General features: G+C 37.1%; 1 long non-coding RNA gene and 1 pseudogene across 1 annotated transcript; both read left to right on the forward strand.

Annotated features, from left to right (window-relative positions):
* Vom2r-ps55 (vomeronasal 2 receptor, pseudogene 55) lies at window positions 9,451–34,807 on the forward strand (annotated as a pseudogene).
* LOC134485099 (uncharacterized) lies at window positions 13,203–60,027 on the forward strand. Its single transcript, XR_010062969.1, has 3 exons — window positions 13,203–13,589; window positions 24,489–24,585; window positions 56,088–60,027. It is a non-coding gene; the product is annotated as an uncharacterized LOC134485099 (long non-coding RNA).
* The last annotated feature ends 9,842 nt before the right edge of the window (window positions 60,028–69,869 follow it).

The raw sequence follows: 69,869 nt of genomic DNA on the forward strand, positions 1-69,869 counted from the left end.
GGAGGTTGGCTCTATAATTTCCCTTTCCCTATTGTAAGACATTTCATCTAAGTTTCCCCCATTTGAGTTCTGAGAACTTGTTACCTCCCAGGTCTCTGATACATTCTAGAGTGTCCCTCCCCCTCTTAACTCCCAAGTATGCTTTTTTCCATTCTTTCTGCTTGCCCTCATGTCTTCATTCCTGACCTCCCCCATACCTGATTATTTCCCCATCTTTTCCTCCCTATCTCCTATTGCAACCAATTTCCTCCTTCCCTCCCCCTTCAATGACTGCTTTCATCTCCCTCCCAAGTGGAATTGATGCATGTTCTCTTGGGACTTTTGACTTGTTACCCTTCTTGAGTTCTGTGGATCATATCCTGTTAAATCTGTAAATTTTTGGCTAATATCTACTTATTAATGAGTACATGCCATGCATATCCTTTTGGGTCTGATGATATTTTCACTCAGGATGATATTTTCTCATTCTGTCCATTTGCCTGCAACTCATTCTTAAATGCTGAGTAGTATTCCATTAATCTTCTGTATCCCCCTTTCTGTTGTGGGACATCTGGATTGTTTCCAGCTTCTGTCTATCACAAATAATGTTGCTATGAATATAGTGGAATATATGTTCATGTGGCATGTTATGAGATTTTTTGTGTATATACCTAAGAGTGGTATAGCTGGGTCTCCAGTTAGATCTATTTCCAGTTTTCTGAGGAAACTCCAGATTAATTTTCAGAGTGATTTTACCAGTCTGCAACCCTACCAGCAGTGGAATAGTGTTGCTCTTTCTCCACATCTTCAGCAGCATGGACTCTCACCTGAGTTTTTGATCTTAGCCACTCTGTCTGGTGTAAGGTGGAATCTCAGGAACATTTTAATGTGATTTTTAATTCCCTGAGGACTACGGAATTTGAACATTTCTTAAAGTGTTTCTTAGTCATTCAACATTCCTTTGTTGTGAATTCTGAGTATGTGGGTTTTCTGTTTTGTTGTTATTGAAGACTAGCCTTAGTCTGTTGTGATCTAATAGGATGCATGTGATTATTTCAATCTTCCTGAATTCATTGAGATGCATTGTGACAGAATACATACTCAATTTTGGATAAGGTACCAAGAGTTGCTGAGAAGTTATATTCTTTTGTTTTAGACTGAAATTTTCTATAGATATTTGTTGAGTCAATTTGGTTCATGACTTCTCTTAATTTACCTGGGTTTCTGTTTATTTTATTTCCACGATCTGTCCATTGATGAGAATGGAGTAAAAAGTCTCCCAGTATTATTGTGTGATGTTTGATGTGTGCTTTCAGCTTTAGTAACATTTATTTTACAAATGAGGTTACCCTTGGATTTAGGGCATACATATTCATAATTGATAATACCATGGGCTTGCATTTTTATCATTTAGAGTCTTTGTGACATCTGCCCAAGATATCCTGGCTTTTACAGTGTCTGATGAGAAATCTGGTTTAATTCTGATATGTCTGCCTTTATATGTCACTTGACCATTTTCCCTTAACACTATTTTTTCTTGTCTTTGTTCATTTGGTGTTTTGATTATTATATGCCCAGAAGAATTTCTTTCCTGGCCCATTCTCTTTTGCATTCTGTAGGCTTTTTGTATGTTTATGGGCTTCTTTTGCTTAGGTTAGGGAAATTTTCTTGCATAGTTTTGTTGAAGATGTTTACTGGCCCTTTGAGTTAAGAATCTTCACACTCTTCTATGCCTATTAGGTTTGGTTATTTCATTGTGTAGTGGATATTCTGGATGATTTGAGTTAGAAGAATTTTGCATTTTGCATTTTCTTTGACTGTTGTGTCAATGTTTTCTATGGTATCTTCTACAACTGAGATTCTCTCTTCTATTTCTTGTATTCTGTTGGCCATGCATCCATCTATGACTCCTGATGCTTTCCAAGGTTTTCTATCTCAAGGGATATCTCCCTTTGTGATTCATTATTTTTATTTCCATTTTTAGATTGTGGATGCTATTGTTCAATCCCTTCACCTGTTTGGATGTGTTTTCCTGTATTTCTTTAGGGGATTTATGTGTTTCTTCTTTAATGGCTTCTACCTGTTTACCTCTGTTCTCCTGTATTTCTTTAAGAAGACCTATTTATGTCCTTCCTAAAGTCCACTGTTATCATCATGAGATGTGATTTTAGATGAGAATGTTGCTTTTCAGATATGTTGGATTACCTAGGGCTTGCTGTGATAAAAGAATGTTGTTTTGGCGATGTTGAGCAGCTTTGGTTTCTGTTTCTTATGTTCTTGAGCTTCCCTCTTGCTATCTAGTTACCTCTAGTGTTAGCTGGAAATTGTCCATATTGTTAGTCTGTGAGACTGGGCATCTCAACATTCCTGGGGTTCCAGGTTTTGTGGACAGCATTGGGGTGATGAAGTGTCTATCACAGGTTCATTTTCAGAGTATAGAAGGAATCAGCATCACTTCCCTGACTGTGCTCTACTTCCTGGGTCTACTGAATCCCTGTAGGTCTCACTTTTGCCAGATATTGGGGAGGTAGTGGTGGTCACACCTGTGAGATTAAGTGGGTCAACACTTCTGGTGGACAAGGTTTCTTTGGCGAGATTGGAGTGTTGCGGGCTGTGGCACAGGGTCAGTTCCTAGGTGCAGATGGAAACTGGAAGCATCAGCTCTCTTTCTATGTTTTGTTTTTGTACATATCAAAACATTACTTATTTATTTTTATTTATTTATTTATTTATTTATTTATTTATTTATTTATTTATTTTCAGTCACAACATACATAGACCCAGACACCCAGAAGAAGGTATATGATGCTTTTGAAGTGGAGTTACATATGATCGTGAGCCATCTAATGTGGATAGTGATAACTGAATTTAAGGGCTCTTTAAGATCAGCTGGTATGCTACACTCCTGCACTGCAGTTCACCATCATTGAAATCTCACTAGTGGATAACGCAATATGAAATCAGGTCACTACATTGCTCAGGCTTGCCTAGAATTCACTATGTTAGTAGGCAGAACCTAAAATTGTAATCCTCCTGGCTCTTCTCTAAAGTAGCTGGAATTCTAGGTTAATGCCACTGGACTCAACTAGCTGTTCATATTTAAAGCTGTTTTATGCTGTGTTATATATGTAGTACTGTTATCTCAATAGCATCATAAATACTATCCCATGTTAGCATTGTACCCGGTATCATCAGAGTCGAGGTAGCAGTAATTGTTTTAAGATGTATGGGCATGTCTTTTTATGAGTGTATGTAGGAGCACTACATGTTTGCCCTGCCTGCAAAGTTCATAAGAGGGTTTCAGATCCCCTGGAGCTAAAATTACAGACAGTTGTGAGACCCCTAGTATGGGTCCTGCAAACCAAATATGGATCTACAGCAAGAGCACCAAACACTCTTAAGTACTGGGCTATCAACCCAGCCCCATCAGTAATTCCTTAGTGTAATAAATGTCATTTTGTTGTTTTCTGCTGGGTAGTGGTGGAGTATACTGAGTAGGACTCCGGTGATGACATTTAAGTCTAAGGCTCTCAGGACTTTCTAGCTCTCTAACTGTACTTAAATACTGATGATAATTTCTAAAACTCCTAAAAATATTCTTGCTCTTTCTGAGGGTGAAAGTCTGCTGGTTTAGGAGATTGACACAGGTAGTCTTACAACAGAGGATTAATGTGGCCTTTGTTCTATATCAGCATGATTTCTGGGCTCTAACTTTCAACCTGCTAGTTGGAAGACTCAGAAAGAAAAGGGGACATTTTGAAAAGTAATTACACTACTATCAGAAAAGGACCTAATAACAGTTCCACTATAAAAGAGCTTAATAATTACTGTTATAATGTTATGAATTCTTATAGGATCATCATTAAGACTTATGCCATCTGTCTATATTAAATCACTCCAAGACATGTACATCTTTGTTGTTTGCAGAGATCTGCTCCAAAGAGGTGGGCTATTACTTAATGACATTTATATATGTTTACTGGCATCAGGAAAAGCATATTAATAGCAGGAATCTCTCCTAAAATGAATTCCCTTACAGCCTTACTCCATAAGAGTGAACCTGTCACAGATTATGTATGGGACAAGCCATCTCAGGAAGATCACCTTCTAGTTATTAGTTCATCAAATTTTGGCTCCTGAAAGTTTTGCAAGTTTTGTAGCATTGGTTCTGAACCTGTGGGTTGAGATCCATTTGGGGGTTCAATGACAATATCACAGGGATTATTGAAGACCTTAGGAAAACAGATATGTACATTGGTATTCACAAAGTAACAAAATTAGAGAATTAGCTAAAATAACACTATAGTTAGAGATCACCAAAACATGAGAAACTGTATTAAATGATTTCATCTTTGAGACCATTGATAACAAAAGTGTTGTTTTTAGTGACCCTTTCAATGGGATGAGAGTTAAAATGAGACCATACTGAAAAACTCCCTGCTATTATTTATCATAGTGAACAGTGCAGTATGTGATAGGTTAGTGACCACATGCATGTATGGATATGAGGATTGGCATGTTTGTATGGAAACCAGATACTGATATCAAGTAAGTATCTTTCTTAATTATGGTCTACCTGATTTTGGCAAAAGAATATTTTAGTAAACCTGGAGCTCATTGAATTTGGCTAGACAGTCTGGTCAGAGGCCACAGCAATCCTCATGTGTTTGCCTTACTTAGTGCTAGGATTGCAGGGCTGTGCCATCATACACCATTTGTTTATTTATTTGTTTCTCTACATGTATTATATTCTCACCTCAGTTTCCTCTACCTCCCTTCCTTCCAGTCTCCCTCAAAAACATACTTCCCCTCTCTACTAGATCTATTCCTCCCTTGTTACACCTTAGAAAAATGAAGGGCTCTCAGAGATAACAAGTGAAAGCAACTTATCAAATTACAATAAGACAAGGTACAATGGATGAGGCACTACTCTAGGAGGAAAATTGTCCCAAGTTTAAGCAAAATAGTCAGAGGAAATCCCTGCTCCTCTGTTAGGGATCCAAAAAGAACACAAAGTTACACAACCATAATATGTAAGAAGAGTAATCCTAGTGCAGATTTCATGCAGGGTTCATAGATGTCCTTTCAGTTTCTATGAGTGTCTATGAGCCCTGCTTAGTTGATTCTGTGAGTTGTGTTCTCATGGTGTCCTTGACCCATCTGGCATCTACACCACTTCTTCCCCTCAGCTGTTGGATTACTCTGTCTTGACCAATTGTTTGGCTGTGGTCCAAATCTGTTCCTTTCAATTGCTGGATAATGCCTCTGATGCACTTGCTGGATGATGCCTCTGAAGATTATTGGGACAGACAATCATTAGAAATCATTTTTCTTCTTTTCTCTTTTCTTTCCTCTTTTCCCTTTTCTTCCTTTGTTTCTTCCTCTCTCTCTCTCTCTCTCTCTCTCTCTCTCTCTCTCTCTCTCTCTCTCTCTCTCTCTCCAGTTGTATTTGGTTCTATCCTTAATGTCTACAATGACCAGTTCTTAGTTCCTGGCCATCAACACAGTGGCAGGCATTGGCTCCTTCTTATTTTATGTGTCCCAAGTTAGAACAGATTGGTGGGCAACTTACACAATTCTGCCTCAACATTACACTAGCTTACCTTGCAGACGGAACATATTGTAGGTTGGAAATTGTGTGGCTGTCCTCCTTGCTTCTTACATCAATACTAATGTTTCAACTTATGTCAGCAACTCTTAACTCATGTCAGGAACAACTTATTTCTGCAGCATACACTTTCGCAGTTCAATCAATTCCCCAGCCCTTTGCACCCTTCCTCTTCTTTTGTAATTAAGCTTCTTGCCTCATTTTCCCACAGATCCATTCTCTCTGAAGACAAATTTATCTTCCTTAAGGCAAAATGGCATCTCTCTTTTCTGATTTTGGCTTCATGTGGTACTAGAAAGAGCTAAACATGGTGGAATTCATAAAGTTTAAGGAATTCCTCATACTTGAGATTCTGCAAGTGGGACTAAAACAGATATCTTGGACTGAAGTTAGGATGCATCTCGGGAAGACCTTGCTATCTTACTGTTGAAACATTGTGAGATCAAGTAAGCCTGGGATATGACCTTCAAAGTCCTCCATATCATGAGCAAGAAGTATCTCACTGAGAGAGCAACAGGAGAAGATTGCTGGTGAGTTGGTTAAAGTTGCATTAAGACAGTGAGGTTTGTTTCATAGTTTTGATAACTGTTCTTCATGCCCATCTACCATAGGAACAGAAGGTGTCGTGTCACATTATTCTCCTTAAGAAAGGAGGCAGTTTCATTTAGACATGTTAATTCTAGTCTGTGTATTCAATTGTATGAGGATAATAAACCCTAATTTAGCTGGTTAAACTATCATACAGGACATTATTAATGATCTCCTCAAATCTAAACTGGAGTCTTAACTCTAGAGTGAAATGGTAACACTGAGCATTTAGGGCAGCAGCAAGAGAAGACACCTGTATGAAATCATATTTATGGAATCTAGGAAGATGTCTTTGTCTGCAAGGCACTTGGTATATAAACTTGACAATCTGCCTTTGGATTTCAGCACCAACATAAAAGCAAGACATGGAAGCAATCTGGTTAGGTTGCTTTGCAAGTTCTGAGCTAGTTTGTACATAAAATTGTGTGTGTGTGTGTGTGTGTGTGTGTGTGTGTGTGTGTGTACCTGCATGTGACTGCACATCTTTGCCTAATGAATGCTGTGGAGGTATTATTTGACAACTGAATAGGCATGATGTAGTCGGGAATGAATGTATCATGGGAAGCTAGTAGGAACAAAGTATAGATGAAATATCACTCTTAAATTGAAATTAATCATGCCTACAATATCATGAAGAGAGAAATAGGTTGATTGAACTGAAGAATAATTCAGTAGCAAGATGGGCAACTGATAATGTTGATGGAGGTGCTATCAAAATACATGCTGTATTTGTGTCAGTGTGCCGTAATGAAAACCCAAATTATGTGTGGTATTTAAAAAAGTGATTATTATTAAACCCAAAACATGCATACTAAATGGGGATTACTGCAAATTTCATTTGAAGTCTTCTTTTTTTTTCTTTCTTTTTATTGGTTATTTAATTTACTTACCTTTCAAAGTTATCCCGTTCCCAGATTCCCCTTGGGAAACTTCTATGCCACCTGCCCTGCTCGCTGATTATGTGAGGGTTCTCCCCCACCCACTTCCTCATTCCTGCCTCCCTGCAGTAGCATTCCTTTATGTACCTTCAAAGGACCAAGGGGTTCCCCTCTCACTGTAACAGATTAGGCCATCCTCTGTTATATATGCAGTTGGATTCATTGGTCATTCTATGTGTACTCTTTGGTTTTTGGTTTAGTCCCTGTGTGCTCTCCGGTGTCTGGATGGTTGACACTTTTTCTTCCTATGGAGTTTCAAAAAATATTAGCTCCTTTAGTACTTCCTCTACCTCCTCCATTGGAGTCTGCATAGTCAGTCTGATGATTTCCTGCAAGAAATTTAATCTGTATTGGTCAAGCTCTGGCAGAGCCTTTCAGAAGACTGCTATATCAGTTTTCTGTCAGCAAGGACTTCTTGCAATCAGCAATTTTGTCTGATTTCAGTGGCTGTTTATGAGTAAATTATCCGGTTTGAACAGTCTCTAGATGACACTTTCTTTATTCTCTGCTCGAATCTTTATTTCTGCATTTAATTTACACACGAACAATGCTGAGTTAAGATTTTTGAGAAGGGTCTGTGACCCCATTCCTCACTCTTGAAATTTTCCTCTCTATTTTTATGAAGACTTCTCCAGTTACATTCCTCTAGATACAAGTCTCAGCTTTCTGGGACAGCTTATAACAGAAGAAGAATCCATATATACGAAAAACATTGACTTTTAAGTGTACAGCAATATCCATTTGCAGAACACTAAACTTGTTGTTTCATTAATACACAAAATTCAGATTATTATCACTCAAATCAATGAGTTGCCTACATGTGTTCTGCTTTCTTTCACTCCAAATCCACTGAAAGAGGTTCATGAGGGTATAGTTTTCAGTACATTTTTCATGGTCATTTTTGATACTAGATTTAAAGTAAGAATAGATGGGTAGAATGATTTTATGTGAAAAATTTACACATTAGAACAGAGAGTTGCTTCATAGTCACTAGTTGTTTTTAAGATTCTAAGACCTTGCAAAACAACATTTCCTCACAGCCACTACTGCAATGTAAAATGAGCAAAAATAATGTAGGAAAACAAAGATAATGTGAAACAAATTGGTCAGCACAAGATAGCAAGATATTAAATTGGAAAAAAAAAACCCGAGTGTCATGGTAGAAGATCATGATTTTGAATTCAAATATTAAGATTTCATTACTTTCTCATTTGTATCGAATGTTTAGAAGGTAGAGTTGCAGGGAAAAAAAATATATGAACCAAAGAGTACAAATGCAGGTCCCATGACTCCAGCTGGATTTTTGTGCATTTATACCTTATTTAGCATCACTGGAATGGGTGCCCCTCAGTCACATGGAAGCTCCATGTTGCAGGATATGGGAATTCTAAGGAGCTGAGTCAGGATTGGTTGTGATTAGGTGGGGAGGTATCCTTATAGAGGAAGAGGATGCAGAGGGGATAGGGAATTTGTGGAGGAAAAATGATTAAGGGAGATAAAATTTGAAATGTAAATAATTAAAATGACCAATAAATAGAAATTAAAAAAAGACAGCACAGGGCATGGCATTCTCTCTAGATTTTCTTGAACCTTTCATATTCAATATTTATTGTGTACATTAACTTTGTATCAGTGAAAAACTGTATAATTTTGGAGAGAGCTAGATGAATATATTTCTGACTTGGGCTGTTTATTGAAGCTCAAGAAAATGGAAACACAGGCATTGTTTAGATAATCTGTTCATGCCACCAGTGTGACATAGTCCATACTCTACATGTCTGTGGTTATCAGAGACTGTAAATGTGAGCCTGCCTCTCCCTGACATGGAACTTGTAATACCATGTCCTGTGTGTCTTCAGTAGCTCTTGTAGTACCATTATTGGATTTCTTACTGTGAATGTTCTGATACAATCCAACCACATCATTTCTAATTGTATCTATATAATAACCTTGCTAAAAACTTCCAAGACCAAGTTAGAACAAAAGGGCTTCTTTACATGCATTAATAAATATGAATGATAACCTGGAGCCTGAGAATGAATTATCTTTTAAAGTATTTACCTATCTGTGTTGATTACATGGTCTGTGGAAACAGTTGCAGAGCCACACAGAAGAAAGTACTTAAGATTCCTCCAGGACTCAGAAGCATTCTGAAAAAAAAATCATGAATATAGAGCCTCTTCTTTACCCAGGGAAATAAAAGATGGTACGAATTTGATGGGCCGATATGCATGGCACTTCACTGTCCACACTGTCCACACAACCCAAGTTTAAGGAAGGAAAGATATGTTCATTTTGATGGTAGTATTCTTCCTCATCAACATTCCACTTCTCAAGGCAAATTTCATTGCTTTTGGAGAATAAATTTGAATGATGTCAAGGATAAAGACTTGGATGTAATTTGTTCCTTCATCCATGGAGCAGTTCAGTGGCCTATGGAGAAAGATTATTTCAATGAGACTCTGAATGTCCTGTAAGTGCATTTGTATATCCATGTAAATGACATCTTCCACATTTCTTGCGTGCTCTGAGGATGAAGATTAGGCAAATGCCTGAGTCTTTTGTCCTGTTGCTTATTAGGCACACCACTAAAAATACCTAATTATTTTACAGATTCAATCTGATTTTAATCTTTTAATTTTTTTTTTTGGTTCTTTTTTTCGGAGCTGGGGACCGAACCCAGGGCCTTGCGCTTCCTAGGTAAGCGCTCTACCACTGAGCTAAATCCCCAGCCCCATTAATCTTTTAATTAATCAAGTGAAGGTTTTTCTTCCAGTTGATTTCTGACTTAAAGTATGGAAGCTAAGGAAGAAATGAATTATCTACATGGATCTTTCACGTAAAGTCCTCCTAGTAACAGTTTATGTTGCACACTAGACAGTGACGACTTCCTGAATTTGATTCCGTAATATTTCATTGAGTTTTATCCCAAGTACTTGCAAATAAATGGTCTTTGAGTTTGCTGACAATTCTTCCATCAGTGTGTTGCTGCTAGAGTATATATTGGTTCCAGTAATATTCATGGTGCCTATAGTTATCAAGAACATTATATACACATAAACTTATTCTCTCAAATTTATAGCATGTGGTTAGTTCTTGCCTTCTAATGCTTCATCACGTTTGGAAAGAGAAGATCTTTACACTCAGAAATTCATACTTCATATGGATATCTGGATGCATTTGTTTGTATGTAATCGGGAATGAATACTTAGATCATTAGAAGGGAAGAAATCCACGTGTTTTAATAGATAAAATCCAAAAGACCTGTGGCTTTGTGCTTCACACTGTTCACGTACAATCACTGGCTTTTAATTTTAATAAAATTCAGTTTGGCAGTCTCTCTTTAGTGTAAAATATATTTGAAACATATGGAATTAAATGATATGTTTACTTTCTTGGAATAATGAGGCTATCAATAACAGTGGTAACTGCTATGTCTCTTGTCACTGGCATGGGTTACAGTTATGGTGTGGGAAAGTTGGAACATTTGAGAACAGAGACACAGGAATTATTTATTAGACTTTTTTGTCATTGTTTTAGAAACATATCTATTGTTTTCATGTCTAAGTTGGTTAATCTCTGACCCCTTTATGATATTTATATATTATAATAATTTTTGAAGTAATTTTAGAAAATATAGTTGCACATATTACCGATATGATATCAATGTACATTTTGGTGAGTTGCTGATAGTTGTTTTAAAACACAGCCCTGTGGACTGCAAGGCTACACAGACAGCTTAAGTAACTGATGTTTTCTAATGTTTCACTGAAGGAAGTAGCTTGAGCAATGCACAAAATTTATTCTCACATCACTTTTGTGTATTAGTTAAATTTTTAATTGAAAATTTTGTGTGTCTTCATAAAGAATAGCCTAAATTGGCCAATTTTATAGAGTATAGAATGAAAACGCCACAGGGATAGAATTTTTGGAGAAAACCAGATTGTATCTACCTCAAATTTACTCGTTAAATATATAGCTGTATGGTTAGTGTTTATTGATCCGATTATATTAAGTGACAAGCATGAGACTGTAGGTATTATTCTTTACATAAACATAAACACAATATGGCATTATTCCATTTCCACTCTCTTGTGGCCCACTTTTATTGAAAATAATGAGAATGCTACATCAAAACTTCATCTATATTATAAATATATAATACTGGCAAATACAAATGTCACTGCAATTTCCTTATTTCCCTAGTTCTCAGTAGGATGCTAGCATTGTTTTATCATATGTGGAAAGGTTATCAAAGATTTTACTAGATATTTTGCTATAATGATGAGAAGTACCCAGAGTGATTATATCACATTCCTTTGTAAATAGAAAGTAGGTGAGTGATACTTGGGTGGTAGGGAAAGCCCTTAATCTTTGCATTAAGTACCTCGCAAAAGTGTATACCTGCACATTTGAAGCAAGGATAGTCTACAAGAAGGATGGACAAAATGTGGATGCTTCACTCTTTCTTAAAAGGGGGAACAAAAATATCCATTGGAGAGTATAGGGAGGCAAAGGATAGAGTGGAGACTGAAGGAGTGGCCATTCAGAACCTGCCCCGCATGTGGCCCATACATATACGCCACCAAACCTAGAAAAGAAGGATGAAGTTAAGAAGTGCATGCTGCCAGGAACCAGATATAGATCTCTCCTGAGAGACACAGTCAGAACATGTCAAATACAGAGGTGAACACTAAGATCAAGCCATTGAACTGATAAATGGACCCTTGTTAGAGGAATTAGAGAAAGGAGTAAAAGAGCTGAAGCTGCTTGTAATCCCATAAGAACAACAATGCCAAACAACCAGAGCTTCTATGGACTAAACCACTACCCAAAGACTATACATAGACTGACCCATGTCTCCAACTGCATATGTTGCAAAGCATGGCCTTGCAAGGCACCAATGGAAGGAGAAGCCCATGGTACTGTCAAGGTTGAACTCCCAGTATAGGGGATTTTTGGAGGGTGGTAAAGGGGGTTGAATGGGGAGGGGAGCCGGAAAAAAGAATACTATTTGAAATATAAATATGAAATACCCAATTCAATAAAAGAGAGAAGGAGACAAAACAAACAAAAACAAACAAGCAAACAAACAAAAAAACCACTTGGATATATTGCTCTCATATGACCTAAATAATCCTTGTGCAAATAAATGCGCATGAAGGATTTACCAAATGCATATTTGAAATTTGGATTTAAATATGTAGATTGGATATTCTTTCAGCAAATGATTGAAAGAAAAATTAGTAAGATGAGGGCAGATATGATTGGCCATGTTAAGTATATTAGACACTAATTATAAGTGATTGTAAGTAAAGAAACCAAATGTTGCTGCAAAAAGACTATTATGCAGTGATAAATAAATTTATGCTTTCACTTCCAGAACCAATTCAATTATTTCACAAAAATATATCATGAAGTCAATGGCACTCATAACACATACTTTTTATATTGCTAAATATTTTCAAAATGAAAACATGGTCATAATTACTGTTTTTTCCATTCTGTAGTATTCTCTTTACCTTCAGCTCAAGCACTCAAAAATAGAGATGCTGGGGTTGGGGATTTAGCTCAGTGGTAGAGCGCTTGCCCAGCAAGCGCAAGGCCCTGGGTTCGGTCCCCATCTCCGAAAAAAAAAAAAATAGAGATGCTAATCCTCTCTGTAAAAGAGGTCAATACCTTATCTTATTTATGGGAAACGCATTGACATGAACTGTTAAAGTGTTTGCTATTTTCTACGTTACCGTATCAACCCAATCTCACAATAAAAGACAGCTGATTCCATGTTTAGAGGTCTGATGTAGAAAATCCCAGTACAGGATAGTGCTCCAATTGAATATAATTGATCATATATAGACATCGGTCTATATTAAAAACTGTGCTCTGTTACAGAATAACAGCTAAAAACCACAAATATGCCTTGGCATTAGCCTTTTCAATGGATGAAATCAACAGGAATCTGGACCATTTACCAAATATGTCTTTGATTATAAATCCAACTTTGAGCTATTGTAATGGAAAAAACAAAACAAAACAAAACAAAAAAACAAAAAAACAAAAAAAAAAAAAAAAACTGCACTCCTGTTGGGAGCAAGTAAAGATGGCACTGACATCTAGTGGTCGTTTGTGGTATATGACCATTAAGCCGTGTCTTTAGCTTTCTTCTGGCATTTTACTAGGCCACAGTTGATAAGCATGTTAATAAGATATCTCCACTCCACCAATCCCCAGAGGACAAGTTTACAGCTACTGTCTGTTTTGTACTTAAAGTGAGTGCCTTTGTTCTCCGGGGTCCCCGGAATCAACTATGAGGTGTTCCTGCAATAAAGGCTGTTAAAGAAGAATCCAAAGGTGTCGCGTCTTCCTTGGTGGTAGAGGTGGGCGCTTCAACTGGTGGCCAAAGTACGGGGACCCGAGAAAATTATCTTTTCTCGTTTGGATTCAGAACTTTTTCAGCCTCAGGACGGTCAACGTCGGTAAGTTCCCAGAAGGGGCAATTAGTTGCTGGAGTTGGGACAATAAGGTTCCCGGAATTTTGACGATAAGGTTCCCGGAATTGGGACGATAAGGCTCCTGGATAAGGGATTATAAAATTTCCCTTATAGGACAATAAGGTTCTCTGAAGTAAGCAGAGATGATGAAAGCCTTGGTTTAGAGGCAAAGGGGTTTGTGGAACACAGTAATGTTTTCTTTCCCATTTGATCCTTTGTGGGTTGGACTAGCACTCTTGCCTTGTACTCTTTTTGTGTTGTGGTGTTGCTACTGTCTGAATTGCCACCGTCCAGGGCATGAATGCACTTGTTGGGAAGAGCCCACTAATGATGAGCCACAAGATCGTGTGTAAATTAACACGCCAGCTTGCCCTGCTTGTAAATCGATCGTAAATAAGGTCATAAAAGCATGGGAAACCAGGTTACTGTATCCTGCAAAACTCTCAATTAACATAGATGGAGAAACCAAGATATTCCATGACAAACCAAATTTACACAATATCTTTCTACAAATCCAGCACTACAAAGGATAATAAAGGGTAAAGTCCAACATAAGGAGGCAAGCTATACCCTAGAAGAAGCAAGAAACTAATCATCTTGGCAACAAAACAAAGAGAAGAAAAGCACACAAACATAACCTCACATCCAAATATGAATATAACAGGAAGCAATAATCACTATTCCTTAATATCTCTCAACATCAATGGCCTCAACTCCCCAATAAAAAGACATAGATTAACAAACTGGATACGCAACGAGGACCCTGCATTCTGCTGCCTACAGGAAACACACCTCAGAGACAAAGACAGACACTACCTCAGAGTGAAAGGCTGGAAAACAACTTTCCAAGCAAATGGTCAGAAGAAGCAAGCTGGAGTAGCCATTCTAATATCAAATAAAATCAATTTTCAATTAAAAGTCATCAAAAAAGATAAGGAAGGACACTTCATATTCATCAAAGGAAAAATCCACCAAGATGAACTCTCAATCCTCATCATCGGTTGGTTTATATACAAGTGTGTAATTTCTAGGCTTGAAAGTAAAATGATGCTATCTGGTGCTGGATAGAGGAGCCTTATTTTTTATTATGGCAGCTTGCTATTTTTGTAACATGGTGATTTGGTTGAACACAATAAAGTACAGTAGTAACTGAAAAAAAAAAAAAAGAATTTACTGAGTTGGGGATTTAGCTCAGTGGTAGAGCACTTGCCTAGCAAGCGCAAGGCCCTGGGTTCGGTCCCCAGCTCCGGAAAAAAAAAAGAATCTACTATTAAATTTTTAAATTAGCCCTTAGAATTAACCTTAATTCATATAAATTTCAAATGAAAAGAACACTTTAACTTACTTTATTTTTATATCTTATTTCTGTTATATGAATATTTTGCCTGAATGTGTGTCTATTCACCGCATGTGTGCCTGGTCCCTGTGGGGGTCAGAAGATGGCATCAGGTCCCCTGAAACACAAGTTACAGGCAGGAGCTGTAAGCTGCTGTGTGGGTGCTGGGAATTGGACCCAGGTCCTCTGCAAGAACAGCCAGTGCTCTTAACTGCTGCACCCCTCTCCAACCCCTAGTGAGCAGTTATTTTATACTTAAGAAACAAAAGAGAACATCTCATTTCCCTAAAGTTGCATATTAGCTAATAATTATAGCTAATAGAATCAAAACTGAGTTACCTTTATATCTGATACTGATAGTAGGCCAATCACTTTGAGTTGTTTTTTTTTTTCTAATAAAGACATACAAAGCCCATTACCAAAAAAAAAAAAAAAAAAAAAAAAAGATTCTTTTCTGCGCATAGATACAGGTTGTTATGACTATTTTTAAGGCATGGTGTGTACAGGAGTTTGTGCTTTCTAGATGGGCATATTATATCCTATCAATTGGATCAGAAAAAAAAAAGAAATTTCATCTTCTGCTCTGATGAGCCCAGACAGCAATGCACAGAAACATGGAGGAAACCTCTGGGCTTTCTCCTGTACAAGAAGTTTCTCTGCTTTCATTCCAGTGGGTTCCAACAAAGGGCCACTAAGCCACCCAAAGCAAACTTCATGCCCCTGGCCTGCTGCTTCATCTGTCCCCCTGAGTTACATTGGTGTATTCTTCGCTTACTTCTCTGGGTTCTCTGTTGGACCATGCCCTCATCAGGATGCCCTCCCTTACACTTGGATTAGGATACACCTTTCCACTCTGTATCTTACGGATACAGAGGATGTATCTGTAAGATGTCAGAGGGTCCCTTCAACCTGAAGTCTGCATAAATGTTATTGGGTGTGACTCTAGAGAACCCTGACATTGGCATCCATCCACTCTAAGTCAATAAAAATGAGAGCTGCCCAAGCACTGGACAGGCATAGCCCTGCCTCTATTGTGCTTAAACAAAACAAAGAGATAATCACAAACATGTAAATGTGAAAGTTATGATGTTACCTCGCAAACAGATCAGATCTTGGTAATGAAAACAAGAAGGAAAGAATTTGGGAAAGAGGACTACGAATGGCCTCCCAGAGAAGGCTGAAAACACAAAGACAATACAAACCAGCCACACAAAGGGAGGAGAAGCACCTGGATAGTGAACATGGAGTCTACAAAGAATGTGAAGAAGGAAAAGCTCAGACTGCAGAAGCCACAGGAATGCAGCTGAATTTCTCCTTCAGAAGTATCTGGTGACTCCTTACCCTACAGGCTGATCGTTTAATCCTTAGCAATCAGGCCGTTCAAATGAAACCCATAATTACATTCTACCACTAGGTGATTGGCTAAAACCCTAAGCTACTGTTTGTCTGCTTGTTCGTTTGCTTCTGAAAATGGGGAATAAATAGAATCTTTTATTCTCCTTATTGGCAAATAAATTGGTACAACTACTTCAAAAAAAAAAAAAAAAAAGCATGGGAAACTCACACTCCACCCCGCTCCTGTCAGCTCTTCAGGAGCTTCTTGGTCAGCGTAAGCTTAAAATTGAAAAGAAAATTCTGTTGTGTTTTCTTGATGAGTGTAACCGTTGTGCTCCGTGGTTTATAGTGTCAGGGTCGCTCACTTTGAGAGCGTGGGAAAAGCTAGGAAAAGATCTGGATAAGGAAACTACAGTGGGCAAGCTTAAACCAGGGACAAAGCCGCTTTGGCATATGATTCGTGCCTGCTTAGAAGATAAACGATGTGAAGAAGCTGTTAGGACAGGTCAGAAAATCCTTACAGAGCAAAAAGAGAGTATGTCAGAAGGAGAGAAAGTTTTGAAGGAAGGAAAGAAAAGAAAGGGAGGAAAAGAAGTAAAAGAAAGGGCAGAAAAGATCAAGAAGAGGATAGACAAAGGCGGGATAATAATCAGGGCCAAGAGACAAAGAAAATATATCCCTCATTAAAGGCATTGACCTTGGGAATGTCTAGTGACTCAGAGCTTAGTGATAATGACTTAGTTGACCTTGAGGAAGAAGCCGCTCCTTATGAGAAAGAGATTTATCATCGTGACTGGCCACATGCCTACGCTATGCAGAAATAAGCCAAGGACTTCGATAAGAAAGCAATTATACCAATGGCACCCCCTGCACAACCGTATAACTTTCAAGGTAAAACAATGGTGAAGCCTGCAGGAGGTACTTCTTTTTGCCCAGAAGTATGGAAACAGTTAGGATTGAGTTTTCCAGTTTTTCTGGATGTAAATGGGGAGCGATATCATGAACCTGTTGGCTTTAAGACAATAAAGCAATTAACAGAGTCAGTCAAAACCTATGGAGCCAACTCAGCTTTTGTTATCACTCAAATTGAGGCTCTTGGCAGATATTGTCTCACCCCTGGAGACTGGGGGAGTTTAACCAGAGCCTGCCTCTCTCCAGCTATGGAGCAAGTGTAGTGAGAAAGAAAATTTAATTTTATGGACCCCGCTCTAGTGGCGGTGTGTTGGTTTATAGCCAACGTTAATTTTTGAAGCATAGTGTTTTATCTGTGCTTGTGCTCCCAGCCCACACAGTAGCGGGGAGCAAAACTAGCTGCAGAGCTGCTGCAGTGAGCATGGAAACTTTTCAGTCTCACCCAATTTTTCTGGCTCTTCAGGAGCTGTTTGAAAGAAAAAGGGTTAGGATGAAAAAAAAAAAAGCACTATAGAGAGATTTCTTAATGAATGCGATGCCATTTGCACCTTGGTTTCACTGTCCCTTGGAATCTCATGGTGGACAGCTGAGATAAGCTGGGGAAAAGATGTAAATTTTGCTTGGGAGCAAGGAATCTTAAAGGCAGAGTTTCAGCCGGTATGGCACTTAGTGCATAGCTGCCTAGAAGATCAGAAATGCTGTCAACAGGCTATAAAAAAGGGACAGGCTGTGTTAGAATTGATACAGGAGGAATGATCTGAACAGGCTGAAAGTGAGGTGGGGGAGGACTCTAAGGAAAACAAGAACAAGAAAGGAACTTCTGCCAGTTGAAGGCCTGACCTTCAACTTTTTTGTTCACAGAAAGAGAGTGCTCATTAAGAGAAGCTCTTTAAGGGAGCTTACCTATCTGCTGGCCTTATTCCAAGAGAGGAGTCCGTCTCCAGCATTAAGTTACTTTTCTTGTTAGTCATCATTAACATGGAGAGTGCCTTTGATCCTGTCCCCACAGCAGCCAGTTCCTGCCCCTATGGTCAAAATGCCCCAGGCTGGGGGGCAGAGAAGCCCTGCAGACCGCAAAACTGCCAATAGCCAAAGGTGAAAGTTAAAACAGAGAGCATTCCAGGAAACCGGTCATCAACTCTGACCAACTTTTACTCCTACAGGACGAGATAAAAATAATGAGGACCTGAAGATCCGACCCTTCTCCTGATTTAGTAGCTCTGTTCCAAGAACCAGGGGCCATAAAACCTTTTGGCATCCCCTTATCTCCTGGAGCCATAAAACAGGGACATATTGGGGTAAGATGGGCGAGAAAAGGCCTCGATGATTTGGGCTAGCATGAGTAAAACTTGTAATAAAAAAGGGACAAGGTAATGGTAAAGTGTTTTTGTGTATGCGTTCTTTTAGAGTTATGTTTTAGTCTTTGGACCCTGATTAGAGATAGTTTACACCCTAGACATGAGAGAGAATGGGTTTGGGAAAAAGAGTTCTCCCAGACTCTCCACAGATGCTTTGGAAAAAGAGAAAAACTTTCAGAGCTCTCCTGGGAACAGAAGAAAGGCAGAAGACGTCCTTTCTCTCTGCTGGCTCCTATTGGAGAGAATGCTTATTTCTGGTTCTGGGTTCCATAGGCAGGATATCTGGGTCCCTTCAGTGGGACACCATCTAGTTTTTTCCCTCTATGTCTATTGTCTGTCCTTGGTGCCCCAAGCTGTCCATGTCTGTCAGTCTATGTCTGTGGTTTTTGTTTCTCATTGTTTAAATGTTTTATGTTTCATGTTCAAAAGAAAAAATGGTAAAAACTTTATCTGCTGGTCGTTCACACCTTGATTTGGTCTTAACTCGTTTCTAAAAAGGGAACAAGTGAATAAAAAGCAGTTTCAATCGGCCTTTGGAGCCCTGTACCTGCAGCAAGGAGCATAGGTCAGCTGGAGAAGCTGCCCGGGGGCGGAGCATCTGCAGGAGCTGATCTTAAAGGTGCCAGCAGCTCCTCAGCTTCTTGGTACGGGAGCTGATGGCTGTTTCTCTTAGAAAAATCCTTGACTTGTTATTAGACTTAGCAGGTGACAAGGTGCTTCTTTTAAAATCAGAGCTAGAAAAGCAAAAATGGTGCTTGGTCTAAATATTAAAGACATGTGTAACCACTTCAATTTTGTTTCTGACTGGTTTTAAATGTATAAATATGCTCTACATGCCTTGGTCATAGATTATTGGGCTTTAAGTTATTGATATGGTTAAAAAATTATAACATCTATAACAAAAAGTTGACATAAAACTGGTAATTTGGACAGAGTCATTCTAGACAATATGTGACATGAGCCAACCTAGAGAAACAGGTCTAAATTGAGATAATATTTTTATAGAACTCTTATTCTAGAAGCCAGGCACCCCCCCAAATTACAGAATGTAAAATCGTATTGGAAATTTTTAAAAGATTTCATGATTCTTTTAATTTGATTTCTGATTCTGCTTATGTAGTCAACACTGTGCGCTCACTTGAAATTACAGGGCCAATTAGGTCGACTAGTACTGTATGTAAAATTCTTTTAGAATTACAAACATTGATTTGGGCCAGAAGAAATAAGTTTTTCATACAACATATTCGAGCTCATACTAATTTGCCTGGTCCCATGGCCAGTAATAACGCCCTGGTGGATGCTAGTACTCGTAAAGAATTTTTGTTTTCATGCAGCTCCAGTTGATCTCACTAGAGAATTTCATCAAAAGTTTCATGTTCCCACTTTCACTCTTCAACAAAAATTTAAAATCTCTAGAGCTGCAGGTCGTGATGTGGTGTTACGTTGCCAGAATTGTGTTCAGTTTCACCACCCTCCTCAGGTGGGAATTAACCCTCGTGGTCTGATTCCACTAAAACTTTGGCAGATGGATGTCACACACATATCTCAATTTGGAAATTTAAAATATGCACATGTTTCTGTTGACACCTGTTCCGGTATTATACATGCCACTCTGATGACTGGTGAAAAGGCTCGTAATGCCATTAGTCATTGCTTAGAGGCGTGGGCAGCCTGGGGAAAACCTGATATTCTCAAGACAGACAACGGGCCTGCCTATACTGCAAAGTCCTTTTAGGCATTTTGCCAAACAATGTAGGTCAAACAAACTACAAGATTGCCATACAATCCCCAAGGTCAAAGAATTGTGGAAAGAGCACATCGTACTTTAAAAGAGCTCTTACAAAAACTAAAAGGGGGAATTGCCTATGGCAGAACACCAAGAGAACAGTTGTCTTTAGCTCTTTATTTTTTACACACTTGATCTTAGCCAAAAGGCCGAGAAGTGATAGCTCTTTATTTTTTTACTCTAAATTTTTACTCTAAATTTTTTACTTTTGGATGCGCATGGCCGCTCTGCTGAGGATCACCATGCTGTTACCAAACCTATGACTTATGCAGACATAAAGTGGAAGGATTTCGTAACTGGTGAATGGTGTGGCCCAGATCCCGTAATTTCGAGATCCAGAGGAGCTGATTGTATTTTTCCACAGAATCAAGACAATCCAATCTGGGTGCCTGAATGTTTGACTCGCAAACTGCCTCCTGGTTTTCGTGAAGATGAGACTACGAACCCTACTATTACTACTGGGAATGGTAATCAGGGTTGATTCACTCACGCTGTGGGCTATTGCCAGATCCCGGCCAGTACTTATGCCAGTTCATAGCAATTCTACTGTCTTGCCAACCTTTTTCTCCACATCCTGTTTGCGTGATGTTCCTTGTATAGTGCCTAATGGAGAATCGCCCCAACGGTATACTGCCACTAATCTTTCTTTATTACATACATTATGTTTCACTCTTAAAAATTCCTTCCAGCCTTGTATATGGCTGCGAAGGACCACATTGGCTAATTGGTTAGATCCTGTTAGCAATAGTACTATGGGCACTGGAACCATCCTGGATGCTTGAGTCAAATTACCCAAGGAGCCTCTTCAGGCAGTGGAGACACATCAATCAAGAAGTCTGCTAGGTTAAACATTACAACTTTGATTATGATGCATAATTGTAGTTTTCCATCACCCCCGGGGCAAGGCATTCACACACTGGGTAACTCTACCTGTCGTAGAGTCCTACCTACTTGCCCCCCATATAAAGCCTTTCCACCTCAATTTACCCCATGTCAGATTCCATTCCATAGAGCAAAACAATTCCTACCAGGATTTGAATTTTCCCCTCCTTTTGGCAATGTACAGTGTAATCGGAAAAATAAAAATAAGACTGGCAGGCGTAATTTTTGGCCTTGGTATCAATGGGTATTATCAAATGAACAGGGAGCATACACATCTCTAATTCCTTTTGCTCGATTATTAGGTGAAGAATTTACATTGTATAATATTTCAGCCGCTAGAGCAAATCACAAAACCAGATTAGTAAAAGTAAAGATTAATGGCCTTTTAGCAAATGATACTGCTTCAGTATGTGTTAGACCACCTTTCTTCTTTCTGATAAGCACTAATGTAAACCATAATGCTTTAAATTGTAATAACTCTGATGTAGTCTGTTATTTAGCTGAATGCTTGGATGGCACCAATGATACCGCAGTGATGGTCAAGGTTCCTTCTTTTGTGCCTATCCCTGTGGAAGCAAATCCAGATAATTTTCCCATACTTCATTTACTAAGAACCAAAAGGGATTTTGGTATTACGGCAGCTATAATTTCAGCCATTGTACTATCAGCCGATGCAGTAACAACAGCCGGCTGAGACTATCAATCAGATTGTGGAAAGAACCGCAGTGGCATTAGAGATACAAGAAGAATTTAATGCCCACTTGACATCTGGCTTTCTATTAGCTAACCAACGAATGGATTTGATTCAAGAACAAATTGAGGCATTATATCATATTACACGGCTGTCCTGTGTTTCCTCCCTTAGAGGCTTATGTGTTACTCCTTTGCAAGCTAATCTTTCTCAGTATTCTCAACAGAACAAAGAAATCTCAAATTATCTGAAAAGAAACTGGTCCATGAAAGTGGAACAATTATCGAGACATATTGCTGATGCAGATTGCTGTCCTTAACAACACTAGAATGGAACCCATCACGTTTAGAGATTTCACCTTGTGGATTACCAATGCTTTCTCATTTTTCAAAGAATGGGCTGGCATGTTTGCCTGAGGGAGGGGGACATTGTCCTTTTGGGATGTGGAGTAAATCTATGGCTTTTTTGCCATTTACAACGAGAGCATGCCAGACACAAAGCGATTGTTTACCAAGCTATGGCTGCCATTGAAAGCGGTGCTTCTCCCAGTGTATGGCTGGCCTCTTTGAAAGATTGAGAGTTCGCCCTAGATTGTATTTTGTCACTGTCATGTGAAGTCATTGTATCCAGAGACGGGCAACTTTCCTCGGGCTCGGACCAACCTAAGGCAGGAGCCCAGTGATGATAGGGTTTTTCCAACGATGGGTAAGGCCGAGTTTTGGAGAGGAACGACCTAAGACAGGAGCAATGACATGTATTGACATGACACCCAGATCTAGACCAGTCATAGACAGTAGTGGCTATGCCCCGTTTGAACATTCGGACTGGTCTAATGCTCCTCTGCCCAGTTTCTCCCCTAAAATTAAGCACACACGTATAGCCCAGGATGGTGTGTTGTACAGAAGTCATCACTAGCCATTGGGGTGCAGTCCTAACTGCAAGAGTGGTTCGCTATGGCCGAGCTGGGCACTCTGTGAGGCATGACTGATCTCTCCCAGACCACTACCTCCACCTAATGGATTCATTTTTAAATAAAACAAAAAAAGGGATATGTTGGGAGCAACTAAAGATGGAACTGACATCTAGTGCTCGTTTGTGGTATACAACCATTAAGCCGTATCTTTAGCTTTCTTCTGGCATTTTACTAGGCCACAGTTGATAAGCATGTTAATAAGATATCTCCACTCCACCAATCCCCAGAGGACAAGTTTACAGCCACTGTCTGTTTTGTACTTAAAGCGAGTGCCTTTGTTCTCCGGGGTCCCCGGAATCAACAATGAGGTGTTCCTGCAATAAAGGCTGTTAAAGAAGAATCCAAAGGTGTCGCGTCTTCCTTGCTGGTAGAGGTGGGCGCTTCACACTCCATATATTTAATGAAAAATGTTATATGCTGTTATCTAATTATGTCTATAATGAAGAGACTATGTGTTCATTTCTACTTACAGGACTGAATTGGATGTCATCTATAAATTTTTTTTTAGATATTTGGACATCTAATTTCCTCATGTCACTTATTATAGGCAATGAATTATTTACATAATTTCTCTTTGGGAGACTTTGATAGATATTAAGAAAATTAATAAATAAGATTGGACTTATGCTTATCTCAATCCATGTAGTTCCACGGTACCTACTAACTGGAGACATGATAGGCCTTCTGCTAGGCATGGCCTCCAGAAATTGACCAATTCCAGAAAGAAAGAATAGATGCAGCCATGAAGAATTGAGTCTGGCCAAACATTAAGGGACAAAGTGCCCTTTGTCATTAGAACCTCTTTCAAAATTTTCATCAGCATATTGCTATAGTTAGTATAAATCATTTCCATTAATAATATAATAATCAATCCATATCTTTGTAGAACTTATTGCTATATATTTTCTTGGTTTTCTTTTGTTTCCTCCCCATGAGATACAAGAGAACACCTTCATAAGTGAACATTTCTATTAAAGAGGGGTATGGTATTCTGATAACTCAATCTTTCATATCTTTTTACATGATTATTTTTCCATCATTATGAGATATTTTGTATGTTAGTGATAACTCTATTCACTCTACCTTTGTTTCAGTATAATAGCTTCAAGAAATACAACTTTTGAATCTGATATATTCTGCATCAAAATTTCTTGGGTCTTTACTAGGATGAGGTTTTGAATATGATCTGCTTCTAACACTTTAATGCAGCCAAATTGTGTTTACATTTTTAAATTTACTTTGTTCTGACTATCTGTCTTCTGAGGAGAAGGGAGGTAGATATTCACAGAATATTTTGGAGCATTTCTTGAAAAGGAGATCTCTAGCATTTTTATGTGAGTCACACCCTCTAGTATACAAGAAATACCTTCAAGTAAGGCAAGGTAAAAATAATGGTTCCTAAAAGCTAAAGCAGTACTTCGCTCTTAAATAATAGTTGAAGTGTTTCTGGATTAAGGCATTTTTAAAATATTAGCCAAATATCCTAAAGTTGTAAATATATTAAAATCTCTCCAAATATTGAATACACATATACCAAGACAAAAACTGAATGACAGAATGGAAGTTATTATAACATGAAAATATGTGTTTTCTTATATATTTGTCAAACAGCTATGCTTGCTGTTCCCATTGGAAGTGGATGTACAAGGTCTACATTTCCTTATTTGAATCATTGATGAGAGGACGAGTCGTAGATAATCAACTGTTTGTAAGTAAATATGATTACAAGATTTTCTACGTGCACTTCACCTCCTGCTACTTACTATATTGTAGTTCTTTCTGCTTACATATGGACCTTTCCATTCCATCTTCAGTGATAATGAACAATTTCACTATGTCTATCAAATGACCCCAAAGTACATGTCACTATCATTGGCATTGGTCTCCTTCATCATTTATTTCAACTGGAACTGGGTTGACCTTGTCATCTCAGATAATGATGAAGGCAATCAATTTCTCTCACAGTTGAAAAAAAAGACCCAAAACAAGGAAATATGCTTTGCCTTTGTGAGCATGATGGCAGTAAGTGAGTTTCATTCTATCAAGAAATTGAAATTTACTACAACTACATTGTGATATCATCCACAAATGTTGTTATCATTTATAGGGAAACATATAGTATTATTGAATTGAACTTCACAATGTGGGAATATCCAGTTATACAGAGGATATAGATCACCAAATCAGAGTGGGATTTCCTGACAAGTAAGAGAGACTTAACTAATGGCATATTCTTTGTACTCTGACATTTCTGCACGACCATGGTGAGATATCTCAATTCAAAATTTTTTACAGACATGGTACCATCTTAGAAGCACAGATTTATGCCTATTAATGCCAGAGTGGAATTACTTTAACTATGAAGCTGTAAAATGCTGAGGAACTATTCATCCATTCCCTTGCTGGAATGGCTAATGGAACAGAAGTTTCACATGGCCTTGAATAATAACAGTAGCAGCATATGCAATGCTGTGTATGACATGGCCCATGCCCTCCAAAAGAATAATCTGCAAGAAGTTGATAATCAGGAATTTAGCAATGGGAAAGGAGCATTTACTCACTGTTTGAAGGTAGACTTTCTCTGTTTTTTTTTCTATTTTTACTGAATATTTTATATATTTACATTTCAAATGCTATCCCCTTTTATTCCACTTCCAACCCCTTACAGCTATGTAGATGCTCACACTCACCCCCATCCACTCTCACAACACTATTGCTCTACATTGTCTATCTTACATAGATTTATTTGTTTTGTTAAGTATAGGCTTTTATAGTAGAATCTGATAATTTTTTAATTACTTCTGTTTCTCGTATGTCTAACCTTTCATTTCTGATTTTGTTAATTTGGATACTGTCTCTATGCTCACTGGTTAGTGTGGCTAAGGGCTTAGGTATATCGTGTTGATTTTCTCATAGAACTAGCTCCTGTTTTTTTGTTTGTTTGTTTGTTTGTCTGTTTTGTTTTGTTTTATGATTCTTTGTATATATCTTTTTGCTTCTACAGTGTTAATTTCAGCCCTGAGTTTGATTAATTTTTCTATCTACTTCTTTTGAGTGCATTTTCTTCTCTTTTTCTAGAGCTTTCAGGTGTGCTGTCAACAAGTAGTATATGCATGCTCCAGTTATTTATTAGTGTTTGGAGTCACTCAAGCTATGAGTTTTCCTTTTAGCATTGTTTTCACTGTGTCCCAAAAGTTTTATATGTTGTGACTTCCTTTTCATTAAATTCTCAAAAGTCTTTAATTTCTTTCCTTATTCCTACCTTGACCAAGTTTTCATTGAATAGAGAGTTGTTAAACTTCCATAGTTATGTGGACTTTCTGTTGTTTTTGTTGTTTTTGAAGAAAACCCTTAGCCCATGCGGATCTGATAGGATGCATGGGATTATTTCCATCTTCTTGTACCTGTTGAGGCTTGTTTCTTGAATGATTATATGGTCAGTTTTAGAGAAGGTTCCTTGTGATCCTGAGAAGAAGGCATATTCCTATGTTTTAGGATGAAAGTTTTTAAAGATATCTGTTTATTGTATTTGTTTTATAACTTCAGTTAGTTTCAATCTGTCTCTATTTAGTTTTTGTTTCCATGATCTGTCCATTGGTGAGAGGGGTATTAAAGTGTCCAAATATTATTGTGTGTGGTACAATGAATGATTTGAGCATTAGTAAATTTCTTTTATGATTGTGGATTCCTTTGCATTTGGAGCATAGATGTTCAGAAATGAGAGTTCATCTCGGTAGATATTTTTCTTTGATGCATACGAAATGTTCTTACTTAAATTTTTTTGATAACTTGTGGTTGAAAGTTTATTTTATTCAATATTAGAATGTCTACTCCTGCTTGTTTCTTGGGACCATTTGCTTCGTAAGTTTTTATCCAGCCTTTATTCTGAGGTGCTTGTTGTCTTTGTCACTGAGTTGAGTTTGCTATGTGAAGCAAAATGTTGACTCCTGTTTATGTAGACATACTGTTACCTATGCCTTTTCATTGGGGAATTGAGTACATTGATGTTAGGAGATACTTGAGAGAAATAATCATTTCTTCCTCTTATCTTTTTTATAAGAAGTGGAATTATATTCATACTGATATCTGCTTGTGGGCTTGTTGAAAGAAGATTACTTTCTTGCTTTTCCAATGGTGTAGTATCCCACCTTTTGGTGGAGTTTTCCAAATATTTTCTTTGTAGGACTAGATTTGTGGAAAGATACTGTGTAAATTTGGTGTTGACATGAAATATCTTGCTTTCTCCATCTTTGTTAATTGAGATTTTGGTCCAGGTATAGTTCGCTCGGCTGGCATTTCTATTCTTTTAGGGACTGTATGGCATCTGCCCAAGAACTTCTAGCTTTCATTTCACTGTTGAGAAGTCTTATATAAGTCTCATAGGTCCGCCTTTATATGTTACTTTACTGTTTTCCCTTACTGTTTTTAATAATCAGTTTTTGTTTTGTGGATTTGGTGTTTTAACTATTATGCGACAGTAGGAATTTCTTTTCTGATCCAATCTATTTGGAGTTCTGTAGACTTCTCGTGGTTTCCTGGATTTCTCAAATTTTCTGGGTTTGGAGCCTTGTGTATTTTGCATTGTCATTAACTATTGTGTTAATGTTTTCTATAGTATCTTCTGCCACTGAGATTCTTGCTTCTATCTCTTATATTCAGTTGGTAAATCATGTGTCTACGACACCAGATCTCTCTCCTAGGTTTTCTATCTCCAGTCTTTTCTTCCTTTGTGATTTCCTTATTGTTTCTATTTTCATTTTCAGAATCTGAATGATTTTGTTCAATTTTGTCTCCTTCTTGCTTGTGTTTTCTGGGAACTCTATAAAGGATTTATCTGTTTCCTGTTTAAGGGCTTATACTTGATAAACTATGCTCTCCTGTATTTCTTAAAGGGAGTTATTTATGTCCTTCTTAAAGTCTTCTATCATCATGAAATGTGTTTTTAAATATGAATCTTGCTTTTCCGGTGTTTTGGGTATCTAGGATTTGCAGGCCAGAAGGATCCTATCCCAGGCTCCTCCATGGTTCCTGTGAACTGTTCGCTTCTTTGGACAATTATTCAAGCAAAACTGGGTACTCAGCTCTGTGCATAGGAGAGAGAAGACTCCTGGGAGACCAGCTCTATCTGAGTGGGTTTTGGGTCCCTAGGCTATAGAAGAGCCTTATGTCTGAGTGCAGATGGAGACCAGAAGAATCTGTAAAATTTTTTTCTAATGGATGATGTTTGATGTTTCAAATGCATAGACATTTAGACTCTGAGATGCACACACTTAATGAAATACAAAAAATATTTCTTTATGAATTTTCTGCAAGAGGAGAAGATGAGTTTTTATTTATATTCACCAATTATATGGAAATCATTATAAGGAATGGTTTTCATTAACATTCTGCAGTGTTGACTCTGGGTAACATTCTTGGTTTCTGAGAGAAATTAAACAAGAAATATTGTTGGTATTCAGTTCCATCTATAAAAATATTTATTGGTATGAATGTATCTTTCTTACTTTGTATATGTGCATTTTTTACTCTTTCTGTGTATGTGTTTATATTTGTTTTTCATTGTACAAACATATTTATATTTCTGTATGAGTGTGGATATGAGCAAGAATTTTTTTCTATGTATGAATTTCTTTCTAGAAGTGCATTTTTATATGTGTGTATGTTGCTTTGTGTGTTTGTCAGAGTATGTATTTTTGTGTACTATTGTATGTATTTTGTGAGTATTTGTATGTGCTTATATGTATTTTTATCTGAATACTGTGTAGGTGTCTGCCTATTTCTATGTGCTTGTCTTGGCATTTACCTGCCTTTTTGTCAATTTGTGGGAGTATAAATTTCTCTGTGTGTCATATCATTCTGGGCTGGTGCACATATTTTATACCTTTCCCTGTATGTTCTGTCAGTCTGTCTGTATGTCTGTATATGTATGTGCATTCCTGTATGTGTGTGTGTGTTTCTTTGTGTTCCAATATATATATATATATATATATACTTTGTGTACTTTTATATCTGTGCATATCATTTTGTGCCTGAATATTTACATTTGTGTGTCAACATGTATGAATATATGTGTAATAACTTTATGTTGGTATTATAAGTGTGACTCTGAAAAAGATGTGAGACTGTTTATGTGTTAATGTGTATGTGTGTTTATGTGTGTTTGTGTTGCATATCTGTGTTTTGTTCTTTGTCAATTTTTGTTTGGTAGTTTTGTCTGCAAGAACTAAAATTTTCAGACTACTATGATAATTTCATTTTTTTAATTTTTTGGATATTTTATTTACATTTTAAATGCTACCCCCATTCCCGTTTTCCCCTCCAGAAACCCACTATCCCATCCACCCTCTTCCAGCAATAATATTATAGTAAAAGTGGGCATCTTACTGAAATCAATATACATATAAAATGCAATACCCATCAAAATACAAAGGAAATTTTTCACAGTTCGAAAGAGAAATATGCAAATTCATTGGGAATAACAAAAAAAATCCACAATAGCAAAAACTATTCTTATCAATTAAAGAACTTCTGGGGAAAACACCATCTCTTACGTCCAGCTCTATTAAAGAGAAATAGTGGTAAAATCTGCATGGTATTAGTACAGAGGCAGGCAGGTAGATCAGTGGAATAGAATTGAAGATCCAGAAATGAACCCACATACATATGCACACTTGGTCTTTGACAAAAGAACAAAAACTATCTAGTGGGAAAAAAAGACAGCATTTTAAACAAATGGTGCTGGTTCAATTGGAGGTCAGCATGTAAAAGAAGGGAAATTGATCTATTCTTATCACCATGTACAAAGCTTCAGTCCAAGTGAATCAAGGACCTTCACGTAAACCTGATAATTTCATTTTTCCAATTGCTTTTGTTGTGATTTCTCTTTTTTAATTCCTTAAATATTGTTGCCTTTACTAGGAAATTCAAGGAACAATAGGTACATTGTTGTACAATGCTTGTCTTTTAGCTAAACTTCTTTCTTAGAAAAACTCACGTTACTATTTTCTCTTGCAGACAGAGTGATTATAAAACATAGAGAGAGAATGAAGGAACACTATGATGTTGTTCACTTTCAGAATTTCTCACAACGCCTTCTGGTTAAGGTGAAGATAGGAAAATTCAGCCCTTAATTTCCACATGGTGGACACTTTCACTTATATGGAGACAGGATTGAGTTGGCAACATGAAGTAGAATGGTGGGTGTGTTCTAACTTATTGATTTATACTACACAGAAGTAACACTGCAACATATTGAAATGAAATATTTTGTCCAATCAGGAACCAATATCTAGGCTCCTGTTTTATTTTTTATTTCATTTTTAACATATTTTACTAATTCTTTGAAGATTTCATGCATGCATAAAATATACCTTTGTCATATGAGAACAATTATCTGAAATATAATGAATATAAAACTGTTCTTTTCACTGTTTGATATCCTTTCCTTTAAAGTGAACAATATTCTTTTCATACCATTGTTGTTATTACACAGTAATCTTCTCCCTTACTTTAAACCTCTGGAACACATGTTGATATAAGTGAGACTAATGTGACAGTTATGAAATTTTAAGATTCATGAATCCTAACACATCATTATACTCAAAAATGTTTTACTGTATAATCAAAAACATATGCCAGGTTCCATAGTGAACACAATTACAGAATTTCAAATTCACAGAACCATTAATTTCTAATAAACTTGAAGAACCCCTTCACACTTTTAAGTAAGATGATTGAAATTTCAAAGTAATATATAAATAGCACTAGTACAACAGACAAATGGCTACTAAAATACATCAAATATGGTAATTATAGCAACCAGATGAAATTAAAATTAATTTTCCATTATAGGTGAACATTTTTGGTAATATTCTCTAGAAGTAATCAATGACAATTAGGCTTTTTTATATTTTAAGATATTCTCTGGTGTCTTCAGAATGTATGGAGACTCATTCACATAAATGAGGACATCTTTTTTTAAAAATAAAATTGGAGGATACCATTAAAATGAATAATAAGAGGGAAAATGAAATTAGATAACAATATCTTTGATAGATATGTATGGAATAATTCTTGACTAAAACACCCATGAAAAGAATATAACAACAGCAACATCATTCCCTAAGAACAGAGAGAATTTAATCCAGAGATGCAAGCATGTTTCCATATATCCGGATTCTTTGATTGTAATATACCGCACAATAAAGAATTACATTATGTTCCATAAACATTCAGAAATGGCCGTTAACCAAGCCCAAAATTCATTCAGACTTAGAGGAATAAAAGAAGTGATAGAACAGAAGGAACACATATTGATATGTGTTTTTCTTTCAAAAACCTATTGACAGTACTATAATACAGTAGATAAAATTATTATCCATGAAAGTCAGAAATAATGACAAGTAGTTTGGTTGGTTCATTTTTTTTATCCAAGCACTTTAGAGACATTGGTCTGAATATCACTGTCTGTTTCTTGCTATTCTGACCTATATTATGAGCCCAAACCTGCCATGCATGATATGAAGGAACTACCTTAAAATATATTATCATGAAGCAAAAAAGTATGCTCTTTTCCATACTCTAATGAAAAATAGTCTTTAAAGCATTACAAAGTGTTAACATAAATTTAAGGAAAATGATGGTGAAAAAAGAGAAAATGTACTCTGCTCCTTATTGTGAATATTAATCTAGGAACACTCCATGGTTAGACCCTGTTTCAACAATATGAGAAACATAGGAAGAGTTCTTCAAATCTTCAACTTAATGTTAAGCAATCTAATTTTTATCTAGCCTTTTCCAGTATTTGCATCCAGTGCAGAGTACTTTAACCTTATGTACTACTCCATATTTAAGGTCATTACTCATTTCTTTATCATTTCCAACAATGGTAAAATAGTGTCTGCATATTCCACTTTTTTAATATACAATTTTCCATGCTTTACAATACTAATTTATTCAAGGTAATATTTGTTATTAGTGATTTAAAGACATACTGTTTCTCTTTCAAATGTTTTCAAGTGTTAACTTGTATCTCTTTTCCTTTAATTAAACTTTGAACATAAGGTACGTGGGAGGAAGGGGTGATTTGATATATGGCGTATAGTCAGAGAAAGACAGGTATGGATATCTGGAGACTGGAACAAATATCTCAAAAGAAAATTATTGCCTATACTGCCCACAGTTAGATGGACACTCCTATATCAATTACCAATTAAGAAAATGCTTGAAAGGAATGAGGATAGTTGGCTAGTGTTGGCTGAGAATATATCAGAATTAAAGTTCCCTCTGACTGTTCACAATACTTATTGCAATCTCAATTTTTTACACAAAGCTCACCATCAGTTTTTTTTCCTGAATAACTAGACATTCAGAATTTATCCAATATTTCTTCAGTGTTTTTCCAATATTCATAGCTGGTTATTAAAAATGGACAGTGTGAAATGTCAATTAATTGGTGTACATAAAACAAGTTCATTGAAATCTCAATGTAGTCTTATAAAACATAAAGGAAATAGCTAAAACTCGTTATTAGAGTATGCCTAATTTTTTTCTCAGATACCATCCTCTGTGTGCAGTGCAGATTGTAGTCCTGGATTCAGAAAATTCTAGAAGGAGGGAATGGTAACCAGCTGTTTGTTTTCAGCACCTGCCCTGAAAATGAAATTTCTAATGGGACAAGTGAATGTTTGCTGCTCTGATAAATTCTGAAAATATATATTACTCTTGTGCCCCACTGGAATTATGAAGTCAATTAAAAGCAAATGACAATATAAAATATATCACTTTTGTACTTTATTAGTTATGGATATGAAAATAATTAACAAAATCATGTCAAAAATAAACCAACCAACAAACAAACACATATACCTTGTGCCTTTACCCACATATTGACTCATTGAAAATTTCTGGCAGATTACATTTCCACAAAAAATACTTCAGCAAATAAATTGCAATATGAGGGAATTTTCCACAAGACTTTTCCCAATAATTAATCTATTGTAAAACAACATGTACATTATATTTTAGTCTCAATCATTAAAATATTTAAATTGGTTATATTTCATCATTGTATCCATCCTATATATGATTATGCATACCATGTACATATAGGAGCCCATGAAAAACTGTATACAATATAAAATCAACTGGATTAGAATATGAGACTGTTCGATAAAAAAAATCCATGTTCTCTGTAAGAGTAATATAGAAGACAAACATATTTGAAATTTTATGAGAAACTGCTAAGTATGATTTTATTTTCTTTCGGTGCTAATATTGGTGCATGTCAGGATCAATAACCAGAACTTTTGTCTGCTTGTTGCCAGATGAAATACATTCAAGGGTTTATTTCTTTATACTTTCTAATTTTCAAACATTAATATTATATCTTCTCCCAGTCTCCACTTTCTTCTTGTGACTTATTATGAATTTAGGCATCACCTAGTTTCAATAGTGCAATTTTTACTTTTACCTGAACACATACATATAAATATATACACATGCACAACCTACCTGTTTAATTTACTGTTGTTTCTATTTCATTGACTTTGAGATAATGAATTCTCAATTACCTGTAAAGATATTGTTCCAGTAAATCCAGAGTCATAATATGTAATAGGGAATGAATTGATAAAACAGTTAATAATCTCAGGAAACATTGAGTCTAGAGTTTTTTGTTTATAAAATATACTCAACAACAATGTGTTTTCTGAAGGTATCATCTCTCAGTTCATTCATCAACTTGATATCAACATAGAACAAAACAAGTTTTTTGGAAATCTTTGCTTTCTGATAATATTAAAAATGTTAAAATCAACAAAGTTAGACAAAGAAAATATTTCTTGGTTTTATTTTATCTTATTTATGAACATTATTAATTGAAAGCAATGCTGTGCTGCAATGGCCTTGCAATTACATTGTCAGCATCAAGGGCAGCATTGTAATTCTTGTTTCAACAACCTTATTTGAAATAACTTGTCAATAAAGTTTCTAAAGAAGCACTAACTAAACTTTTCTTTGAACATCACATATGGATCTGTGTGTGAAATGTTCAGAATATAAGTATGTCAAAATAGAAAAGAACAAGTGCATTCAGAAAAGTATAATCACTCTTAGCTATGAAGACACCTTCGGAAGGGCTCTTACCTTAAATGCATTCTGTTTTTCTGCCTTCACAGCTATGGTACTTTGGGTATTTGTGAAGCACCACTACACTCCTATTGTAAAGGCCAATAACAGAATTCTCATCTACCTATTAAACATATCACTCATGTTCTGTTTTCTCTGTACCTTTTTCTTCATTGGCCATCCTATCAGAGCAACATATATGTTACAGCAAATCACAATTGGAATTGGATTCACTGTAGCTGTTCCCACAGTTCTGGCTAAAACAATCACTGTGCTTCTGGCCTTCAAAATCACAGACCTAGGAGAAGTTTAAAAAACATTTTGGTATCGGGGACACCTAACTACATTATTTCCAGATGTTCCCTATTGCAATGTAGTCTGTGTCCTCCCATTGTAGGTATTGATAAACATTCTAAGCAAGGCCACATCACACACCATCATTGTGTGCAATAAGGGCTCTGTTATGGCTCTCTTCTGTGTCCTGGGATACTGGGATACTTGGCCTGACTAGCCATTGGAAGTTTAACTTTTTTTGTTTTTTGGCAAAGAATCTGCCTGACACATTCCAGAAAGCCAAGTTCAATTTCTTGACCTTCGCATGATAGTGTTCTGTTGAGTCTGGGTTACTTTCCTCCCTGTGTACCATAACACCAAGGGAAGATTCATGGTTGCTGTTGAAATAGTCTCCATTTGGCATCCAGTGCAGGGATGTTGAATGAGTCTCTGTACCCAAAATCTACATCACTTTATTGAAACCTGACAGAAATTTTATCCAAAATATCAGGGGCAAATCTGAACAAATATTTCAGGAATTCTGTCAAATGTAAAGTTGCTATATACCCAACAAATATTTGGTTACCGTGCATGTATCTAGTTTTAGAATCACTCTCAATCATTCCTCAAGTGATGTCTAGAAGTGTCATATTTACTGATCTTTCATGCATTGTCCATAAAATATTGCCCTCATTCCCTTGCTTAGTTTCCTCTGGGAGAACTAAAATTCTCAAATCATTATTAAAATTTTATTCAATATTTTGCTTTCTCTGATTTTTTTACCTCGTGTAACTTCAAATAAATTTGATAAGGCAGTCGAATCTATAACCTTGTATAAAATATAAGTTCCAGGATGGACAGGAATTATGCATAGAACCATTTATCAAATTGAACAATCAATCAGACTAAGCTCCTCCTGTAATACCCCTCCAATTACTTTCCAGAGAATTTAGTGTAATGAATCTTTTCTCTTAGCATTGCTTTCACTGTGCCCCATTGGGTATGTTTTGCCATCATTTTGCTTAACCTCCTGGACGTCTTTAACTTTACTCTTTATTTCTTCCTTGACCAAGTTATAATTGAATATAGCATTGTTTAGTTTCCACATGTGTACGCTGTCTATTGTATTTGTTCTTATTGAAGACGATTTTTAACCCATGCTCATCTGATAGGATGTGTGGAATTTTTTTCTATCTTCTTGTATCTATTGAGGCTTATGGGTTCAAACATATGGTCAATTTTGGAGACAATACCATGAGTTGCTGAAAAAAAAGGTAAATTCTTTTGCTTTATAGATATCTGTCAAATTCATTTGGTTCATAACCTCTATTAGTTTCACCCTGTCTCATTTTAGTTTCTGTTTCAATGATCTGTTCATTGGTGAGAATGGGGTGTGGGAATCAACCACAATTCTTTACTTGGGTTAAATGTGTGTTTGGAGCCTTAGTAAAGATTCTTTATGAATGTGGGTGCCCTTTCATTTGGGGCATAAATATTCACAATTGAGATGTTCTCTTGGTAGGTTTTCCTGTGATGAGTATGAAGTGTCCCTTCTCATCTCACATGATAACTTTTGGTAGAAACTCTATTGTAGTGGATAATAAAATGGCAACTCAAACTTGTTTCTTGGGACCATTTCCTTGGAAGTTCTTTTTTCCAGGCTTTTACTCTGAGATACTTATTCTTTTTGTAATTGAGGTGTATTTTTGGTATGCATCGAAATGCTGGAATCAGTTTATATGTCTGGTCTTTTAGCATATATCTTCTTAAAAGTGAGTTGAGTTCATTAATATTGACGAGCATTAAAGGTCGATTATTGTTAGTTCCTGTTTGTTTCTTTAGTAGATGTCACAGAGATTTATTTTATTTTAATTTTATTTTGCTTATTCACTTAAATCCTGTTTACTGTCTGTCTCCCACTTTGCCCCTCCCATAATCCTTCCTGCTTCTCCTAGCTAATACTTACCTTAGTGATTGGGTATCTTCCCTGGATATCTCCCAATTATAACATTTCAAGTCTCTGCAATTCTATGGACTGGTTCTCCTACTGAGACCTGAAAAGGCACACCAGATAGAAGAATATATTCCAGGCATTACCTTTTGTCACATTCACGTTCAACAACAGCATCAAGGAATAAGATGACTAATTCTGACTTCCAAGCACAGACACCTTCTTTTATTGCACATAGCAAAAACACAAAAATCAATAATACGCATACTAGAAATTAAATGAAATATTTCTTTTGAATTTTACAAAGACAGAGAAAAGAAAGCTGATTTTATTTTTTCTTTTCTTTTTTCTTATTTCTTTCTAGGTGAGATTTTTTATTTTTTAAATTACATAACATGATTAGGCTTTTATCCTTACTCTTCTTTTCTGAACTCCTTCACACATCCCTCTTAAACACTATATTTCTATTTCCCATTAGAAAACTCTTTTATGGGATATCTTTATAATAATACATAAAAATGTAAAATATCCTAAGAAAAATCAACAATTAACACATATGTATTGGACAAGATAAGGAAAGGCGCCAAAAAAAAAAAAAGCCATGAAATCCAGAGTCATGTGTGCAAACACTTAAGAATATCATTAAAAAAATCTAACTTGTAAGAAATAATACAAGTGCAAAGAACTTTAGTTTAAAAATCAGTAGGAGATAATTTCTGTTTCCTCAAAAATGTCAGTGGATAGATCTTGGGAGCAATAGTTAAGGAGAGGAGGAAATTAGTAGAATATAAAGTGAATAAGCAAAAAAATAAAATTTTAAGAACAAAGAAATTTTTACTCTATGAGAGATGGGCCAAGTGTCCACTTCTACTTTCAGATCTTGGTCTCCAATTGTAACAAATTCATGATATTTTTTTTCTTGTTGCCTTGATCTCTGGGCACACATGCACACATGCGTGTGTGTGTGTGTGTGTGTGTGTGTGTGTGTGTGTGTGTGACTTCTATTTATTTACAAAGCCATGCTTTCTTCATGTGCTTAATCATCTTTAGCTCTGACAATTTTTCTACTTCCTCTTCTATGGTGTTTCCAGAGGCCTGAAGAGAGAGATATTTGAATGTGACATCCACTTTAGACCTCAAATTCTGACTCTGAGCATAAATCTGTTTGTGGTTCTATGGTTTCTTCCATCTTCTATTGAGGGAAGATTTTCTATTGATGGCTGAAGAAGACACGGATTTATAAGTATGACACAATAACAACACAAATCATTTTATTGTGTATATTTTGAAAACTGCAGCATTTACTTGTGTAGGTACAGGCACAGTCTAATTTCTGATTCTTGGTATTCCAAATGCTCTCTTGGTTGGTTCAGTTCCATCTACTGTTTGCTTACATAAATCAGACACATATGCTTTCCTGCATTACAAAATTTATGCCTCAAATGCCATAGCAATCTCATTAGAAAAGCATCATTTTTTTGTCATCATTTTGTTAAGGGGCACTGTAGCTTCCTGTAGCAGACACTAGAATATTGTCAGCATTCTGTGATAGCCCCAGCTCAAATTCTAATATAAGTTTCCCCATATATTATATATAATATAATTATAATTAATATAGACCACACTGATATCTTACCTTTACTATCCTCACTACATCTTTCCTGAGTTCCAGTTTTCAAGCAATTCAACTCAATGTAGATCCATTTTCTTCACTTTTATTTTATACAATTATTTATGTATCAGTCAAAGAGTAAATAAAGGGATAGAAAATGGAAAATCAATACGGCCAACATATATTTGGACTTATGCTTACAAAATTGAAATAACTATATGAGATTTTTTATATTTTCATTAGATATTTTATGTATTTACATTTCTTCCCCAGGTATTTATATTTCAAATGCTATACCAATCCTCCCTCCTCCCATCTCTGCTCCACATGCTCCATCAGTTGTTCAACACATTTCTCCTCCCCCGTGTATCCAAGAGCAGGTCCCTACTACCCTGTCTCCTCCATCTTACTCCACCCACCCACCAAACAACACTCAATAAAACAGCAGTTCATCCCCTATTTTCCCCCATCACCTTTACTCTTCCTCTCCCTGCTAGGCCTCCACAACCATCATGGACTCAAGTCTCAAGGGATATGCACATCTTCTCTCACTGTGACAAGACCAGGCATTCCTCTACTGTATATGTGTCTGTGGCCACATACGAGCTAGAGTATGTTGCCTGGTTGGTGACTCAGTTACTGAGGGATTTCTAGGGTTCTGGTTAGTTGAGATTGTTGGTTCTCCTATGGTGTCACCGTCCTCCTCAACTTCTCACAGCGTTTTCCTAATTAAACGACCAGAATCCCCAACTTCAGTCCATTGATTGGGTGAAGGTATCTACTTCTGTTTCAGTCAGGTATTTGTTGGACCTCTTGGAGGACAGCTGTGCAAGGGATTTTAAAATCCTTTTCTAGAGTTAACAATTATGTTGTTTTTAACCAGGTTTAGGTACTATTGTCGTATTCTGTTTCTACTATAAATATTACATTTAGTCCTTCCAGAACATATTCATAAAAGTAAAAACGTTTAAACCAAAATTTATATGGAGTGAGTAGGTTACAATGCTTGTATGATGGCCATAAGACTGATAACACATAATTTTTATGTCCACAGATTCTTGTAACAAGCAGAAATTCTAATTCCTTTATCCTGTGAATTTTTGCACAGAATTATAAGCAGAATGAATCAAATTCCCAACTTCAAGTACCCAGGTTTTTGTCTGAGGAGTTTAACAAGTTTAACAAAAATACAAAAATTCCAAATTCCTCTCCTGGGGCTGTAGTCTTTATGCATCTTCAATTCAGAGTTTGTGTCACACATGTCGCACTACTCTCCCTTCTCTGTGTTCATTGCTATGCATTATTTATTTTACATAATGACATTTACTATGTGACTAATAATTTACCAAATCTGAATGATATTATAGACTGATAAACTGCACAGTACACAAACTGAAAATTTCTAATGACAGTAGAGGAACACCACTATTCATCTGAATATGATGTCCTGCTATACTACACCTGGGGTGCATGAGTCTCAGGAATGCAAATCTAGAAAATTCCAAAATTCTCAGATAGTGAAATATTTTAGGACAGTTTTGGATCAGTTTCTTTTCCTGTGTATATTCTGCATCGTATTAGAAAGAGAATTAGTAAGAGCAGATATCTGTGTGCTAATGCCTAAGTAATAGGTATGAATTTTTTTCTAAATGATTGCAATTTTAATGTCAGTTACAATGGCAATGACAGAGTTAGATTCAGGGTTCCAAATTATTTATGAAGATCATCCAGTTAATAAACAACAAAAATATATAAGAGGTTGCTCTGAACATTTTCAAATCTCAGGTATTTTGAGTAGGCATAAGCTTTCATTATCCCTGGAAGCTAATCAGGTGTCCCATGAAAGATGCAAAATCTTTGAGACATATCTGTGAGAAAGTGGAAGAAACCTCAATGTTTCACTCTTACCAGGTTTTAATGACTATTTCCAACAAAAACAAACTGTGTTCTTTTAAGTAAAATGAGTTAGAACATTTAACCCTTAATTATTTCTTAGATTATTTTATGTCTCTGTGTGTGTTTTACTCAAGTTCACCTTCAATTATAACTTTTCCAATCTCATGCTCCTATGATTATTCCCTTCAAATTTCAAGGGTTCCAAGAAAATAGCACTTGTTCTACTTAGTGAGCTGAAATGAATTATGGCTAGTTTTGAGACATAAATTGAAGTACGCATAGCAATCTTGGCATGTAGGTCTTCTGATAGTTGTGGAAATTCATAACATCCTCTACTCCACTCAGATTTTTCTAGGTTAATTTTGGGGAGGTTTTTGTACATGTTAAAACAAATGAATTTATGAGGGCTAGTACACTATTATTTCTGGGAAAATAACCTGCTTCCTGGAAGTTATGTACCACCTCTGGTTTTACATACTTCTGACTTGCCTTCCAGTGTGATTCTGGAGTCCTGGAAGGACAGGTTTCCATTTTTCTACATTGATATCCAGTTGAATCAGCACCATGTGTTAAAAATGCTATTTTTTTCCTTTGCATGGTTTTAGCTCCTTTGTCAAGGATCAAGTATCTTAGGCCTGTGGGTTCATTTCTGGCTCTTCAATTCAATTCAATTCTATTCCAATCATCTACCGGCCTGTCTCTGTACATTATTTGTCACTATTGCTATGTAATAATGGTTGAGGTCAGGAATTATGATTCCCACAGAAGTTCATTTATTATTGAGGATAGTTTTCGATATCCTGATTTTGTTTTATTCCAAATGAATTTACAAATTGTTCTAATGCTATAGGAACCGAGTTGGGATATAATGGGGATTTCATTGAATTTGGGGAGTGCTTTTGGCAAAATGATCATTTTTTCTATATTAATTCTACGCAAACATGAGTATGGAAGTTCTTTCAAACTTCTGAGATCTTCAATTTCTTTCTTCAGAGACTTGAAGTTATTGTCATACAGAACTTTCCCTTGCTTGGTTAGACTCACATCGAGGTATTTTATGTTTTGTGATTATTTCAAAGGTTGTCATTTCTCTAATTTCTTTCTCAGCCTTGAGTAAAGAAAAGCTACTGATTTATTTGAGATAATTTTATACTCATTCACTTTCCTGAAGTTGTTCATCAGGCTTAATAGTTCTCTGGTGGAACTTAAGGAGTCACTTAACCATACTATCATACTGGCAAAGAGTGATATTTTGACTTCTTCTTTTCCGGTTTGTATCCCCTTGACCTCTTTTTGTTGTCTGATTCCTCTTGCTAGAAATTCAAGAACTATATTGAATAAGTATTGAGAGAGTGGGCAGCCTTGTCTAGTCCCTGATTTTAGTGGTATTTATTCAAGTTTCTCTCCATTTAGTTTAATATTAGTTACTGATTTGCTGTATATGACTTTTACTATGTTTAGGTATGGACCTTGAATTCCTGTCCTTTCCAGGACTTTTATCATGAAGGGGTGTTGAATTTTGTCAAATGCTTTCTCAGCATCAAATGAGATGATCATGTGATTTTTTCTTTGAGTTTGTTTGCATAGTGAATTATATTAATGGACTTATGTATATTGAACCTCCCTGCATCCCTGGGATGAAGCCTCCTTGATTATGATGGCTCATTGTTTTGATATGCTCGTGGATTCAGTTTGCAAGAAGTTTTTGGTGTATTTTTTCATTGATATTCAGAGGGAAATTGATGTGAACTACTGTTTCTTTGTTGCCTCTTTGTGTGGTTTAGGAAAAAGGCTAATTGTGGCATCATTGAAGGAATTGTGTAGTGCTCCTTATGTTTCTATTTTGTGGAATAGTTTGGAGAGTATTGGGATTAGGTCTTCTATGAATGTATGATAGAATTCTGCATTAAACCCACCTGGACCTCAGCTTTTTTGGTTGGGAGACTTTTAATAACTTCTTCTAACTTCTTCTATTCCTTTATGAGATATGAGACTGTTTAGATTGTTTATCTGATCCTAATTAACTTTGGTACCTGGTAACTGTCTAAAAAATTGTCAATATTTTCCAGGTTTATTGAATATAGGCTTCTCTAATAGAATCTGATGACTTTTTGAATTTCCTCAGATTCAGGTGTTATGTCTACATTTTCATTTCTGATTTTGTTAATTTGGATATACACTCTGTGCCTTCTGTTTAGATTGGCTAAGGATTTATCTATCTTGTTGATTCTCTCAAAGAACCAGCTCCTGTTTTTGTTGATTCCATGTACAGTTATTTTTTGTTTTTCAACTTGGTTGATTTCAGCTTTGTGTTTGATTATTTCATGACATCTACTATTCTTGGGTGGATTTGCTTCTCTTTAATCTAGAGCTTTTAGGTGTGCTGTCAAGCTGTGAATCTATGCTCTCTCCTGTCAAGCTGCTAATGTATGTGCTTTTTCTTTTTGGAGGCACTCAGAGCTATGAGTTTTCCTCCTAGCACTGTTTTCATTGTGTCCAAAAATTTTTGGTTTATTATGCCATCATTTTCATTAAATTCTAAAATGTCTTTAATTTCCTTCTTTATTTCTTCCTTGACCAAGCTATCATTGAGTAGAACATTGTTCAACTTCCAACTGTATATGGGCTTTCTCTCATTTTTGTTGTTATTGAAGACCAGCCTTAGTCTGTGGTGATCTGATAGGATGCATGGGATTATGTTAATCTTCTTGTATGTGTTGACGCCTGTTGTGTGACCAATTACACGTTCAGCTTCAGGGAAGGTATCATGAGGTGCTGAGTGAAATGTTCTATAAATATCTGTTGAATATATATTGGTCCATACCTTCTCTTTGTTTCTCTATGTCTCCGTTTAGTTTATGTTCCATGATCTGTCCATTGATAAGTGTGTTGCGTTGAAATCTACCAAAATTATTGTGTGAGGTACCCTGCGTGCTTTGAGCTTTAGTAAGGTTTCTTTTATAAATGAAGATGCCCTTACATTAGGATCATAGATATTCAGGAGTGAGAGATCATCTTCGTGTTTTTTTCCTATGATGTTTATGAAGTTTCCTTCTTTATCTTTTTTGATAACTTTGGATTTAATGTCGATTTTATTCATTATTAGAATGGCTATTCCAACTTGTTTCTTGGGAAAATTTGCTGGGAAATTTTTTAACAGTCTTTTACTCTGAGGTACTGTTTGTCTTTGTCACTGAGGTCTGCTTCCTGTATGCAGCAAAAGGCTTGGTCCTCTTTACATATCCAGTCTGTTAGTCTATCTCTTTTTATTGGGGAATTGAGTCTTTTGGTGTTAAGCATTATTAAGGAATAGTGCTTGCTGTTTCCTGTTATTTTTCTTGTTAGAGGTGCAATTAAGATTGTGTGGCTTTCTTCTTCTGGTTTTGTTCCAAAGAGACTACTTTCTTGCTTTTCCTAGGGTGTAGTTTCACTCCTTCTGTTGAAATTGTCCATATATCATCCTTTGTAGGGATAGATTTGTGGAACTATATTGTGTAAACTTTATTTTGTCATGGAGAATCTTTGTTTCTCCATCTATGTTAATTGAGAGTTTTGCTAGATATAGTATCCTGGGCAGGCATTATGTTCTCCTAAGATCTGTATGACATCTGCCCAGGATCTTCTGGCTTACCTAGTCTCTGGTGAGAAGTCTGGTATAATTATGATAGCTCAGCAATTATATATTGTTTTTGTTCTTTTGGTGTTTTGATTATTATGTGATGGGAGAGATTTATTTTCTGGTCAAATCAATTTGGAGTTCTGTAGGCTTCTTGTATGTATACAGACATCTCTTGCTTTCAGTTAGGGAAGTTTTCTTCTATTTTTTATTGAAAATAATTACTGACTGTTTAAGTTGGGAGTCTTTCCTCTCATCTCTCCATATTAACCTTATGTATTCTTTGAGCCATTTCTGGGAACAGAGTGCTCTGTGCTCAGGTGAGTAGGTGCTCCTGGTAATTTTTTTTTTCAGTTTCAGCACAGTCAGGAATCTGCAGTTTCCTCTTGGACCAGGAATGTGGATTAGGTGGGCAGAAGTGGGAGTCTGTTCTGCAGTCTCAGGATGGCCTGCACTTCTGTATGTTCAGCTCTCTCCCCCATGGGATTTGGGCACAGGGAGTTGTGGGATGTGATCAGTTCAGTCCAGGCACAGCCAGAAACCAGAAGTGCCCTGTCACAGAGGACGTCTGTCTTTGTGTGTCATGAGTCTACCAGGCAGGTCACTTGGAGCAGAAAAGTTTGATTTCCCTCTGCTCTCAGGTGTGTAGGCTCCCCTGGTGACTGTCTTTCAGCTCTCCACACAGTCAGGAATGAGAAGGGTCCTATCTCTGACTGTCCCTAGGTCCCCGCACCCAGGGGTCACTAGATGATTCCCTATTGGGTGGGGAGTGTAGACAGAAGGTAGTCTTCTTTGATTTCTCAGGAGTGTCCAACCCTCTCCTTTAGGGGATTTGCATGTAGGGAGCTGTTTGCCCTGTTCAGTTCAGTTCCCTATGTAGACCAGAACTGCAGGTAAATGCTGCTGACTGTTCCTATATTCATTTTATAATATTTTCTTCAAACCATCCTTGCAAGTCAAGCATTAATCAGGAACTACCTAATGAAAATGAAGATAAAACATTCCCAAACTTATGAGACACAATGAAAGTGGTACTAAGAGGAAAACTGAAACTCTGAGTACCTGAAAAAAGAAACAGGAGACAGCATATGTCAGCAGCTTGACAGAACACCTAAAAGATCTATAACAAGAATATATAAATAAACTCAAGAAGAGTAGAAGGCAGGAAATAATAAAACTCAGGGCTGAAATCAAACAAGTAGAAATGAAAAAGACTATAGAAAAAATCAACAGAGCCAGGAGCTGGTTCTTTGAGAAAATCAACAAAATAAATAAACCCTTAGGCAGACTAACCAGAGGTCACAGAGAGTGTATCCAAACGAACAAAATCAGAAATTAAAAGGGAGACATAACAATAGAATTTGGAAAAATTAAAAAAATCATCAGATCCTACTACAAAAGCCTATATTCAACAAAACTGGAAAATCTGGAGGAAATGGACAATTTTCTAGACAGATACAAGGTACCAAAATTAAATCAGGAACAAATAAACCATCTAAGCAACCCCATAACTCCTAAATTAAAAGAAGCAATTATTAAAAAGTCTCTCAAACAAAAAGAGCCCAGCTCCAGATGGGTTCAGTGCAAAATTCTATCAGACCTTCATAGAAGACCTCAAACCAACACAGTCCAAAATATTTCACAAAATATAAGCAGATGGAGCATGACCAAATACCTTCTATGAAGCCACACAGTACTCTTATACTGAAACCACACAAAGCCTGAAAAAAGAAAGAGAACTTCAGATCAATGTCCCTTATGAGTATTGACACAAAAATAATAAAATTTTTGCAAACCAAATCCAAGAACACATCTAAATAATCATCCATCATGATCAAGTGGTCTTCATCCCAGGGATGTAGGGATGATTTAATATTCGAAAATCCATCAATGTAATCCACTATATAAACGAACTCAAAGATAAGAACCACAAGATCATTTCATAAGATGCTGAGAAAGCATTTGACGAAATCAGCACCCTTTCATGGTAAAGCCTTGGAAAGACGAGGAATTCAAAGCCAATATCTAAACATAGTAAAAGAAATATACAGCAAACCATTAGCTAACATCAAACTATATGGAGAGAAACTTGAAGCAATCTCACTAAAATCAAGGACTACACAAGGCTGTCCACTATCTCCCTACTTACTCAATATAGTACTCGAAATCCTAGCAGTTGGACAAACAAAGGAGGTCAGAGGGTAAAAATTGGCAGGAAAGAAATCAAAATATCACTATTTGTATTTTTTAATGATAAGATAGTGTACTTATGTGACCCCAAAAATTTCACCAGAGAAGTACTAAACCTGATGAACAACTTTAGCAAATGTCAGGGTATAAAATTAACTCAAACAAATTAGTAGTCATCCTCTACTCAAAGGATAAACAGGCTCAGAAAGAAATTAGAGAAATGACACCATTCACAATAGTCCCAAATAATATAAAATCTCTTGGTGTGAATTTAACCAAGAAAGTGAACAATATGTATGATGATAACTTCAAGTCTCTGAAGAAAGAAATTGAGGAAGATCTCAGAAGGTGGAAAGATCTACCATGCTCAGGGATTGGCAAGGGTAGTACAGTAAAGATTGCTGTCTTGCCAAAAGCAATCTACAGATTTAATGCAATCCCCATAAAAATTCCTACTCAATTCTTTAAGTAGATAGAAAAAACTATTTACAAATTCATTTGGAATAACAATACACCCAGGATAGCGAAAATTATACTAAAGAATAAAAGAACTTCTGTGGGAATCACCATCCCTGACTTCAAGCAGTATTACAGAGAAATACTCATAAAAACTGTATGGTATTGGTACAGAGACAGGCGGATAGATCAGTGGAAGAGAATTGAAGACCCAGAAATGAACCCACACACCTATGGTCACTTGATCTTTGACAAAGGAGCTAAAACCGTTCAATGGAAGAAAGATTACATTTTCAACAAATGGTGCTTTTCAACTGGAAGTCCGCAAGTGGAAGAATGCAAATAGATCCATTCTCACCACCATGTACAAAGCTTAAGGCCAAGTGCATCAAGGATCTTCATATCAAACCAGATACACTCAAACTAATAGAAGAAAAAGTGTAGAAGTCTTGAACACATGGGCACTGGGGAAATTTTCCTGAACAAAACACCAATGGCTTATGCTGTAAGGTCCCATCGACAAATGGGACCTGATAAAACTGCAAAGGTTCTGTAACACAAAATACACCGTCATTAGGACAAAATGGCAATCAACAGATTCGGAAAAGATCTTTAGCTATTTTACATCTGATAGAGGGCTAATATCCAAAATATACAAAGAAGTCAAGAAGTTTGACTCCAGAGAGCAAAATAAACCTTTTAAAAAATGGTGTATATAGGTAATCATTCTCAGCTGAGGATTATTGAATGGCTAAAAAGCAACTAAAGAAATTTTCAACATCCTTAGTCATCAGGGACATGCAAATCAAAACAAACTTGAGATACTCCCTCACACCAGTCAGAAAGGCAAAGTTAAAAAACTCAGGTGGCTGCAGTTGCTGTTGAGGATGTGGAGAAAGAGGAACACTCCTCCATTATTGTTGGGATTGAAAATTGGTACAACCACTCTGGAAATCAGTCTGGAGGTTCCTCGGAAAATTGGACATTCCACTACCTGAGGACATAGCTATACCTCTCCTGGGAATATACCCAAAAGATGCTTCAACATACAAGAAAGGCACATGCTCCACTATGTTCATAACAGCTTTATTTATAATAGTCAGAAGCTCAAAAGAACCCAGATGCCCTTCAACAGAGGAATGGACTCAAAAAATGTGGTATATCTACACAATGGAGTACTACTCAGCTAAAAAACAATTACTTCATGAAATTCATAGGCAAATGGAATGAGCTAGAAGCTATCATCCTGAGTAAGGTAACTCAAACACACTTGATATGCATTTATTGATAAGTGGATATTAACCAAAAAGCTTGAATTACCCAAGATGCAATCCACAGACGACAGGAAGTTCAAGAAGGATGACCAAAATGCAGATGCTCCCACTCCTTTTGTAAAGGGAAAAACATTCATAGGAGGGGACAGGGAAACAAAGTTTAGGCCAGTAATTCAAGGAAAGGCCATTCAGAGCCTTGCCCACATGTATATATACATATATATAGAGAGAGCCACCAAAGCTAGATAAGATTGATGAAGCTAATAAATGGATGCTGAAAGGGACTGGATACAGATGCCTCCTGAGTGACACATCCAGAGCATGTGTCATATAGAGTTCAGTGTTAACAGCAAACTACTGAACTGAAAACAGGACCCCCTTCGGTGGAATTAGAGAAAGTATTGAAAGAGTTGAAGGACCTTGCAACCCCATAAAAACAACAATGCCAACCAACCAGAGATTCCAGGGACTAAACCACTATTGAAAGACTATGCCTGGACTGACTCAGGGCTCTAACTGAATATGTAGCAGAGAATAGCCTTGTTGGGGCACCAGTGGAAGGGGAAGCCCTTGGTCCTTGGGTTGTGACCCCCAGTGCAGAAGATTATGGGGGAGGGGCAGTAAGGGGATGTCTGGCAGGAATACCTGTATGGGGGAGGGCAAAGGGAGGGAATGGGAGCTGATGGACAGGAAACTGGGGAAGAAAATAACATTTGCAATGTAAGTAAAGAAATATATCTAACAATAAAATTAAAAAAAAATCTGGAGCTACAATTGTGCAGTTATTACATTTTTCCAGGATGAGAACACACAGCATACACCTGGGCCATTAGGTCTATGCTTTGCTGTGCTGCTGTGCCTCAATTTTTAATTTTTTAACATTCAAGAAACATCTAGTTTCACAGAATTCACCAGAGTAGAAGTAGAAAGAAATAAGAAAGTCACATGTAATACAATAATTATGCATGCCAAGACCAACTGAAAGGCAGTCATATACAAATGAAATCTATACAATTATTGTCCAGGGCAAAGGTTAGGAGAAATGGGAACACCTGTAATTTACAAAGAGCTGCCACAAGCTACTGATATGTCTCCATCCTGGCCTACTCCTGGGAGTCCCTGTCATATTATGCAGTCCCCAGCAAATAAGAGTTTCTCAGGTTGAGATAGAGATAGGACCTACTCATTGGAACCTGAGGGATTGGGTCACTCTCTGGAGATGAGATCAGCCAGTCTCATTGTCCTCAATTGTTTCACATCTTGAAAGCAGAAGTAGAAGTTATAGGAGCATTTGTTTTTAAACACCAGGCAGGACTTCTGACCAGAAAAACATTAAAATTTTCAACATTATAATCTGGCCAATTCCAGCTCCACCTTTTAGGAACACAATTTGTGGTTTCTTTATTATTTTCAGTTTCCTTTATTATGAAAATGTTCTCAAGATGATCATATTCATCATGGATGAAATTCTGAATGATGATGTTGAACTTTCTAGAACAATCATGGTGCTTGTTCTTCTTTAGATGAGATTTATATATTGTTGAGTGCACTGAGAGTGGGGAAAAAGCCACAATATATCAAAATCAAGTTAATCATTTACTCATATGTAGTCCTATTTTTTTCTTTTTTTTTCAGAGCTGGGGACCGAACCCAGGGCCTTGCGCTTGCTAGGCAAGCACTCTACCACTGAGCTAAATCCCCAACTCCTCCTATGTAGTCTTAACTCATTGTTTTAATTATCGAATGTTCCCTTAATTTTTTTTAATTTTTAATAATGTGTTTGAAGTTTCTTGTACTGTTAAAAGGTGTTCATTATACACAGTGTTGTATTAGAGTTGTCCATGAGCAGCCCCCACATGGGTTTTGGGAATTGAACTCAGGGACATACATCTAGCCACTGAGTCATTTCTTCACCCTTATTATGATGTATATTTTCAGAAGTCTGAGGGCCTAGAACAAATGCCTGTTGATGTGAGAAAGTTTTCACTAGCTCTAGAGCACTGGCATTTCTCTGTGTGTCATGAATGTTATACAGTTAAACTTCCATGTGCCGTTTCTGAAGCTGGCAATTAAAGTAAGGATGTTCCTCTTTCCCATTTCAGATACAAGTATATCTAAGCCCAGTTCCCTCTTCTGTTCTTGTCCATAAATTGGCTGAGACATAATTCTGCAACAGGAAAGGAAGAGTAAAAAACAGCTGAAGAGTAAGCATAACATGCCATTGAGATCAGAAAAATCATGAACCATTTCAATCAGATTTTATGACTGTTTACCCCATGATATGGCTGCATTGGGAAAAGGAAAAGACACTAGAATAATAGGAAAATAAGCTCAGGAGAGACAGCTCAATTGGGAGCTCCAACTAACTCCACCTTCCTGATATGGTTTCTGTTGTATATTATGAGAGCCTAATTTGTCAATATAACCTTCCAACCATTTTTTTTCAATTGGCAATATCACTTGAGAGTATATGCTCTGTTCTTCCTGGGAACTACAGTTGGTTGCCATAAAGAGACTTCTCCTGTAAAATTCTACCATAAGGCCAAATTTGATGATGTTTGCAATGTATCTATGTAGCTATTTATGTATTTCTCTAGGAATCTATCAATCTATCTATCGATCTATCTACCTATCTATCATCTATCTGCCTGTTTGTCTGCCTGTCTATCTATCTATACTATATACTATTTACTTCTATCATTTTGCAGCTATTATTTCGCTTTGATTAGCTATGTCCCTAATGAACATATTCATTCAAAACCAAAAGCAAGGTATTTATAGATAATATTGAACTTATAGTACTCTCTGCTATGTACAGCTGCTCTATCAGAACAGTAAAATTACCAATAATGTATGGCAGACTGCATGGCTCTCAGACTGAAACATCAGTGTCTGTTAATGCTGGCCACATAGCCAGAGGTAGACAGGTAACAATGGTAATTATACATGGTTGCCATAACAACACAAAACTAAAAAAAAATATATTAATATCAACATAGGACTGTCTGCATAGTAATGAAACTGTCACAATGATATGAAAAGTATAGAATAATGGAACTAGAGAGAAGAATCAATACTTAAGAGAACAGACTGCTCTGGACAAAGTCCAGAGAATGATTTCCCTCACACTTATTAGTTAGCTAAAAATGTCTATCCGTAGGACCCATATACAGGCACTGTATACACACACATAATTCCATACACATTCATACATACGTGTAATTTTTGAAACAATACCTTAAAAAATTTCAACATACACTAAATCCCATAATATGGCATGAACGCACAGGAGAAAAAAAAAGAACTAAAGAAAGACTCACTAGGGGAACCAAAATCACAGGAGGAGGATACTATAAGCAATTCATACTGATACACAAGCGCGCACACACACACACACACACACACACACACACACACACACACAAATACGGAAAAAAGTTATTTATTTACATGAAATGCATTTCATTTATTTATTTATTTATTTATTTATTTATTTATTTAATTTTTACACTCCAGATTTTACCCTCCTACTGTTCCACATACCATACCTCCTCTCTGTTCCCCTATATCCAGGACGATGTTCTCACCCACAAACTTTTCCCCAGCAGACCTTTAAACTCCTCCAGTCTCTTGAGTGTTAGGTGCATATTCTCTGACAGAACCCAGACTCAGGAGTCCTCTGCTGTACATGTGTTAGGGGCCTCATATCAACTGGGATAAGCTGCCTGGTTGGTGATCCAGTTTCTGTGATATTTTGGGGTACATGTTAAATTGAAACTTCTCGTCCTCCTCCTAGTCTTTGTCCAGCTTTTTCCTAATTCAACTACAGAGGTGAGCAGTTTCTATTCATTAGTTGGGTACAAATATATGCAACTCACATTTTGAGCTACGTGTTGGGTCTTTTGAAGGGCAGTCATGATAGTTTGATTTTTGTGAGCACCCCATAACTTCAGTAATAGTTTTAGGTCTTGGGGCCTCCTCTAGAGCTGGATCCCACTTTGTGCCTGTTGCTATATCATCTTTTCCTCAGGCTCTTCACCATTTCCATCCATGCAATTCTTTCATACAGGAAAAATTATGGGTCAGAGTTTTGACTGTGGGACATCATCCCCATCCCACACTTAATCCCCTGTATTTCCCCACGAGATGGGCTCTACAAGTTCCATTTCTCCACTCGAGGGCATTTAACTTAGGGTCCTGCCCTTTGATTCGTGAAAGTCTCATCTCCCAGGTCTCTGGTACATAATGAAGAGTCCTTTCAATTATCTACCTTCAAGGTTGTCCATTTGCATTCTTTCTTCTGCCCTCAGTGCTTCAGCCCTTTCCCCCCACCCAATATAAGATCAGGTTTCCCTCTCCCATGGCTCCATCACTTTTCCCTCCCAGGTCTCTCCTTCCCTACCACTTGAGGCTGTTCTCTTCTACCTCCCAAATGGGACTAAGATATCCTCTCTTGGGCCCTTTAGCTTACTGAAGTTTTTGAGTTCTGTGGACTATATCTTGAGAATTCTGTACTAACTTTTTTCCGCTATTATCCACTTATTAGTGAGTACATGCTATGTATGTCTTTTGTCGTATGAGTTACCACACTCAGGATGATATTTTCTAGTTACATCCATTTGCCTACAAAAGTCAGGATGTCCTCATTTTTAATAACTGAGTAGTGTTCCATTGAGTGAATGATTCACATATTCTGTATCCATTCTTCTGTTGTGGGATATCTGGTTTGTTTGCATCTTCTGACTACCACATATAGGGCCGCCATGAACATTTTGGAATATGTGCCTGTGTGCCATGGTGGGGCATCTTTTGGGTATATTCCCAAGAGTTGCATTGCTTGAGGTAAGTCTATTTCCAATTTTCTAAGGAACCTCCAAATTGATTTCCACAGTGGTTGTAACAGTTTGCAATCCCACCAGGAGTAGAGCAGTGTTCCTCTTTCTTCATGTCCTTGCCAAAATGTGGTGTCACCTAAGGTTTTGATCTTAGCAATTCTGATTTTAGTAAGATAGAATTTCAGAATCATTTTGATTTGCATTTTTCTGATCACTAAGGACTTTGATCATTTCCTTGGGCCTTTCTCAGCCAATCAAGATTCCTCTGTTGTGGAATTTCATTTTAATTCAATACTTTATTTCCTGATGGAGTTGTTTGATTTTTTTGGTGGTTAGCTTCTTCTTTAGTTTTTGTTGCAATGACCTGTCCTTTGGTGAGAGTAGGGTGTCAATGTCTCCAACTATTATTGTGTGGAGTTCAATTTTTTTGAGCTTTAGTAACATTTCTTTAATGAATGTGGCTGTCCTTGCATTTGAGGCATAGATGTTCATAATAGAGACTTTCTCTTGGGGAATTTTCCTTTTGATTAATATGACATATCCTTCCTCATCATGCTTGATAACTTTTGGTTGAAAGTTAATTTCATTGGATATTAGGATACTGGCTTCTATGTAAGATTCTTAATATTTTGTCTTTTCTTTGGTGTAGGTATCTGTCTTGTGTTGTATCCTTATAGGATCCTTTGTAGGGCTAGATTTGTAGACAGATATTTTTAGAATTTAGTTTGTCCTGGAATATTTTGGTTTCTCCATTTATGTTTATTGAGAGTGTTTCTGGCTATAGTAGCATGGGCTGGCATTTTTGTTCCCTGAAAGTCTGCATGAACTCTGACCAATCCATTCTTACTTTCTTTTCCTCTGTTGAAGTCTGATGAAACTCTAATATATCTACTCTTGTATGGTACCTGATCCTCTTTTCTTGTAGCTTTTAATTTTCTTTCTTTATTTTGTGAGTTTAGTGTTTTCATTCTTATGTAACAAGTGGATATTCTTTTCTGGAACCATGTTTTTGGTTCTCTAGGTTTCTTGTAACTTTAAGGCCATCTCTTTCTTTAGGTTGGTGAAGTTTTTGTCTATGATTTTGTTGAAAATATTCTCAGGTCCTGTGAGCTGGGAATCTTCATTTTTGCCTGTTCCAATTTTTCTTAGATTTGGTCTTTTCATTGTGTCCTAAATTTCCTGGATGTTCTGTGTTAGGAGTATTTATGTTTTGAGGTTTCTTTGACAGCTGTGTGTATCTCTTCTAAGGTATTTTCTTCAACTGGGACTCTCTTGTCTATCCCTTGTATTCTGTTGGTGATACTTACATCTGTAATTCCTGACCTATTTCTTAGGCTTTCCATTTCCTTGTTTGCCTACATTTGTGTTTTCTTTTTTAATTCTATTTCTACTTTTAGGTTTTGTACCACTTTATGCTATTCCTTCACTTGTTTAATTGTGTTTTACCTCATTTCCTTAAGTGATTTATTTGTTTCCTTTTTTCACTGCTTCAACTTGCTAACCTGTGTTTTCCTGTGTTTCTTTTAGTGAGTTAAATATATTCTCCTTAGTGGACTGTATTATCTTCATTGGATAGGATTTTAGATCAGTTTCCTGAGTTTCAGGTGTGTTGTTGTTCTCAGGGCTTGCTGTGGTGGTAGAAGTGAGATCTCATGATGACCAAGTTTATTGGCTTCTTTTGCTTATGGGCTTGTGCTTGCCTCTTGCCATCTGGTTATACCAGGTGTTTTCTGCTGGGACAGAATGATAGCTAGTCTGCTACCTGGAAGAGGCTACATCTTGATGCATATCAGAGGATTAGCTGCACACAGAGCATTTGGTCTCTGTGAGTCTCTCTAGAGTCTGCTTCTTTTGCCTTGTGTTGCCACAGCTTTCCTGGTAGGCTGCTGCACTGCCTGTAGCAGATCTTCTGTTGTACCTTCCAACTCAAGTATCTTCAGAATGGCACAAATACTGCTTATTTGTTAACCTGGCTGCAGTAAATCTTCTGGGAGGTCTACAGAGTGTCGGGCATTCAGAGTATTAGGCAAACTGTTGTCCTGTGTGAAGCTGTTCTCCAGGAGGGCCTACAGACTGTAGTTTCTGTTTCCCTGTTGGCAACAGAACTCCAGTGATGTTTTAAGTCTTTTGATTCAGTTTCTCTGTGTGCCACAAGGGCCCAGGGAAATGTTCTGACTGTGGTATTCGTTGCCCAATTGCCCTGTGTATAGAGGTACTCCTGGGAAGCCTTCAAGCTCTGGTGTCCTAAGAGCAGTGGATCTTTTGGGAAGTCTCCAGCTGTGGTGTCAGCCTTTCTCTGGTGTAGCAGATCTCCTGGCATGCCTCAGAATATGGTATCAAATGCTCTGTTTGTAGCCAATCCTCTGACATGCATCAGGATATAGCCTTTTCCAGGGAGCAGACTAGCTGTCAGTCTGTCCCAGCAGAAAAATCATCATTACAGATTTTCATTGATAAACTTTGCCTTTGTCTTTCAATTCACATTCATAAAGTTTCTATATTTCTTTCTTCTACAGGAAAAATGTTTAGAAACCTACCTATATTGGTAAATATTTTCCAGTCCATTAAGAGTGAGCATCTGAGAAAGTCTAAATGTTTGTGTATTTGAGAAAATCAAACATCATTCAGTAGAAGAAAATCTCCAAGGAAACAGTGAGAATTGGCTCTTTTCTCATTGTTTATTGCCTGTTTACCTACTTGCTGCAAATTCATGTCATTGGGTGCATGGTTTAGGGTATACAGAACATTGTACTTGTCATGATTACTACTAATAAAGACCAAGTCAAACATCGGTTCCATTAGGCATTCCAATATGCTGCTGGATCCATCATTTTTTAGTGTTTTACAGCTAGATGCCAAGACTTCATAATTAAAAAAAACTTCCATTATTGCATTGCCAGTTATAAATTTGTGGTGTGAAGATGGCATAATATCTGTACAAAAATTTTAAAACCATAAACCTCACAATGGTGGTGTAGAAAAGTAAGAGTCCCATAGAATGTGTCATGAGTTAAGTCTGTCTTCCTGGTAGGGAAAGCGCACTGTGTTTTGGTGACTCATATTCTCTGTGTACATGGAGATTCCCACATCCTGATCCTCAAAACAATAGTATTGTCTGTTTCCCCATAAACAATAAAAACATTTGTGGATTTGTGGATGCCATCACAATTTAGTTGTAGTTTACTTCAGCTTTTGATTTGAGTATATGCTCACAGATTGAGATCATGTTCACAAGGGCAAAGCAGATTTTATTGTTTCCAACTCTCTTCTCATCTCTGTGAGAAATGTAATACATTGATAATCATCTAGAATGAAACATCCAACAGAGTTCCAGCTGAAGCAAATTACAAAAGAAGCCATTGCTAGTTAGTGGTAGAGAGGTGTCATTGTGAGAAATCTGATAAACATAGGAATATTATTTATCATCATTGAATATAGGATAGAAAAATCCTTAGCAAGTTTAAGGAGCCTAAGCAAAGAGAGCAGTGTGAGTTGCTGTGCACTTAAAATTTATAATCATATTTACTGGCAAACAGTTGCTTATCTGTGGCTTTTCCTCTCATCACTGACTCAAATGAGCAAAGGTGGAAGGCTGTAACATCCATTCCTAGTGGGAATAGCAAGGACAGGCCTTTGAAAAATGTCACAGGAAATACTCACAGGTTATATTTTCTCTCATGTTGTCTGTTAGTATTAGTTTTGTGTCATGTGTCTGTTAGTATTTAGTATTTGTGCTTTCGATGTTTGGAATGAGTTTAATATATTTAAACTTGAAGATATTTGTTAATATTTTTAAATACATTTATGCCTTCATCCAGAAATATTTTTCTGGGATTTAACAGGAAAGTCGCATACATAATACAGCTTTAGGTTTTAGGAAAAATATACTTATTTTGACCTACTTAAAGTTATTCCCTGTTTACCATCAGTTGTGCCTCACATAATGTCACCAAGGATCTTTTTTTTTTTTTTGTATCCAGCTACAACATGCTCTGGGAACATCTGCCTTGGTGCCTCATGAGGAAACAGATAAAGAGAATAAAGTAAATTTAAAAGTGGAAGCAAGATTTGCAGCCTAAAAAGTTAGCAGCAGATGAGATTAAAAGCCTTTTACTCAGAACTGAACCAGTCCTGCTATGCTCGGTTCTCAAATCCCAATGGGGACAGAGCAGCCCTCTTAGAGGTGCAGAGGATCCTGAAAGCTGAGAGGAGACAACTAGTTTTGCTCACGTTCCTGAAGCAGGAGGAACCCTCCAATGGCCCTCAGTGCCCTTTGTGCACAGGGACCTAGGGGCAGTAAGGGAAAGGAACCTACCAGTTTCTGTCTGCCTCCAGAGCTGGAAGCCAATCTCCAGTATCACTGACACACCTGAGAGCAGAGTTAAGGACAACTCTTCTGCTCTGGGTGACGCCCCTGGTGGCCTCAGGACACAAAAAGCCACTAGCAGTCAGACACAGGACATGTCTGGTGTGTCTGGTATCTGCCTGTACCTGGAGCTGAACTGCTCCCACAGCACTGTGTATTCAAATTCCATGGGGGAAAGAGCTAGACTCTCAGAAATGTGGACAATTCTGAGAGCTCAGGCAAGACAATCACTTCTGCTCACACTCCTGGCCCAAGAGGAAACTGCCTATTGCCTTCTGGATATAGGAACCAAAAAGCAGTCAGCAGCAGGAACCTTTTAGTTTCTTCCTGGGCCAACAACTGATAGTCAGTCACCTGGTATTGTGATACACCTGAGAGCAGCTGAGGTAAGACCAGCTATTCTGCTCCAAGTGACCTTGAAGGAGGCTTCAGGGCAGAGGAGCAGCTCTCTGTTCCCAGATCTGGTTGAAAGTAAACAGGTCTACAGGAGTGCTGACCTACAGGCTTAAAGGAGTATCAAACCACTGTCAGAAACAGCAAGACAAGCTAACACAGGAGGCAACCTGATAGTGTGATGCAAGCACAGGAGCCTAAGCAACAGAAATCAAGACTACTTGGCATCATGAGCGTCCAGTTCCCCCACCAAAGCAAATACTAGATATACAAACACATCAGAAAAACAAGATTTGGATTGAAGATCACATCTCATGATGATGATGATAGAAGACTTTAAAAAGGACATTAATAACTCCCTTTAAGAAACATAGGACAACACAGGTGAACAAGAAGAGGCCCTTAAAGAGGAAAACATAAAAATCTCTTAAAGAATTAAATGAAAGCACAATCTGAAGGAGAAAGAATTGAACAGAGTCATTGTAGATTTAAAAATAGAAAAAGAAACAATAAAGAAATAAAAGAGGGAGACAACCATGGGAATAGAAAACCGGGTAAAGGGATCAGTAGTCATAGATGCAAATATCATCAAGAGAATACAAGATATAGAAAAAGAAATCAGCGGCAGAAGATACCATAGAAAACATTGATGTAACCACCCAGGACAATGTAAAATGCAAAAGGCTCTTACACAAAATAACCAGGAAATCCAGGACACAATGAGAAGCTCAAACCTAAGGGTATTAGATGTAAATGAGTGCAAAGACTCCTAACTTAATGGGCCAGTAAATATTTTCAACAAAAATATAGGAGAAAACTTCCCTAACTTAAAGAAAGAGATGCCCATGAACATTCAAGAAGGTTATAGAGCTCTAAATAGATTGGACCAGATGAGTAATTTCTCCTATCACATATGTCAAAAAATAAAATGCACAAATCAAAGAAAGAATATTATAAGCAGTAACGGAAAAATCTCAAGTGACATATAAATGCACACCTGTAAGAATTACTCCAGACTTCTCTCCAAAGACAATGAAAGTCAGAAAATAATGGAAAGATGTCATACAGACCCTAAGGGAACACAAATGCCAACCCAGGCTACAATATCCAGCAAAATACTCAATTTACATACATGGAGAAACCAAGATATTTCATGACAAACCAAAGTTATTCAATATCTTTCTTTAAATCCAGCTCTACAGAGGATAAGAGATGGAAATCTCCAACACAAGGAGGGAGACTACCATGTAGACAAAGCAAGAAAGTAACATCTTTCCAACAAAACCAGAAGAAGATGACACACAAACATAATTTCATTCTAACTCTAAATATGAAAATAACAGGGAGCATCAATCACTGTTCTTTAATATTTCTCAACATCAATGCATTCAGTTCTCTAATAAAATGACATAGACTAACAAGCTGGATTCATAAAGAGGACTCAGCGTTTTGTGGCATACAGAAAACACAACATAGAGACAATGCAGACACTACCTCAGAGTAAAAGGCTGGAAAACAACTTTCCAAGTAAATGGTCTGAAGAAACAACCTGGACTAGCCATTATGTTATCGAATAAAATCGACTTTCAAACAAAAGTCATTAAAAAAGATAAAGGAAGGGCATTTCATATTCATCAAAAGAAAATTCCAACAGGATGAATTCTCAATCCTAAATATCTGTGCTCTAAATGAAATGGCACCTACATTCATTAAAAAAAATTTTACTGAAGCTCAAATCACAAATTGTACTTCACACAATAATAGTAGGAGATTTCAACACCTCACTGTCATGAATGGACTGATCATGAATATATAAATTAAACAGAGACATAGAAAAACTGATACAAGCTATGAACCAAATGGTTTTAACAGATATTTATATAACATTTCAACATAAAACAAAAGGATATACCTTCTTCTCAGCACCTCATGGTACCTTCTCTAAAACTGACCGAAGAAGTTCCACCAGAGATCTAATTAACCAAATAAACAACTTCAGCAAAGTGTCTGGGTATAATATTAACTCAAACAAATCAGTAGCTTTCCTCTACTCAAAGGATAAGCAGGCTGAGAAAGAAATTAGGGAAATGATACCTTTTAAAATAGTCCAAAATGATATAAAATATCTCTGTGTGACTTTAACGAAGCCTGTCAAAATATGCATGACAAGAAGTTCAAGTCTCTGAAGAAAAAAAAATAATGCAAGATCTCAGAAGATGGAAAGACCTCCCATGCTCTTGGATTGGCAGAATTAATAGAGTAAAAATGGCCATTTTGACACAAGCAATCTAGAGATTCAGTGCAATGCCTATCAAAATAACAATTCAATTCTTTATAGAGATAGAAAGAGAAATTTTGAAAATACTTTTGGAATAACAAAAAACCCAGGATTGCAAAAACTATAATCAACAATAAAGAATTTTTGGGAGAATCACCGTCCCTGACCTTAAGCAGAATTACAGAGCAATAGTGATAAAACCTGTATGGTATTGTTACAGAGACAGGCAGATAGTTCATTGGAATAAAATGGAAGACCCAAAATGAACCTACACAACTATGGTCACTTGATCTTTGACACAGGTGCTAAAAACATCCATTGGAAAAAAGATAGCATTTTCAACAAATGATGCTAGTTCAACTGGAGCACAGCATGTAGAAGAGTGCAAATTGATCCATTCTCATTGTCCTGGACATAGCATAAGCCCATGTGAATTAAGGACCTCCACATCAAACCAGATACACTCAAATGAATAGAAGATAAAGTAGGGAAGAGTCTCAAATACATGAGCCCTGGGAAATTTTCCTGAAAAAAAATGCCTTATGCTCTGAGATCAAGAATCAACAATTTGGACTTCATAAAACTGAAAAGCTTCTGTAAGAAAAAGGACACTCTACTTAGGACAAAACAGCAGCTAACTGATTGGAAAAAGGTATTTACCAATGCTACACCTGATAGAGGGAAAATATTCAAAATATTCAAAGAACTCAAGAAGTTAGACTCTATTGGGTCAAATAACCCTATTAAAAAATGTGGTACAGAGGTAAACAAAGAATTCTCAGCTGAAAGATAATTAATGTCTGTGAAGTATCTAAAAAAAATGTTCAACATCCTTAATCAGCAGGGAAATGCAAATCAAAACAACCCTGAGATTCCAACTCACAGCGATCAAAATGACTAAGATAAAAAACAGGCAACAGCAGACACTGTCGATGATGTAGATGTAGTTGTAAAATTATATTAAATGCTATTTTACCCCCACTAGGTCCAGCACCGCAGTGCCCCAAGATATCTGCTTGATATCTTGATCTCAGTTAGCAAAGCATCTTACCTGCTCTGCTCCATCCTGAATCACACTGTTGAAGGCCTCTCTCTTAGCCTGACAGCAATCTCTCTACCTATCTAGTTCCCAAAGCAGGTTTCTATGCCAGAAACACACTTCCCAACTCTATGGCAGCACAGACTAGCCACTTCACACTCTCTTTCACTTAAATCTGCACAAGAAAGAACACGCAAAATAATAACCTCTGATCTGCTTGATAAGATATAATTGCCCACCTAAACATACAAAGACCTGTATACATCCATCCTTCAAGAACATTCACAACAATCTGTAAAGGTACAGTGTGGAATCAAAACATCAGCTTCCATGTTCTCTCTGCTGTGGCTTCTCTCAATCTCCTCCTCTCTTCCTCCTTTCTATATCCGTCTCCTCCTCTTCCCTCACTTTTCTCCTGCCCATCCTTTCTTCTCATCCAATGACAGGCTTCATTCTATCTTGTACCTGTCTCGCACGTGACCTCATCCCACATTTCACCCTTTTTGTCTAATTAAAAAAAAAGCATTTCTCTCAAATTTAAGCTGTGCACAACTATTATCATTTTGAATTAAAATCATAAAATATATCTAACACCCAGTCCAACACTTTATCATTTAAACAGAACAATTAGTTATCCATTCCAGCTTAAGAAAGGCTTAAAGTCTATATTATACCCTGACAAGCTTGTATAATATCTGATAACTACCTATTAAATATGTATTTCAGAGTTAAACAGTATGATAGGCTATGAGACTATAATCAGTCTTCACCCCCATCAGAAATTTGAGAATGACCAAATATCTATACCCATAGGAAGCCCAACAAGGCTTCCAGAACTGAGAGGTTGCAGAGACAAATCTTCACTAGCACAGTCCTGTGCTTATCAGTCAATTATTCTGTATGACTTGTCCTTTTCTGGACAGTATTATTCTGCAGATGAAGCAGGCAGTTTTGTCCAGTGATTGCCTAGCCACAAGTATTGCCTCACCTGGAGGTAGAGATTTTCAACTTATTCATTACATCTGCCAAAAGGTAACTGTTTGGAGCAGATATGTGTCAACAAAAGATAAATAACTTTAAATCTCATATTTTGTGGGTTTCTGACGTTTTTGAAAACCATCTATCTACATAAGGTAATCCAGATTGCTGTCTCAACATTTTAAATATTATCTTGAAAGTACTCTCATAACCTCAGAGCCATGAATTTGCTACTTGACCCTTAACTCACATGGGTAATCAACTCAGCAGTTTGTAATGACATCAATAGAAGTACAGGCTCTAAACCTTATACTTTTAAACTTTTTGACAAATAAATTCTATACCAAAGCAACGATATGATTTTACCTTAGTTACCAAATGGCATTATGAATGTACAAATCAATCTAACTAATTCCTCCCTGTTCAACTACAACCATTTCTAGATTTCACATAAAACAACCTTAGAACAACCACTTTCAGCCCCCCAAAGGTCCACGGACTCTTCTATAACTTCTTCAAGCTGTACATGGGCATTGAGATATCCTTTGGGGTAGGGGGTAGGAAGAATGAAGGGAATGTTGTAGCCAGAGTTTCGTCTTGACTGGACCCAGCTAAAAGTCCTTAAGACCAGGAATCCAAGTAGGCACACTCTGCAAGACACAACTCTCAAGGCCAAAGTTTAGAATTGAGATATCTTTTTGTTTGATTTTCATGAACCTAGTTCTTCAGGTGCTCTACCTCTCTCAAATCTTATCAGTGTTACTCTGTGAGGATTCCAGAACCTAATCCCACATTTTAAAAACACAAAGACAAAATCTTTTTCCCAAAATACTGTGTTTCTTATTTTGTAATCAGAGAAGTTTGTAGTTTGCACTCTCTCCCAGAGTAATAATATAACCATAAAACTCAAAGTCACACCCATTATGAAGATTAAACAATTTTTAAAAAAGAAGTAAGCTAAACAATAGTGTTAAACAATGAGCCTGATAGGATTCTGTACTCTGTGATATCAGGAAATAAATCCAAAATTCCCGTGGAGCCCACGTTAAGAGAATGTGAGCTTTCTGTTGTGGTAAGTATCAAAACACCCCACAAACTCTTGCTAGCTGGCATCAATGAGCCATATGGTCTTTGGCGGGGTAACTCATGCACAAACTAAACACCTTCCAACAATTCTAATACCAATAAGCAACTTATCAAACCAGAACTTTAGCTCAAAATATATCCATCTGTTAAGCTCTCTACCTGGAGCCACAGATTTTTATTTAACCTTAATAACTTTTAAATATCATAATACTATACTTGGAGTCAGTGACTCATCTTTCCCTATCTAAGTTCCGAAACATGGATGAAAGTCCCCACGTGATTCAGGTAATCTCTGTACTCTCTTTTTTCTCAAACAAACAAACAAACAAACAAAAAACCTTAATCACATTTGAATAGTATCTTTCATTAATAAGTAGCTTGTCTAACTAGAATTTCAAACCAAAATTCCTGTGAAGCCTATGTTAGAAGGAATATGAGTACCCGAAAAGATTTTCTAAACAAATTTCTTTAAAAAGCAACTTTTAGTCTCTAATTCTTTAAGCTGACACTACTTATCACACAGCAGGGGACCGGTAGCCTGCCAGTCCAGGTTGCTTCTGTGTTTCTTTGTTTAAAGTTCCCAAGCTTGAGACATCATAAAACTCAACAAGGCACTGGCCTCTTACTTAGAAAATAAAACTTTCTCTCAACAGTTAGGATTTCTAGTGGATTCTTGCCCATGAACAGCTCCCATGAACAGTTCTTTCTCAGCGGTGGCTTCTCTGCCTTCCTCTCCTCTCAGATTTAAGTGGAAGAGTGTGTGTGGCCTAGTCTGTGACACCACTAAGTTGGGATGTGTGTTTCTGGCATGGAAATCTACCTTGGGAGCTAGATAAGTAGAGAGAATGCTACTAGGCTCAGAGAGCAAACTTATGGAGTGTGATATGGGATGGAGCAGAGCAGGTGAGATGCTTTGTTGACTGAGCTTAAGATATCTACTAGATACCTTGGGGCACCACAGTGCGAGACATAGAGCAGGTAAAAAGAAAACTATTTTTATATTTTTACAACAACATGTAGAGAAAGAACTCTTCCATAACTGATGGAATTGCAAGCTGTTACAACACTGAGAATCAGTCTGGTTGTTCCTCAGGATTTTGGACATTCCACTACCTGAGGACCCAGCAATACGTCTCCTGGACATATACCTAAAGGATGCTCCAACATACAACAAAGACACATGTTCCACTATGTTCATAGCAGCCTAATTTATAATAGCCAGAAGCTGGAATGAACCCAGATACCCTACAACAGAGGAATGGATACCGAAAGTGTGGGAATCTATACAATGGAATACAACTCAGCTATCATTTACAATGACTTCATGGAATTCATAAACAAATGGATTGAACTAGGAAATACCATTCTGAGTGAGATAACCCAATCTCAGAAAAAACACACATGATATTCACCCATTGATAACTGGAAATTAACCCAAAAGCACAAATTACCCAAGATACAATTACAGACCATGTGAAGCTCAAGAAAAAGGATGACTAAAATGTGGAAGGCTCACTCCTTAAAAGTGGGAACAAAAATACCCATAGGATTGAATATGGAGGCAAAGATTAGAGCAGAGACTTAAGGAAAGGCCATTCAGAGCTTGCCCCATATCTGTTCCATATATATACAGCCAACAAAATTAGGTAAGATGGGTGAAGCTAAGAAGTGAATGGTGACAGGAACCAGATATAGATATTTACTGAGATTCACAAAGAGAGCATGTCAAACACAGAGGAGAATGCTTGCAGCAAACCACTGAACTGAGAACAGGACTACCGTTGGAGGAATTAGGGAAAGGATTGAAAGAGCTGAAAGGGATTGCAACCCCATAAGAATAACAATGTCAACCAACCAGAGCTTCCAGATACTACATATAATACTAATTCATATAATACTAATACATATAAGTACATGTACACTCGCACGCACACACACACACACACACACACACACACACAAAGACATAAACGTGGGAAGAGGACATGTTCTCTAATGGGGAAGATGAAGAAACAGATATGATCAAAAGGCATTGAATATACATAATCCTAAATGAATAATAAATATACTACATTATACTATGAAAAAGAAAAAAGAAATAAAACTCTTTAAAGTATTTTTAAAATATATTGGCTAAACAGTTAAATCCTGTAACACGAAATATGAATTGAATCCATCTGTAGGAACATTTAGCAACATGAGATAGTTTAATCCTAGAGGGTGTCTTTTGAACTTCATACATTCTCACATCATTAAATGACCAGGCCAACTTCAGAGTGTTTGCTTGGGTAGACACCAATCCCTGATACTTTTCTGATCACATAAGGTGCTTGCAGACAGAAGCCTAGCATGACTGTCCTCTGAGAAACTCTACCACTGGCTTACTAAGACCAGTGCAAATGAAGACGTTTGGATTGATCTCCTGTGCACCTTGAAACAGTTAGGGGAAGGACTAGAAAAATGAAGGGAATTGCAACCACAGAGCAAGACTTAGAGTATCAACTAATCTGATTCTCTTGAAGTTCCCAGACACTAAGCCATCTCACAAGGAATGTACATGAGTTTATTTGTGGCTTCTGGCATATTTGAAGCAGAGGACAGCCTTTATCTGGCCTTAGTGGGAGAGAATTTTCCTAATGCTATACAAAGCAAATGTCCCAGGAAACAGAGTTGCTGGTAGCCATGAATAATGTATAGGGTGGGGTGGGAGAGCACCCATTCAGAAGCAAAGGGAAGATGGGATGGGTTGAAGAACTCGGGAAGGGAAGCAATATTTGCAAAGTATATAATTTTTAAAACATCTCTCTTATTCTTGAAGCTCTTTGAAGTTCTTGTTTTTGGGTTTCATCTGAGTTAATATATAAGAGGATAACTATGTTAGAGATTCTCTCTCTACAAGAGACATTTTGTCCTTTCTGTTTTCCATTGTGTTTTTATGCTTGTCTCTAGACATTACAAAGATTACAGTTCTAGACACCAACATCTATCTTGTTTTGTATTGAATGGGTGTTATGTATCTTGGTTTGTGCTTCTTTCCTTAATTTTTGGAGAGTTTTCTGGGTGTGTTTTGCCTAGTAAAATTTTTCTATTGGCATGATAATTTTGGATAAAATTTAAGGTAAATACTGGAATTTAAGGTAAATTCCAGTTAAAACGTGTTTGAAGAATTAGAATGTGACACTTAGGATTGAGGATCAACTAGGATTTGAAGTGTTTCAAAGGCAGGAGGTGAGAATCCTATTCCATTAGGATTTGCTTATTTAGTGTCCTTGAAATAATTATAGATAGTAAATAGAAATCATCAAGAAATATTTGCTATTTCAGTACGTAAAAAATTGGAAGCTTGGAGGTGGAGAATAACAGGGTAATTTAAAATGCCCTTCAACAGAGGAATGGATACAGAAAATGTGGTTTATCTACACAATGGAATATTACTCAGCTATCAAAAACAATGACTCTATGAAATTCATAGACAAATGGATGGAACTGGAAAATACCATCTTGAGTGAGGTAATCCAATCACAGAAACACACACATGGTATGCTCTCATTGATAAGTGGATATTAGCCCAAATGCTCGAATTACCCTAGATGCACAGAACACATGAAAATCAAGAAGGATGACCAAAACGCAAACGCTTCACTACTTTAAAAGGGGAACAAGAATACCATTGGGAGGGAATAGGGAGGCAAAGTTTAGAACAGGGGCAGAAGGAACACCCATTCTGAGCCTGCCCCACATGTGGCCCATACATATTCAGCCACCAAACTAGATAAGATGGATGAAGCAAAGAAGTGCAGGCTGAGAGGAACCAGATGTAGATCTCTCCTGAAAGACACAGCCAGAACAGCAAATACACAGGCGAATGCCATCATTAAACCACTGAACTGAGAAAGGGACCCCGGTTGAAGGAATCTTAGAAAGGACTGAAAGAGTTTCAAGGGGCTTGAGACCCATATGAACAACAATGCCAACCAACCAGAGCTCCCAGTGACTAAGCCACTACCCAAAGACTATATATGGACTGACCATGGGCTCCAACCTCATAGGTAGCAATGAATAGCCTAGTAAGAGCACCAGTGGAAGGGGAAGCTCTTGGTCTTGTCAAGACTGAAACCCCAGTGATTGTGATTGTTGGCTGAAGGGAGCTAATTGGGGGAGGATGGGGAGGGGAACACCCAGAGAAGGAAAGGGGGTGTGAGGGGGGTGTTGGCCCCGGGATGTTGAAACAGGGAAAGGGAATAACAATCAAAATGTAGATAAGAAATACCCAAGTTAATAAAGATAAAAAAAATCTGCATTCATCCTATCATTTTCACTGCAGTGGCTTTTTGGAACAAAATTTAACAACTGGCATATGAGAGATGAAAAAATTGAAAGAGAAAGGGAGACTGGTTAGGATGAGAAGAACTTGGAGTTTCTCAGGAAATGTGTCCTGGTCAAGTGTGAGAAAAAGCTGCAGCACAAATGGACTTACAGATCCTAGGTTGTTTGCTGTGGTAGGGAATGAAAAGCATTGAAAACTTGCTATCACATTACTTTATGCATTTGCAGGAATTTTCTGTAATTATATCTTATGTTCATTTTATAATATGCCTTTAGATTGATAATTTTACTGATGAGGTAAGGCATAGGAATGTCCTGGATTGATATGGCCTACATAGAATTTAAGGTAAATAGAGTCCAGGGCTTTTGTGTGGAGGCTAATAGATGCTGTTTATTATTAGATTTGAGCCAAACAGATTTGGTATTTTTCTTTGATTATTTTTGATTCTTTAAAATAAAAATTTAACATGTTTATTATCACCAATTCTGCGATGAACTATACTTCTTTTTCTAATTTTTAGATATATATGGCAAGAATAATTATTCATAGACTATAGGAAGCCCTTTTAATGATCAAATTTTAGATTTCCAGTGTTCTTTGTTGTACATGGAACATAGCATTAAAATTTATTTATCAAGGTTATTACAGCATTCTTCTGTAGAATATAGTGCAATAAAATTCATTATAGAAATTTCATGCACATGTTGCACTGTATTTTACTGGTTCTTGTGTCTTCCTCACCCTCTTCTATAGCCCCAAAGTTACTGAGTACGGCTCTCTATTCCAATAGACATCATCTCTTTACGTTTGTAGGCCATGTCCTTATTGTTCTCTGGGTACTAATCCTCTATGTATATGTAAATCATATGTGCCTCACTTTTAGAAATCTAGAACATGTTTAATTTTATCACTAACTCCTATCATTTATGAATTTTTAAAACCTCAATTATTTAAAATTCTAGTTCATTGTGTCAAGCCCTGAAGGCCAACAGAAAGAAAGAAAATAGGTAGCCTTGAGATCTGGGACGTAGGGGGACCCTCTAGAATGTATCAGGGACCTGGAAGGGGAGAGAATTTTAGGATTCAAAGAGAGGAACAATTGATGAAACAATGTAAAGTGGGGAGAGGGAACTTGAAGAATATACTTTCAGTAGAAAGACAATGACATCAAGTCAACTTCTCTGACCCAGGATTTTTCCTGTCCAAAAGTACTACAGAGACAAGATTGAGAAGAGACTGAAGGAAATTAGATCCAGTGACCAGCTCATAATGGGTCTGATCTTAAGGGAATGCTCCAAGGTCTGATACTATAAATGATAGTAAGGTATATTTACAGATTGAAACCTAGCATGGCTGCCTTACAAGAGGCTCAAGAATCATCTGAATGAGTCAGACACACATACTTATGCCCAAGCAAAGGACAGAAGTCAGGGACCACTGTAGTTGAAATAGGGAAAGGCTGGAAGAAGTTGATGTCGAGGGTAACCTCATATCCAGACCCAAAAACCCTGGAAACCCAAGATTTCTCAGACAGAGCTGCCAATGCGGATTCATGTGCCAGCTGGTCTGAAACCATAGAACCATATACTGCAGAGGACTGCCTGTTCTGGCTTCAGTGAGAGAAGATGCACCTCACTCTTGAGAGATTTGACATCTCATAAAATAGGAAGAGCAGTAAAGGTGTGTGTGTGTGTGTGTGTGTGTGTGTGTGTGTGTGTGTGTGTGTGTGTGTGTGTGTTGGAGGGGGAGGGGAGATAAGGATATTCTCTTGGAGATGGGGGAAAAAGAATGGGATGAGGAAATGTTGGAATGCAGAATGGGAGAGGCAAAAGGGCCCCATCAAAAAAGATTAAACATAATAATAAAAATAATTTTCAGTTCATTATTTAGTTAAAGATTTTCTGTACTGTCCTGAGCAGGTAGGTTACTGGTTACCAACATTGTGTGTTCTTCTAGAAGACTAGGATACGGTTCTCAGGAGACACAGTACAGCTTACATCATATTGTATCATTATCCCCAAATATCTGACAAGTTTTTCTGACATCCAAAGTTAATGTATACAAACATATTGATATATAGGATGTAACAAGATCTATACACGTGCGCACACACACATGCACATGCATGCACACACACACACACACACACACACACACACACACACACACACTCACATACCATTTGACCACAAGTTTGACACAAGAAGCAAATGGCAAATTAGATTCTTTTCTTCTTCTTCCACATCCTCCTCTTCCTTTTTCCTCTTCCTTTCTTCTTTCTCTTTCTTTCTTTCCTCTCCTTTCTTTCCTTTCTTTGTTTCATTCTTTCTTTTGCCTTTTTCTTTCCTTCTTTCCTTGCTTCTTCCTTTGCTTCTTTGTTTTTTCTTTGTTTGTTTGTTTCTTTCTTTCTGTTCTTCTTTTTTTCCTTATTCACTTTACATTCTGCACACTGCATGGCTTGTTGTAATCCCAAACCACTATCCTTCCATCATTACCAATCTTCTTCAGCTTTGAACAGGTAGGGACAACCTGTGTATATGCCCAACTGTGCATTACAAATCTCTGGAAAGATAGGTGCTTCTTCTCCAACTTAGGTCATAGAAGGAAGCCCAGCTATAAAACATAACCCTCATATAGGCGACTGTTCTTAGGGACAGTCCTTGCTCCAGTGTTTGGCACCCATCTACACATCTGTTACACTTATGCAGAGAAGCCTAAGTTCAGGTAGTGTATGCTATTTGGTTAGTGGTTCAGTATATGAGATCCTGAAAAGTCCAGCTTAGTTGATTCTGTTCATATTTCTGTGGAGTCCCTATCTTTTTAGGGACTGTAATCTTTCCTCATATGTATTCATCAGAATCCCTAAGCTCCATGCACTGTTTGGCGGGGAATGTTGTACTTTGTCTGCTGCTCCCTGTAGATTTTCAGAGGGCAGCCACTTTAACTGCTGTCCTCAAGCATAAGAAAGCATTACCATAGTGTCAGGGATTGGTAGTTGCCTATGGAAGACATCTGATGTTGGTCTAGTTTCCTCAATCTCTGCTCCATCATATTCCATCCACAACCCCAGCATTTCTTGTAGAGAGGGGTAATTTTGGGTAAAAAGTTTTGTCGACAGTCTGGTATTCCTACAATGCCACTGAAGTTTCTAACTGTCCACAGGAGGCAGTTCACCCTAGCTTCATATCTTTGATGCTGTTAGTCAGAGCTAAGGTGTCTCCATTGATTCCTAGGTTCCTCACATATCTTTAGACTATATCTGTTCCTGGAGATACTCCATACCTGCCCCTGCCCA

The sequence above is a fragment of the Rattus norvegicus genome, chromosome 1, assembly GCF_036323735.1.
Source record: "Rattus norvegicus strain BN/NHsdMcwi chromosome 1, GRCr8, whole genome shotgun sequence".
Taxonomy (NCBI): Eukaryota; Metazoa; Chordata; class Mammalia; order Rodentia; family Muridae; genus Rattus; species Rattus norvegicus.